The following is a 60,948-nucleotide window of genomic DNA, read 5'->3' on the forward strand; positions in this document are numbered from 1 at the left end:
TTATAATATCCCCACAAAGCTGTAGTTCCAAAAAGCTATTTTAATGTTCAGACCAATTGGGGTATGCTGTAATTTTAGCATTCGACACTGGCTTTTATAAGGTCAAAAAAATTACCGGATTTAAATCATTAAATAAGAGTCCTTATGATTCATAGTTCCGAGAACAACATAATCAAAGAAAATAATAATTTATTCACGAATTATGACAAAAAATACCAAAATACCCAAATCAATCGACCAATGTTTTTAAACTCAGCTCAAGCCTCGGACTCGGTCCTAGCCCAAGCTGAATAACTTGGCCGAATAGTTAAAAAGGTTAAAAAATCGAAAAAAATATGAAAATTTTTGTTAAAAGTATTAAAAATAAAAAAAAAGTAAAATAAGTACCAAAATTCATTAGAAGTCAATGAAAGAAGATTATTAAAAATTTTGATTTATACCTTGAAATATTCAGAAAAATAACCAAAAGGTGAAAAAAAATCAAAATATAGGCAGAAAAGACTTCCCAAATCATCATAAAAAAAAATATAAACAATGTAAAAATATTGTTCTAAATTATTTAATTAAGAATTTGAAACAATATTTAGAACTTTCAACCACTTTAAAAAGACCGAGTTAGGCCCCTAGACCTCGCCTCGGCTCGAGCACTAGAAACACTGCAAGAGACAAATCATTTTCAGGCTTAAGTGGTTAACAGTTGACATGTACGAGTGTCACGTATCAAATTCGATTCTTACCTCTGAATTACAGAAAAAAAAATGAAAAAAAAAAAAAGAATTACCTCAAAGAACCAAATGCGTTGATTTTTAATTAATTTGATGCCTTCATTTCTTCAACTAATCATCCCATCTCTCTTAATGACCCAAACGGTCCTAGATCTATGACGGTAAGAACCTAGATCTATGACGGTAAGAACGGGGGGTTTGAACATTTGGTTAAACTGAAACATCGCAGCCTCGTGGAGGATTCAATAATAAACTTCGAATAACGACATATGTGTCGCCATCTCTATGAAGAAAATCTGAGTCAGAGAGAGAGATTTTTACTTTATTGTTGTTCAGTAGACAGAGAAAGGCTTATTTTATTGGGTTTTGGTTTTTCACAAGAAAGGGAGGGGTGCGCTGTGAAGTGTGGAGGACGAGATTGTATTTCTACTTCTCTTAATTTGGAATGATATATGTTTATCGCTTTGCAAATACCAGTAATTTAAAGCACAATCCCCAAAGAAAACAAAATGAAAGCAATAAAAAAAAGTAGATGGAAGGGTGGGTGGTTCTGTCTAGGTACGGATGTTTTCTTGACCTAAAGCTCAAAAGTTGTAAACCATTTGTGTATGTGAGAAAGTGATTTTGAGAAACCATCCTTGGTAGATTGTAAGTGAATGAGAAAGGTATCTAGGGACAATGTTTTGAGATAAGGGTCGCAACGGGCGGGGCCTAGCTGTCGCCCTGGCCGAAAAAAAAAAGATGAAGAAAGAAGAAAAAACAAGGAAAAAAGGGGGCTGAGTGGGGCGGGGTTAAATCGGGCCATATTAATCGGTTTACGAAAAATCAAACCGGAACGGTTAACCGGACATGGGGACGGAAGCGGTTCAACCAGCCTAAACGGTAAACCACCTGATTCAATTGGCATAACTGGGCAATTCTTAGGCGGTCAAAAAAGTGTTAAAAGATAAAAAATACAAAAAAATCTGATAAAATATGAAAATTATATTTAAAGTATGATTAAACATAGCACATCCAAATGAAGTTGAAAATTAATGAAAAATAATAGATTTCAAGAATCAATTATTTCCCAAGGGTATTTTTTGAAATTTTTCAAAAAAGATGGAAAAAATGTAAAAATAAATATTAATTACCAAAACAATTTTCAATCTTTGCCAAAATGATGAAAAACATAAAAAAAATGCATTAGAAACAAAATCTTTATTTTTGGGGATTTTATATAATTTCTTTAATTTTTTTTGAAATACCCGGCCAGTTCTCCAAAACCGGCTAGTGGCCGGTTCTGATCTAATGGGGTCTAACCACACGGTCAAAATTTGAATCGCCCGATTTTTCTTATAATGGTACTAACCCTAGGTTAACCTGTTGAATTTGGGGTTATCCAAAATCATTCACATAAGGAAATTACATATTATGTGGGATTGTGATTGATATTGACAAGTTTCGAAAAAGAAATAGAAATCCAATAAGAGTAGGATTCTTGGATATATCTCTTAGTGTTTGAGATATATTTGAGATATATGTAGTATCGGTAAGAAGTTTCCTATTTAGTTTGGATTTTTAAGCTTTTATATATATATATATATATATATATATATATATATATATATATATATATATATATATGAGATGAAAAAACAAAAAAAATTATACACCCTATTTGGATCACCATATGGGAAAAATTATTCCTTTAGAGAGAGAGAGAGAGAGAGAGAGTAGGGCCTCCTGTACATAAAATGCAAGGTCTCCTCTTAGAGCGAAGATAACTTCGTATAGAGAGAAACATTGTGATTGCAAGGTCTCCTCTAAAAGAGAAGATAACTTCTTATAGAGAGAAACATTGTGATTGTGCTTCCAGTAGACTCTTAAAGATTGAGAGACATGTTTCTTTTAGAGAAGCGGTAACTATTGAGATTTTGAGTGGTTTCTCTTTTTAGTTGGAAAGAAAGTCAGTTTCTCATTGCTCTCGGTCTCTATTTTGTATCGTCAGTAGTCATTACCGAAAGTAAAGAGAAAGAAGAGAGAGTGGTTTAAAAAAGTTTCATCAATTGGGTTTTGTCGATGATTAGAGAGATAATTCTATGTCCCAAAAATCTTTGACTTTCATTGGTATAGTAGATTTCAGCTTGCGGTGGCCATGGATATAACCCTTCTAGGTGAACCTATATATCTTTGTGTTTTTGTCGTACGTGTTTCTGTTTTATTTATCGGTTTTTATTTGCCAAAAATCAACCCTATAGGATTTAGAGGTTCTACGCAACAACCTAGCCCACAACTAGTGCCGGGCCGCCCACCCGGCCCATTGCTCGCCCCGTTTTTCATGGCCTTTTTTTTTTTTGTTCTTTTGCATTGTACACGCTTCCTGATCGCCCACCTTTGTTGAGTTGTTAAAGTTGAATACTTGAAATGTTTAAAGTTGAATACTCGGGTTCATTGATTGATAAACGCCACACATTTGAGAGAGAAAGAAGGGGGGGAAGAGAGACAAAGCTAGTGTCAATTAAATTCAATTTTGTTTGTTGTAATTTAGTGGGAGGACAGCCCTACACGTTTTTGTTTTTTAAATAGTTTAGTAGTAATTTTTCAAATGTGTTGGCGGGGTGGTGCTTATGGAATGAAAACCATAACCTCGATGCTAGGGTGTGGGGTGCTGCCACCACAACCCTATCGCTATCCCTCCCCCTTTTCTTGTAATATATTCGAATTTCGATGAGAGAAAGACTGTTGCTGTCACTTAATTAAATAATAACACTAAATTAAATGTGAATTTGGTTAACAATATTATCCGAAAAAGGAGTGTCTACAAAGAGGAAAAAGGAGTGTCTACAAAGAGGCTAATTGTCTTTTCCATATGAAGTCACCATTATTATTGTTCTTTACATTTCAAAATAGGTGATTGTATATTGAGAGACTTGCAACGTACTTCAAACCATCCATTTTGACATCCAATAAGTGAGAATAATTGTGACTTTCATGTATAAAAGATAAAGAGTGCGGTTTTTATTGAGCTGAAGCTCTAGACCAGTAGTTTAAAAAACTGGATCGGTGCCCCAGATCAGGTACCCCAAAAACCCATTCGGATCAGTGAATTGGCGATCCAGATCATATTGTATTTTTTTTTATAAGAACATTTTATTTTTTTGACAATAACTTTTTATTTTTTATTTTTTTGACAAAAACCTTTTATTTTTTTGATAAGAAAAAGAATTGATAAGAAACTTTCAGTTTTTTTATACGAAACTTTTTATTTTGTAGATAAGAAAAAAAAATTTGACAAAAAGCGAAATTGATAAAAACCTTTTATTTTTAATTTTTTAGAAAAAGCATTTAATTTTTTTTATAAGAAAAAAATTTGACAAAATATGCAAGATCATATAATAAAAAATACAAGCTCCAAACATGACTACAACTCAATTATCAAGAATATGTATACAATTTATGTATCAACATATAATTTTTGCATTAAAAAATTAATAATAAAATTGAAAAATACAAGATAATATAATTATCATACATGCCACGATTTTTTTATAATGATATTCACTTTAATTCCTCATGATAATACAGTTTAACAACATGTATTTGTTGCATTAAAAATTTAAAAAATTAAAAATACATTTTTATTGCAAAACTGCATTAAAAATATAATACAGTTTAACAACATGTATTTATTAATATATTTTTTTGCATTAACAACAAATTAAAAAATACAGTTTTGCATTAAAAATATAATAATAACATGTATTTTTTTGCATAAATAATCTATCAACATGCAATTTTTTGCACTAAAAAGTTAACAATAAAATTAAAAATACTGTTTAATTCTTCATGATAATCAAAACCTGGCCACGACTTTCACAATTTTTTGGAAAATCACGATTTTTCAAAAAAATTGATCATGAATTTTTTTTAAAAAAGAAACGTTGTTCTTCACAAACCCACCTAATATCAGTCATTCCAACTCAAAAATCCGCCTCAAATTGAATAAATTACATCAAATTGAATACATGTTTTGATAAACAACACTATAAGGAATCAAAGACCTATAATATTAATACATTAGTATCAAAAAATTAAATAAGATCGATTAAATTGAGGAAAAAAAAAAAAACGCAGTTCTTCACAGATATTAGTCATTCAATCTCAAAAATCAAGCTCAAATTGAATAAATCAGATCAAACTGAATACATGTGATAACCCTATAAATTTAACACATTATTTGTAAAATATTGAGTAAAATTGATAGAATGGCGGAAAAAAAAAAATTTGCGGTCAATTTTTTCTTCACAGACATCAGTCTTTTTTCTCAAAACTCAAGCTTAAATTGAATAAATAAAATCAAATTGAATACATGTGATGAAAAACAACACTATAAGGAATCAAAACCCTATAAATTTAACACATTATTTATAAAATATTGAGTAAATTTGATAGGATGGCGGAAAAAAAAAAAAAACTCAGTTCTACCCTGTTTTTCGTGCACCCGTGGCTTCAAATTCAAATTTGATATGTAATCATCCAAAATACTTACAAATTATGAATAAAAACTTCTGAACAACACTCTTACGATCAATAAGCCTCAGATTTTACAAAAAATGATGCCCTCTTTTGCTTAAAATCAGAGAAATGGTAAAACCCTAAAACTCATGTTTCATTCTTCGCATATCCAAATTTTTGTAATCAAAATCGGTGATTTTTACTACGTTTTATTGACCGAAATGGCTGAAATATTTAAATTAAAGCCTGCAAGATTCGATTATGAAGCTGAAAAAGATGAAAAATAATAAGAAAATGACAAAAAAACTTGAAAATCGTGAAGAATATTGTGCAGCCCATGTTCTTGGGCGAGTCACTGTTGAGAACCTGCCCCACTCGGCGATTCACTGTTGGGAATTGCTCGGTTCTCTCTAGACACGGGCGATTCCCGGTATTGCAGTGGAACCGTCATGGGTGTGCCATTCCTGAGTCAAACCTAGTGAGTCCGGTTCGACTCGCCAAGTTTTCAAACCCTGCTCTAGACAATCAAAGTACAGCGCACCTTCAAATAATGTTGAGAAATGTGGTTTCAATACTCGAAATCTTTGTGATAGCCGTAAAATTTATTTTCATTTTTAATTATAACATTTAAAGCATAAAAAATAGTGTAGATTGAACAGATCTATGAAAATTTGAAAATCTTGAAAATTAACAGTAAAAAAATACATTACAAGATGTACTATTTCCAAAACTTCAAATCCAAATTTTGTCCTCGTATCCATGCATCTTGATGTTGAGATGATCAATTTGAAGATATTTAGACATCAAAACAACCTCTTCCAGTAAAAATTTTGAGGTAGGCTCTAATTTGACTATTTAGAGCCTGGGCTCTAAATGAACTTTTTCCAAAGATAACTGGACAATCCCTTCGGAAAAAAAGCAAAAGAAGAGCTCAGTTTTAAGACCATCGATCCAGTTGATGTGGGTCAACCAAGTCCTTCGTCATTGATGAGACACCCCACTTTAGTTGGGGGATCGCAACCTCTCACAGCTAATAAACCTACAGAAATATTCCTATAATAGAGAGATAGACCTAGGGTCGGCAATGCCCCGAGTAGCCGGGCTAGTCCTTTTCAGCCCGGCCCATGAAAAACCTCCTAGTCTAGGGTACAATAGTAGAGAAAGAGAGAGAGACCTACGGTCGGCATTGCTCGAATGGCTCTGCTAGTCCTTAACGGTCCGGCTCATAGAAACCTAGTAAGTTACGACAGTGCAATAGTTGGCCAGAGGGCCAGGCCACCTAGGTTCGAGGGCTCAGCCCAGGCAGTGCACCACAAAGGGCCACTTCAGCTGGTCTAGTGAGGGCCGGGCCTCTAGTTAGGGACGCTTTAGGGTGGCAGCATTTTATTCAAAAGAATAGACCCCTTTGTGGTCAACGGTGGGTCAAGCTCGGCTAAGAAAAGCTGTTTGAGGAGAGGAATTGGGCTCGGTCTTGGGCTTAGGGTTGTGCTTGAGTAGTCAGATTCTTCGATAACAATAAAAAACTAAAACATGTATTTAAAAAAAATCACGCCAAAGAAGATTCTAGTCTTTGAAACTGTCACGCATACGACACGGCTTATCGTAACAACCGAGGTTTAAATGCCGCCAGAGAACTTATCAAAAGGAAGGATAGTTTGTGGTACCACTCTTCTCGAAAGCCAATTCAAAATTTTGTACATTCAGAATTGTTCCGAGTCAAATTAAAATTGGGATTTTTGGTCTGAGATAGATAGCCTTGAATCAAAGAATTGCCACGAATTGTCCAGGACTAGGTGGTTCACTGTAGAGAGTTGGGTTATTTTGGTTTTGGATGAATTTTTTCTCCTTTGATAATATTTTTTGTTTTTTATATTAGTGGAGGTCTATGGTTTTAGAATTTTTTCATGCTGGAATAGCCGAGCAGATTAAAAATCAGCGAGCAGACTTAGATTGATGTATGAGAAATTTTTTTAAGTCTGATCAATGATATGCTCACAACTACTTTATTTGAAATCTAAAAAACAAGAATGACTGTGACCTTCTGTTGCTAAAAATAAATGACCTCTTTATATACTTTTTCTTAAACAAATTAGACATTAAGCACTTTTAAATAATCAATCGTTGTTAAGCTCACGGCACTCCCTTTTTCAAGAATCTCTCTCTCTCTCAAATGGCCACATTGTGGTTGTCATCACTAGGGTTTTATCGCCATTTGTTAGTTCAATTGATTTTATTTAGGGCAAGCTTTCCGTACAGCATAAAGCTTATATACTTCCCCTTGTCTAACCGTCCATTTTGAATGGAGGGCTAAGATTGTCCCAATCACAATGTCATGTCTCTATACTATTTTATTTTTAATTTTTTTTATAAACTATTTTGACACCAAATTTTGGACGTCCATTCCTCTATTAAACTCGCACTAGCAAAAAATATATAAAAAATATTTTCAATAAAATAAAATAACCAAAATACCTTTGAAAGTTTCAAGGGGTATTTTGGTTATTATATTTTATCGAAAAATTATTTTTAATATTTTTTATAGGTGCGCCCCAATGAGAAGATGCCACCTACCAAATTTGATATTTGTACAATTTATATAAAAAAAAACTAAAAATAAAATGCTTTGAGATGTCGGATCTAAAATCAAATGGTGAGTGACTCTCTTGATCAAAATTGGGGCTGGATGGTACGGGAAGGATAGAGCTTCTATGTTGTAGGGGAAGTATAGAAACCTTTACCTTTTATTTAATAGAAAAAAAATTATATAAGGTGCTAATCTTAAGTTGTAGAAGTAAGTGGCACCTCAAAAATCCAAATTCCGAAAAGGATATTTCGATATTGAAAAACTTTACAATTGACCATCTTGACCACGAGATGTACATATATGAGAAGAAATTGAATGTTTTTCAATTGTTTCGACATTGAAAAACTTTACAATCGATCATCTTCACCACAAGATGTACATCTATGAGAAGAAATTGAAAAACTTTACAATTGATCCCTTATTTAATTATATGTTTTCTTTAGTAAATGAATCATGTACATGATGAAAACTAAAACTAAAGTAATTTTGACTGCACTTCCCTTCAAAACCTCTTGGTGGAGGAAGTAATATTTTAATATCATATTCTGCGACTCATTTTTAATTATCTTATCATTAATAAATAAAATTTTCCATGGTTTAGAATGTCATCTTCTCAATCTAACTCCAATAATATATTAGATTTTGAAGAGAGAATTTCCAAGTTGTTGGCCAGTTTGAGTTGGACATGATAGGATCATTCATGCAATTATATCTTAAGAAAACCTTGAAGAAAAAGGTTTAGATTGAACACCACGACAAAGAAATAAAAGGTTAGGACTTAAAATTAAGCTTTTATTGACTGCATGCAGTAATTCAAATAGAGATCACCTTTTCATAAAACCAGTAAAAAAGAAAAAAAATCATCTTTTCATAAAGTATCTCGTTAACATCATGTGAACGGGTGGAAGGGTGCACAAGCACACTTCCAATGGTTGAGATCTTATATGACCATATCCAGCAGCCGAAAATTAGTCTTGTATTTTATTTTTTATTTCTTATTTACATAAGATATTTGAATTTTCAAAAGTAGGTGTATTTTAATAAATTTAACTAAATAAAAAAGATTAAAAAAATATTTTAAATAACAAACGACAAAAATATGTCTAAATTTATTTTAATTAGTATAATTTATTCAAAATATTATTGTCTTAATTTTATTCAATCTTACTTATAAAAATGAGACTAAACCCAAAATTTCAGATTAGTAACATTTTTAAATAAAAAATTAAAAAAAAAAAAGTAGATTCATTATTGGCCCCCTGGATGAGCATGGTTTAATCTTAACCATCACATGATGTGCATGCAATACCAACCCTTTCATAAAATAACAAGAGATTTAATTATGTTGGGGGATCTTCACATTACTTTCGCTACCAAACCAAAATAAATATATGGAGCTAAACTAGCTATTAATAATGCATTTGTGTTGGTAGTTTATGTTGCATATCTTTGTTAGCCCTATTCTAATCAACTCTCAAGAGTTTAAAATTCCATTGTCAAACTAAACAGTCAAAAGGAAAACTCAAACGGGATTTGGTCTCTTGGCCAAAGGGGCCATATGACATTGTCCAATCGTGAAATATGTGGTACAAATGCAATGACATTTCAATTAATGGTTGCAGAGAGAAGTGCATTTGCATATATAGCTGAATTAATTTTATCCTTTTAGCGAGTGTTTGGGCCACGTGATATTGTCCAATCATGAAATATGTGTTACAAAATGCAGTGACATTTCAATTGATGGTTGCAGAGAGAAGGACAATTGTATATATTGCTGAATTAATTTTATCTTTTTAACGAGTGTTGTCATCAGTCCACACACTTGAAAATGTTTTTTTTTTTTTTTTTTTTGGGTGAATAAGTAGGGATAACGGCCCCTATATGTTATCTTGAAAAACAAAAGAGGTTTTACATAAACACGTCTTATACAACCCTTGGCAAGGGAACAATAGCAACATCTAATGAAATATAAGGCATTACAAAAATCAAGGGATGAGTACGCCACGCAGTTGCTTCATTCATAGAGATCGATGCCTTGGCCAAAGAATCTACAGCCATATTTTCCTTTCGATGGGCATGTTGGTCCCGCCATTGTTGGCCAGAGAAAGATGCAAGCTTGGATTTACTATTAGCCAAAACTAAATGCAATCTCCAAGGAGGCCTGCAACACCGATTCAAGGAGTTAACAAGTTCAAAATCCCTCTCAATTACAAGAGGTACACAATTCAATTCCATCGCTAGTGAAATACCACACTCAAGTGCATAGAATTCAACTGTGTTATTCGAATTGGTACCCAAAAGGGTTGCAAATGCTGCGATAAAATCACCTACATCACTCTTGATAATGCCCCCACAACCAGCACTACTTGGATTCTGCCTAGAGGCCCCATCGATGTTAAGCTTGAAATATCCTAAAGGAGGAGGTAACCATGCCACCTGAATATGAACTCAAGGAGGTGCTAAATTCCAAAGTAGCTTAAAGTTGGAAGCTATATTAAATTCAAAAGAATGAAAGGCCCAATTTTTTGCTTTTGCCAACGTTCCAACCACCTTAATAGAAATTCCTTGGGCGTATTACCTCCACCATGTACTCGAGAATTTCGTTCCATCCAAATGCACCATATAGTAATAGAAAATACACAATTCCACACAAATTGCATACATGTAGATCAGAATTGAAATTTAACCCATTTGGCCATTAGGGTCACTGTGGTATGCTCGAGGGGGAAAACACTTTTTGAATCTATTCAAAATGGATCTAAAGATAAGTTTCAAATATGTGCATTGCACCGTGATATGATCTGATAACTCTTCCTCTTGGGAACAAAAGGGGCAGATGGAGATCAAAACTAGACCCCGCATTTGAAATAGCAAAGAGGTTGGTAACCTGGAATGCAAGGCTAGCCAGGTAAACAACTTTGCCCTAGGGAGGGATGGTATCGAGCATAACACTTTGAAGTCAGCTTTAACAGGCTCATCCCTTCTGATATACTCCCAAGCTCCTTTAATTGAGAAAAGGCCATCCACAACGTGAATCCAAATGAGCTGGTCCTCAAGTGGACGAATAGGCAGGGCATAAGAGATTATCTCTTGAGAGAGAGAGAGAGAGGACCTGCAAAAGATAAAGGAATAATCTACCTTATCTATGCCATAGACCTCTAGTAATGACTATTCTGATAACCATGGGTCATTCCAAAAATCAATATTCCTTCCATTAACAACCAGCCACCTAACATTTGGTTGCAGCCTGTTAATGCTCAAGACTATACTTCTCCATGCATGCGAGCAAATTCTTGATCTAGTATACCAAATTGAGGTGTTACGGAAATACCTGTGTTTGAAAAACTTTGCCAAAAAGGCTGATGGATTGGATATAATTTTTCATGCTAATTTCATCATACCTGCCAAATTAAAGTCAAGAACATATCGAATTTCCAATTCCCCCTCTTCTCGTTTCAAGCATAAGGAATTCCAATTTATTAGATGCAGTCCACTATTATCAGTAGTCCCTACCCAAAGGCAGTTATGTTGTAACCTCTCGATAATGTTACAAGTATGCCTTGGCAGGGTGAAGGAGAACATCCAATAAATAACTGAAGCACTTAGAATAGATTTGAGCAATTGTAGCCGAGCTACAAATGAAAGTGATAAAGCTTGCCACGAGCCAATCTTGCTAAAAAATTTACCAATTAAACTTTGACAATGTACATGCCTCAAGGAACCATGAAATAAAGGCAACCTCAGATACCTCACAAGTAAATCACCGATGCCAAACTGAAGGAGACTCATAATCTGAGCTTTCACATGATCAGGGACACCAGAAAATATAACATTGCTTTTATTGTCATTTACTTTTTGGCCAATTGCCTTGCAAAAATCATCCAAAATTTGCCTCAAAGAATAAGCTTCCTGAGTTATCGCGCCGTAGAGGATAAGAGCATCATCAGTGTAAAGGAGATGATTGACCTCATAATTGCAACCCCAAGGAAACGCTGGAAGTAAAGTCTTGTTACGAAAGGATTTATCGAGCATCCTACTGAGAAAATCCATCACAAAAAGGAACAAGTATGGGGACAATGGGTCTCCCTGACGAAGACCATGCCTACCCCTGAAAAACCCCATAGAGGAACCGTTATGTAGAACAGAGAAAGCAGAGGTGGTGATGCATAGTTGTACCGATGAAACAAAAATTGCAGGAAATCCCAATCCATGAAGCCTATCAAGAATAAATTTTCAAGACACCGTATCATATGCACTACTAAGATCTAACTAAAGGCGCATTTTTTGTCTAGCGAATGCTCTATAACATAAAGAAATTAGGTCATTAGCCATGAGAACATTATTTATGATTAACCTACCTTTAAGGAAAGCCGTCTGGCATAGATGAATGAAACCATCTACTACCTTCTTTAGTTTGCTTGCGATAATTTTACTAATAATTATGGTACACTATCCAAGTCCCTAATATTGTCTATTGGGTAATCAATATTGTCCATCTTTTAGGAGAGTGGATGAGAGAGAACGTTGTCCCTTTTTAAGAGAGCAAGAAAAGGGAAAAAAGAGGGAAGAGGGACTCTTCTTGCTGTTGGATGAGCACAAAGGTGGTACGTAAGAATCACCGCGGTAAGGAAATCCCATGAAAATATTGGTTAAATATTTGATATCCATGTTGATAAGTTCAGTAAATTAGTTAGGAAATCTATTGAAGATTTATATTTGCCATGGATTCCTAATATATAGAAGGTAAGAGAGGAAAGGAATATGTGTATTCACCATGTTTGGATTCACCATATGGGAAATGTTGTTTCTTTTAGAGAGAGGCTGTGATCTTGGGGCAAGGCCTCCATATATAAAGAAGTGAATTTCATGTAGAGGACAACGTTATAACAGTGCCTCCTAAAGAGTCAAAGGCAGATTTCTAAAAAAGAAGCAATTCCCATGAAGATTCTAGGTAATATAGTTTTTCATGAAAGCTGGTCTAAAGAATTGCTTGATTGGATTTTCTCAAGGGTTAGATACATAACTCTATGTCCTAAAATTAATGATGTAATTCTCATCGATACAATGGATTTCAATTTGTTATGCTAGTAGACGAAGGCCCTTTGTGATGAATCATGTAAACCTCGGAGTTCTTGTGATGTTAGTATGTTATGCTTTATTTCTAGTATTATGGTTTGTAATCATCTATTTTGATTGTAGTCAAATAAGTACATGATCCTAGTGGGATCTTGTTGTTAAGGATCCTTGTTTCTGCTTTTAAGATGGTCCGTAAATGGGCTAGGAGAGATGACTATGGGAAGGAGTACCTCCTCTTTCTCTCTCTCTCTCAACGGGTTTCTGACTTCATTGGGTTCAAATTCTAGAGAGAGAAAAATGGGGATCACCAGAACTTTGGCTAAGTATTGTTTAGGAGATGAAGGTTTCTTTTACAATATGGTGGGAATTCACGAAAAGTGGTTGAGGGCGGTATAGTTTGGGTCCGGGATACGACATATCACACTCTTTAAAATGTGGAAGTGTGGGGGTATTTTAGAGAGAGCGCATTATTTAAGGTTATTTTAGTGAATGTATAAATGTCGTCTTTTGAGCCATATTTTAAAGGGAAAAGTTTATATAGAGCTGAGGCTTTAAACAATCAAATTAGAGCCTCTCTCAAAAATTTCACTAGAAGACATTGTTTTGATTCTCAAATATCCTTAAATTGATCATCTCGACATCATGATGCATGGACAGGAGAAAAAACTGGATTTCAATTATTGGAAATAGTGTATTTTGTAATGCATTTTTTTACCGTCAATTTTCAAGATTTTCAAGTTTTCATAGATCTGTCGATTTACACTATTTTTTAAGCTTTAAAATTTATAAATAAAGATGAAAATATATTTTAAGGCCATCACAAAGATTTCCAATATTAAAACCACATTTCTCGACACGATTTGAAGGTAGGCTCTATAAAAACCGCACCTTATTTTAAAAGACGGGAAAAAGTTTATATAGAGCCGAGGCTCTAAACATTTAAATTTGAGCCTACCTAAAAACATTCATTAGAAGAGGTTGTTTTGATGCCCAAATATCCTCAAATTGATCATCTCGACATCAAGATGCATGGACATAAGAAAAAAATAGATTTCATATTTTGGAAATAGTATATTTTGTAACACATTTTTGGACCGTCAATTTTCAAGATTTTTAAGTTTTCATAGATCTATCGATTTACACTATTTTTAATCTTTAAACTTTATAAATAAAGATGAAAATATATTTTAAGGCTATCACAAAGATTTCCGGTATTAAAACCACAGTTTTTTATACTATTTGTATGTAGGCTCTAATTTGATTGTTTAGAGCCTAGGCTCTATATAAACCGCACCCCTTTAAAGAGAGAAGAGATGGAGAGCTTTGTTGTAGTTGAGAATTGAGGTTTCAGGGCAAAAACCTTAGCTACCATTGTACCCTATTGGGTTTTTTTATTGCCCTTTTTTTGGTAGATGTTTTATTGCCTTTTCCCATTGTAGGTGCAGCTATAGCGATGGAATGGAAAATGTAGCTATTACTATTTCTGGATTTGTAAAATTATTTGTGAGTATTTCAAAATAACATTATGTTTTGTGTGGTATTTTTATGTTTTATTTCGTAAAAAGAAAATTGTATGGGGTTTTAATCCCATATTGAAAAGAAAAGCGTCGATCGAGTGATATGTAAATATGGGCATTCTCGTGATTTATATTTTCCACTATGAATTTCCAGAAAGCTTGAGCATTGATTCCTCTCTCTCTCTCTACTCATTTTCTCTCTTTTTCTCTTTCTAAAAATACAAGACTCTAGTGTTCTCCATGTTAAGCTTTTGGTTCAGCTGCATAAAACTTGAAAGTGTAATAATTGACCTTCTGTTGTCCAATATCCCAAAGCTGAATTGCCCTTCTTATGCACATGATCTACAAACTTGTAAGAGAAAAAATATTATATTAAAAAAGCGCTTTTCCGTGCTAAAAAACAATAAGGATTTTTACTTTATTTTTGCCTAATTCATCTTATCATTTTTGCCTTTTTTCACCCAACCAATTTCCAACAAAATATGAGTCCATTGATTCTTTAATTTTAGTGGATATAAAGATCTGCGAAGCTTTCTTGAGTGAGAGGTAACCCATGTATTTATACAAATCTTGTAATTCTTTGATGATAAGCATATCATATTCTTGCCAATTGTTTTGATTGTGGTTTATTGTTTGTTGTTGTGCTCTTGGTTTTTTTGTTTATTTGCTCCTCTTGGTTTTCTTTTATTTATTTTTCCTAATTTATAAAATAAAATTGTTCTCTCTTAAAATTGATTTGTTAATATGCAAGAGCAATCGAGTCCTTCTCTCGCTCTCTCTCATCTTCATATACTTTCTCTCACCCCCTCGAGAACTGAAATTCAAATGAAAGACCAAATGATGATTGGAGATAAATAGGCCAAAAATTACTCTCCAAATTCTTGAAGTTTCATATCATCTCAAGGAAACCTACTTCTCAAATTGCTGCAATAACATTCATCAAATAAGTGGATCCAAGATTCTGCTAGCACAATCATGGGAAGAACCCCACTTTACAAGTTGAAAAATTATAATTAGACCAACGTAAATTCCTAGATTCGAAAGCAATGGTGGATAGCATTTTTCTTTTCACTCATTATTCTTCTCTTTCTTTTGATCCCATTGATGTTAGCAAAAGCTCCCAATGATGGAAAACAAAGTAAATGGAAAACAATCTTGCACAAAACAAGATAAAGAAGATCATGCTATTGCTATTTCTATGCATCACTAGCCTCTGCAACTTCTCCTCCCCAATGCTTTATCCTGTCCCCAGCAATGGATGCCTGCATAAAAATTCTTTTTCAACTAACAAGTAAAGAAAATCTCAAAAGTATTCAACCTCTGCACAAATTCTTTCTCAGCTAACAAGTAAAGAAAATCTAAAAGTTTTTTTATCCAGATTATCAAAATAACATAAGGAAACAAAGTCATATACCTCTTTGTTCCAATTTGTTCTGTAGGTCATCCAAATGAGAACTAGTGTTTGCACCACAGTCCCAGCAAGCATCCCACTCCAAATTCCCTTAATGAGCAAGTTAATTTTGGTAATCAGGTGATTGAAACAAACACTAGAAATAGTTTAGAAACGATATCTTGAAATCAATGAAATTTTGTTTGAGGATAATCTTACTTTGACTCCAAAGTCAAGCTTGTAGCCCAAGAGGAGACCTAAAGGGACGCCAAAAATGTAATAGCATCCAATGTTCACATAAGCCACTAGAGCTTGCCACCCAGCCCCAGTGGCCACCCCTGCAAAGAGAAAAAAAAAATAATAGAAAAAAAAATGAGGGTGGACTAATTTATTGTACAATTTATGAGATGAAATTTCGTGTAAATTTCACCACAAACTAGGAGATAGAACTTTCATTTACTAGTGTGGAAGGTATCATGGTTTCTCTTTATGGGTGTGTTTGTTTGAGGGAGGTTTCGGCCTTGGAAGTCAAAAACTCTGAATGTTTCAGATCCATGGAGGACAACAGAAGGAGCGGTTTCCAGTTTTTCCCCATTCGGTTCTTAAAAAAGGGGGGGGGGGGGGGGGGGGGGAAGTGGCCCATCCATGCCCCTCTATGTAGTCGAGATGTCCAAGGTTTTGGCTTTCGAAGCTGAAACTTCCGCTAAACAAATATGCTTAGATAAGTGTTATCAAGAAGTGTTAGTGGTAAAAAGAAGGCATTATGAAATGTATATGTAGATTAAGGCAGAAGGCTGCTCTCGATTATAGGAAAAACTATGGCTAACCTGAGAGCACTGGCTGTATATTGTTCGCTATAATGGAAATGCAAAGGAGTGGGTTGAGCTCAGAGACCAGCTTCTTTACTGTTGCACTGCTTGTGAATGCTTTGGGCCAGTCATTCTTTTTTGCTAACAAAATCATAGAGAGAACAAATCCCAACATGAAAGATGTGGTCACCACTACCACTACTGAAAATTTTGCAGCCCTTGGATGCCCAGCTCCCAATTCATTTGACACCCTCACACTACACAAAGATTTCCAGTTCCTAATTTACTACAAAGAGAGGAAGGGGTATAGAATTAAGGGAATAAATATTCCGAAGAGCAGCAACCCGACACCACTACATGTCAAATCTCACCAGGAAACCAAGTTCTGGCGCTGGAAATCCGGCAAATCAATCATCACCACCTTGACAATCATGGCTGTGAAAAAAAAAGGTCATCCAAACCCTAAACATGATTCATCTTGCAACATTTCTTTCATATCATCCAATTCAACTCTTCACAAGTCGTCCACAATTTTGCACAATCTTTGGACCTTCAAATTCCACATTTAGAAGCAGAAATGGATTTGCACTGTTTTCCAGTGCCAGTACTGATTTCGCTGATAAGTCTTTGAGATGCAGCCCAAACGACCAGCAAAACTACTTACTAGATCTGACCTTTCTGATGAGTTTTTAAGAAGCAACCTTAAAAAAAATTGTTCAGACAGTGGTCTTACCAAAACCTCATTCAAATTTAAAATTAAGCTCTGTGTTCTCCTTATGAATATTGGAACACTCTTTTACTAACCTTGTAGCCGCATTGAATCCAAAGGCAACCATCATAGTCCACCCGAGAATATTCATGCTGCATTAACCATATGCAAACAAACCAAAGTAAGGTTAGGATAGGATCATTAGGAAAATTTTTTATACTTTCTCTATTGTAAATAAGTTTTATGCTTCCTCCCCCCATCCAGCCATCCAATTTAGATCTAAGTCATTTTGATCTAGTTCGGACACCTGCTATTTCATTTTTAGTTTTTATTCTACAAATTATAAGAATAGAAAATTTGGTATGTACCATCATCTCAATGGGGTGCACTTAAAACAAATATAAAAATAATATTTTCAATAAAATAGAATAACCAAAATACTTCAGAAATATTTTATCATAATATTTTTTTATTTCTTATAGGTGGGGGGTATAAGAGAGGAGTGGATGCTCAAAATTTGGCATCGAAATGTTATGTAAAAAATAACTTAAAAATAAAATAGTGTAGAGGTGTGACATTGTAATTGCTTCCATCTCAGCCATTCATTCAGATTTAACAGCTAGAAAGCATATAACCATCATACATTATGGGAAGCATAAAAGACTTGCCCAGTAACATTAATAAAGTCAAATATGCATGTGCCATTCTCTACAAAATAATAATCGGCTCATTGATGATGATGGCAAGTGAACCGTTTCAACCAAGAAGATTAGATATGGCAAGGGAGACTTTCAGTTTGTGCAGACGACTGTCTCCTACGGAGCTCTAGGGATATCTATTCACCTGGTGTTAGTGTTTAAAACCCAAGGATCTACATTGGGTATTGTCGATCTGGACTGAGAATCGGATGGCACCAAATTGTTTTAAGAAGGCATCGGTCCATGGTTCCCCCTTGAAATCCTTCAATTTATATTTGCTTTTGTTTTTTAAGCTTATATAATATTTTCACTATCTTTAAATCCCCATCAGCCCTTATTTTAATTTTAATTTTAATTTTTTATCTCAAATTTGTCTATTAAAAATTTCCTTAAAAAAAAGGTACATATTTGAGTGTTTTTAGGTGATTTTCTCTTGGGAGCACAACTTCATAGGGAAGACATTTGTTTTAAAACCTAGATCAATAGGCAAAACATACACCATTGTATGGATAATGGTGATACAATATCATAATGTGCATTTTCTTAACTTGTTACATATAATATATATTTTCTTACGTTGTTACATTCTTCTCTCAAAAGAAAAGAGCAATATTTCTACTATGGTCTTTCCATCTCAGAACCGGTTCAGTTCCAACTGATTTCTATCCTGATTATTGATAGGAAATCGCAGTGTTTTAAAATGAGTAAGAACATGAAAAGCTTCAACTTACGATGTGACCTTGTTTTTATTAAAAGGTAAAACCCATTCGACATACTAAAATTGATGAAGGTTGAAGAAGGTATGAATACCAATTTCTACATTGGACTTCTCGAAAGTCAAATGTGGTAGCAAAGTAAAATTTGGAGTGAAGGCGAGCGACACAGATGGGTGGAGGTTTGTTCCAATGATTCACGAGAAGTAAAAAAACTTTAAATCCAAGTTTAAGTTTAAGAAGATTTCATTGCAAGCCTTTTTGAATAATAATAATATGATACGCACTAAGTGGTTTAAGAAGATTTCATTGCAAGCCTTTTTGAATAATAATAATATTTCCTTAAAAGCAAGTGTTAAAACCAAGGTTCGACGACCCAGATTGCCCTCCAGAAAATCAGTTATGATCGGCAAGTTGGTGATCAGGCTTAGGGTGAATAAAAAGTTTATAAAATTGGGAAATAAGAAATTTAAAAATATTAAAAAATAAATTAATATCATATTTCTAACAAATTTGACCAGAGTTCTGTGATATTTGAACTCTCTATTTTATCTATATCCACACATCTCAAGGTGGAGATGATCAATTGGAGGGTTTTTCAACCTTATGCAATGCATGTACATTGTAAGATTAGTACCGTATATAAACTAACTCTTTAAGTCGAGGTGGAGATGATCAATTGGAAGGTTTTCCAACTTTATGCGACGCATGTACATTGTAAGATTAACGTCTTAAATAAACTCTTTAGCTCAAAAGCTTTGTCTTCTAAACAAACTATTACAAGCCATGCCGTACCTACATGCCCTGTGCTTACCAAGACATGGAACAACTCTGAACGGCAAATGGACAATTATGTAAGAGGTAGAGAGAGAGAGCGCGTTAATGGCAAACGGGGAGGAGATTGAGTTAATGGCAAAAGTAAATTTGTTAGTTCACTTTGGAGACTTTTTTTTGCTTCGGTGAGAAAATTAAGTAATTCCGTGCTTCGGTGATTCAAGAAAAGACTTCGGGTTTTTTTAATTTAATATAAATAATTAAGTATAGTTTATGTTAGGGTGCTTAAACTATGGAGTAATTTATTATTGTATTTAATAAAATTTTGCACTTGCATACTATTGTTTTATATATATATATATATATATATATATATATATATATATATATATATATATATATATATATATATATATATATTTGATTGATCATCTCGATATCAAGATGTATGACCATAAAAAATAAAAAAAATTTAAGTCTTAGAAATAGTGCATTTTACAACATATTATCTACACCGTCCATTTTCAAGATTTTCATATATTTATAGATCGACTTGATTTTAACCATATTTGAAATTTAAAATTTTATAATTGGATATAAAAATCGATTTTGAGATAATCCTAGGAACATTTTACATCAAATTTATATATCGTGATAAAATTTGAAGGTGTACCTTCCCTCTACAACTACGTATGCCAATTGCGCCCAACAAATATTCCATGTACAAAACAATAGTATAGAAGTGTCTAAAATTTGTTGAGTCTAATGTTTAATTACTTCATAATGTGAGCATCTTAACATAACCCATTACATATTTATATAATAAAACAATGAAAAAAATAAAAATTAATATATATATATATATATATATATATATATATATATATATATATATATATATATATATATATATATATATATATATATATATTTGCTTCGATCGAAGAGGCCAAAGTTTTGATCAAATCAACCCTAAGCGGAATCAAATTTGACCGAAGCAACTATATATTTGCTTCGATCGAAGAGGCCAAAGTTTTGACCGAATCACTCCTAAGCGGAATCAAATTTGACCGAAGCAACCCGAATCTCATAGACTTCGCTTTTGGGCCTAAAATCCGAAGGAAATTTGACAACACTACACAAAATGGACTTATCTTGAAGGGGGGGAGAGATAGCAAGTATACCATATCGACAATCCGTCGACCGAAACTTCGGGGTTCTTTAGATATCCAGCAAAAAGAATTAGCACCATGAAATACCACATGTCCAAACTGTAAAAATAAGAAGTCATATAAAAAGTAAAGACAGAAAACTTTTAAGTGAACAATGAAATGAAAAATTAACATTCTCTCTCTCATGCATTAAATGAGAAATGAAACGAATAATTACCATTCTCTCTCTCCTTACCACAACATAACTGCAGATGCTAGGGAGAGCCTAAAAAAACCCCCCAGATTTTGAAATGCCTTCCATGAAAACCCACTCCAAGCCCTTCCACAACTCCCACTAAAAATATAAACCAACTGAGCCACCACTATAAACCACCATGAGCCATTCAACACCACTGCAGCTCCAACCATGCTCCAATTCAACTTGATCATCACCAACCAACTGAAGAAAATGTGGAGCAATAGAGCAATACTGGCAATGACAGCCATAGACATCATCTTGCTCTGTGCTTGTAAGAATTTCTGAATAGGGAAATACACAGCATATGCAAAGAGTTGGGGTATCATGTATAGGGAAAATAATCCTGTTGCATGAGCTATACTGTGGTCTTGTCCAATGAGAATGAGGAATGGAGTGGCAATGACATAGAATATGGAGAGTATGAGGGCAGTTGTGATGAGGATGACCCATGATCTTTGCATGTATATTCCTAGCATGTCCAATTGCCCAGCACCATAGGCTTGGCCACATAGAGTCTCTAGTGCACTTCCCATGCCCAGCTGCAAATGTTCAATAGGGTTAGGGAATTACGATGGTATCTTTGCAAGTATGATATAGCTATCCTAGAGGTACTAGGAAGAATTAATGTGAATGTGAACAAACAACTTGTAAGGAACAAGAAAGTTCCATGAAATCAATACTATCTTTTTTTTCTTTTATTTTCTTTATGGTAAGAGTTTTGTTTATTGTAATTGGAAAAAAATAGTCATTACAAGAGGAGAAAATGTATCATCAGTTAGTTGGTCCATAAAACCCAAGCATTACCACTAACTACCTGCATTTAAATCATCAGCATCTACCTTTATCCCAATTATTTGCGATCGGCTGTACAAATCTTGTTATGTCGTTGTACTCTATCAAGGGATTTATTCATAGTCAGGCATAAGTCACCATATCGCTTTTCACTACTTCCAATTATGTCTTTTTAAACATTCTTAATATCTTTTTAGAGCCTTCCACTTGAACTTAATTGTACCTCCTAATCGGTGCATTTAAATATAGAAAAAAAAAATTTTATGTTAGTTGAGTTTCTCTTACTTTCACTCCCTTGAGATAACCTATTTAGGAACAGAGAAATTTATGTACGGACACAATGGGGGTCAATTACAAAATGAGATTACATTTGTCCCAAATTACCGACGGCACCCCACCCTCCCGTCGCCTTTTTTTCTTCTTTTTTTCCCCTAAGTTGCCTTCCTGCCCCGCAATACAAATACATACAAATACCGGACGTGAGGAGGGCTATTTTTTTTCAAGATAAAAAGAGCTGTCCGATGTTCAATATACCAGAGAGCAGTATATGCATGTGATAGAGTTAGAAAGAGAAAGAGGCATCTCTCTAAATAATGAAGAACACATAAAAGGGAAAGGAGGACTTTCTCAACGACAACAAAAATTACAAATATGTGCAAAAAGAAAAAAAAAAATCAATATACAATACTGCTAGGCCTGTTTGATAAGGTAGTATGACTTTCTTATTTGTTTATTTTTTTGGTTAATTAGAACAAAGCAAGCTTACTCTTTTTACATTAAAGGGTCATAAGGGGGTCTCTTCCTTTCTCCTCTAAATTAAACTCATCTTCTTTCCTCGTGGTATTAGAGATGAAAAACAGAAAAAGAGCATGTGTGGATTCGGAAGAATTCTTGAGATTCCAAGCCGATCGAAACCCATGTGGATGATGGGTCTAGAATTGTTTTAATGATTAGGATTGACTTTTACTCGTAAAAATTAGTAGTTTCAAGATCCAATGCACGCTATAATACTCCCTATGATTCATTCAGTCGGAGGTGTTCTAGAAAGCCATTGATTAAATAGCTTTATCAATGAATGGATCGGATTCAGTAGGAGGTGTTCTAAAATTGTCTTCGATCGATTAAATAATTCTACGAACGAACGGATGAATCGGATCAAGTTGAAAAATGAAAAGATTTGTACAAGCTATACGTTAAATGTCAATTTCAGCAAAGAGAGAGATTGTTATTAAATAACTCCTGAAAAATGAAAAGATTTGCAAAAGCTATACGTTAAATGTCAATTTCAGCAAAGAGAAAGATTGTTACTAAATAACTTTAGTAACAAATGAATCAAATCGAGTTGAAAAACGAAAAGATTTGTACAAGCTATACGTTTAATGTCAATTTCGGCAAAGAGAGAGATTGTTACTAAAGAACTCTAGGAAAAAATGAATCGGATCGAGTTGAAAAATGAAAAGAGTTGTACAAGCTATACGTTAAATGTCAATTTCGGCAAAGAGAGATATTGTTAACGAGAAATTGTGTTAAGTTTGGTTCTACCACTCGGAAGCGAGAGATAATATTGGGTTTTGCATCATCCAACTCTCCTACATAGAGAAACAGATATCCTTCCCACTACAAGAGACACAGACAGAGAGGTTTTTCTTACCAGTAGACCCAAAGAGAAGCCAGCAATAACAGAATTCTCCATGGAAACAGCTGCTAGCTCGAGGGTACCCACATGGCCTGCAAATGCTTGGGTGATCGCACCCAGCGAATACTGACATATCGATGTGAAAATAGCAGGCCCTGCCAAATACCATAGCTTCTTCGATTCAACCACAAACTCTCTATTGAACTCACCCAAGCTCCTTACGGGTTCTACGTCCCCTTCAAATTCAACCAAGCAATTCCCATTTCCTTCGCTTTCTCGACTCAAAAGAGGCTCATGCTCATCCTCCATCTCTCTCTCCTCCTCGGATCAAAACCAGATGAAGAATGAGCTGGGTTTCTCTTCTCTCTATGTCACTTGCTATGCTTTCTCTCCCGCTTTCTCTACCCTTGGATCTCTCTCAAGCATCAGTGGGAGAAGAAGTTAAATAGGTGACAGAAGAAGGCATTTAAGAGGGTTAATTGTGGAACATTTTTTGGCCTCCATGATTTTGGGGCCATGAGCGTGTTATATTTAGACACACACTTGTTTGTGGGTGAGGTTTGTATAAGGAATCAATCTCGCTATGATGACCTCAAAATTTCATTAAAAGAAATATTTTTGTTCCAAATCTTTCATCAGCGTAGAAATCTATTTTTCACCCCTATAATAAAATTGAAAGGTCTAACAAATTTATGAACACTCCAAAACCTTGAAATGTGTTTCAAGATACACTATTTTTAAGATTTGAAATTCATTTTTTCTTTCATATCTATAGATATTGAGGTCAAAATGATCAATTAAAATATTTTTCAGTGATAAAGCAATATTTTTCGATGAGTTTTTTAGGTGTACTTTACTTGTACATAATAATATTGGCACCTTATATAAACTTTTTCCTTCATGTTAAAAAAATTGATCCCTACCGTAAATCAATTTTTTTTTTAATTCTTATTTTACATCAAATTTTATTCGATAAAGGATGATGTCACTCTCTCAATTTCCTCGTTGACCATCTCATTTCCTCGGTGACTTCAATTTCGTGGGGGCAAGATGTTATACCGGTGGGCCATCTATCTTAAGAATATGGAGGCTACAAGTTCGAGCCATAATTAATGTTGAGTTTAGCCAATTGTACACTCTTAGCCTTCCGATCTCAAATCTAATGGTCAAAAATAATTATGATCTTCTTACATAAAATATAAATAGTCTTATTGTATATATTTTTCTTATTAGGATCCCCATGATCAATTTAATAATAGGTCACATGATCACCATTGAAAGCAGTAGAATGGATGGTGACGAAGAGCTGCCCTACCAAACATTTCAAATTGGGATTGCATGCCCAGTGTTCATTCATCACCAAAGTATGACATTTGTAAAAGTATTATTAGCATGATCATATGGATCACAATAATTTTTTGGAATCCCCTCAGGCCTTGTGGCCTGTCAAAGCATAGTAACTCAGCCAAGTCCAAGTAGACTCAGTTTGTTAATGTACATGGCCCAAACAGCCTTAAAATATTAAAAAGTTCAAAAATGCTGAAAGTTAAAATAAAAACTTAAAAAGTAAAACAAAACTAAAACTAGCATAAGGAATCCAAATAAACATAAAAAATATATAAAAGATATGGATTTAAAAAAAAAAAAATTATTTAAGGTTAGAGACATTTCAAATAAATTGGAAAAAAAATTGGCATTTGACAAGCTCACAAATCAGTGTAAAACACGTCCAAGTTGCTTGAATAATTTCTATACATTGATCCTACAAGGTAATATAATTTTTTTATTTTTATTTTTTTACTACACATTGATCGTATTCCTTTTCTTACTTTTTTTTCTATTACCATTAGCTACTTACCATGTCCGTACAATTTCAAGCAATATTTTCCAATATATTTTAAGGCAAATTTTTTACTTGTTTTGGGGAGAAAATAATTGATGTCTGATAAGTGATCAACCCTATCCCAAAATGTTTAAAAGATGGCAAAAACAAAATATTCCCACAAGGGTGTGGTTTGCATATGGTTGCAACTTTTGACGATTTAATTAAGGCGCACATCTAAATTTTATCATAAATATAATCTTGATATCAAAAAATTTTAGGATGACTTGATAATCTATTTTCATCTCTAATTATAAAATTTTAAACTTCATAAATGGTTCAAATCAAATAAATCTATAAAGACATGAAAATCTTGCAAATGGACGGTCTAGATAATGTGCTACAAGATGTACTATTTCACGGACTCGGAATCCTTTTTTATTTTCAGATTGATATATTTCGATGTCGAGTGAACAATTAGAGGGTTTTTCAACATCCAAATAACTTTTTATGATGGATTTTTGAGATTTGTCTTTACTTCACAATCTCATATAAATGTTTTCCTTGTCCCAAAGCTGTAGTTTCAAAAGGCTTTGAACAGAAATTTGCCATATTTACCATTTGGGGTATGTTTCGACTCGGTCTTTTATAGGGTCAAAATAATTATCGAATTTTAAATCTTTAATTAAGAGTCCTTATGATTCGTAGTTCTGAGAACAACATTATAATAGAAAAGAGTAACTTATTCACGAATTATGCCAAAAAATACCGATATAGTTAAAAAGGTTATTAGTTAAAAAATACCAATGCCCATATCAAACAACCGATGTTTTTGAACTCGGCTCAAGCCTCGGACTCGGTTCTACCCCAAACTGAGTAGCTTCGCCAAGTAGTTTAAAAGGTTTAAAAAATCAAAAGCACGATATATAAATTTGGTAAAAATGTTAAAAATTAAGAAAAAGTTAAAATAAGTAACAGAATTCATTAGAAGTCCACAAAGATGGAATATTGAAAATTTTGATTTATATCTTAAAATATTCAGAAAATTTTAAAAAGGTAAAAAAAATAAAAATCAGAATATAGTCAGAAAAGACTTCCCAAATCATCATAAAAATCCATATAAACAAACTGAAAACATCTTTCCAAATGATTTAATTAAGAATTTGAAATAATATTTAGCATTTTCAATCATTTTAAAAGGCCGAGTTGGCCCCAGCTGTTGCCCAAAATAGCCCTAGATCTACGGCACTCAAAACGGTAGGAACCTCCCAGCCTCGTGAATCATGCAATAATAAACTTCGAATAAGAAGATCTCAAACAGAGAGAGAAAGAGAGAGAGAGAGAGAGAGAGAGAGATTTCTACTTTATTGATGTTCAGTAGAGAGAGAGAAAGGCTTATTTTATTGGTTTATGGTTTGTCATAACAATGAGAGGGGTACACTGTGAGAGATAGGTTTGCTGCTATTAATTTTTTGAACATGTTTCTACTTCTTTTGAAACTTCATCCTAACTGGAATGATATGCATTGTCGCTTTGCAAATATCAGTTATTTAATTCAGCAATCCCCAAAGAAAACAAAATGAATGCAATAAAAAAGCAAGATGGATGGTTTTTGTAGGATGACATCTCAGGTTCCCTGGACCTAACAGTTCTAAAGTTAACCATGAATGGATTTCAGAGAAAATGATTTTGAAGATCATTATGTCTCCAAGACTCTTGAAGTCCACATTTCCGTGGTGGATGGCACGTGAATGAGAAAAGCATTTAGAGATAGTGTTTTGAACCATAGAAAAGTTATAGAAGGTTGCAACTTTAAAATGTAAATCACATATGCACCTCAAAAATCTATCGGAAATATTGTTTTAATATTGAAAAACCCTCTAATCGATCATCTCGATATCGAGATATATAATTATGAAAAAAAAAAAGCTTTTGAGTCCCAAAAATAGTGCATATTGTAACACGTTATTTAGACTGTCGATTTTCAAGATTTTCATATATTTATAGATCTACTTGATTTTAACTATTTTTGAAATTTAAAATTTTATAATTAGATATAAAAATAGATTTTAAGATAATCCTACGAATTTTTACAACAAAATTACATGTTATAATAAAAATTTGAGATGCGCCTTAATTGGATTGTTTAAGGTTGCAACCTTATAGAAACCGCACCCTTTGAACAATGATTTAGAAAAATATCGGCTTGGCCCGAATCGCCCCGTCCATTGAGGAATTGGTCACCCTTTTAGTGGTTCTGCATTTATATAGGAAAATGGGAGGTTTTGCACAGTAAAACAACAATCATGACTGTTTTTTGGCGGGTTCACTGTTTTTTCATATGTTTTTTCGCTGATTCACTACTTTTTCCGTATAGTAAAATGGCAATCGGGACGGCGTGTTCACTGCTTTTTTCATATGTTTTCTCTAATTCGCTACTTTTTCCGTATAATGAAATGGTGATCCAGACCAATCCAAATTGGTTTTTGAGGTGCCCGATCTGGATCACCAATCCATTTTTTAAATCACTGGTTTTGAAGTAAGGGTGGCAACGAGCCAAGCCTAACCTTGGCCCTAAATAAAATAATAAAAAATAATAAAAAAACAATAAAAAAAAGACGGCGAGGTGTGGCAAGGCTCAACTAGGTTGTACTAACCCTAGCATGGCCCTCAAGTCATGTTTAGGGCGGGGCCATCCGGCCCATTGCCAGTCCTTTTTTTTTAAGGTTTCACATGCATAGGTGCACACTTCCTGATCGCCCATGTTTGCTCCGAGTTGTTAAACTTAAGTTCTTTGATTGATAAACGCCACGTATTAGAGAGAGAGAGGGAGGAGAGAGTGTCAATGAAGTTATGCATTCTTTTTATCTGGAAATATAATGCAATAATTTTCAAAATTAATGTTAGTACTATTGGTTTGACCCATTTTTTAGATATACATTATTTTTATTTTAATGAATTATTATAAAATAAAATAAAAGTTAAAAACATACCCTAAAAAGTATTTATTTAGATTGAGAGAGAGGAAGAAGAGTCCATTCTAAAGTCGTTCACTTCTCTTGAGAGTACAAAAAAAAAACACGTTTAATAGTGTTACAAAAAAACATGTTTAATAGTATTAGGGGAGCTTTAGGTTGGCAGCATTTTAGAAATAATAGGCCCCTTTGTCGTTGGTGAGGAGTCAAGCTTGGCATACCTAAGAAGAGGTTTATATTTGAAGAGAGGAATTGGGCCTGGGCATGAGTAGTTAGCAATTGACATCATCTCAAGTTTGACTTTAAAAAAAAAACCAAATAAGGATATCTGAAAATGGAAAGATTTTTATGCTTTTTTTACAGCATAGAAGTTTTATCCTCCCCCTACCATCCAGCCGTTCAATTTTGATGAAAAGAGCCACTCATCATTTGATTTTAGATCTGACGTCTCATAGTATTTTGTTTTTAATTTTTTTATACAAACTGTATGAATATGAAATATCGTACGTGCCAATTTCTCATTAGGGCGCACCTACAAAAAATATTAAAAATAAATTTTTGATAAAATATAATTATCAAAATACCCCTTAAAAATTTCAAAGGTATTTTGGTCATTTTATTTTATTGAAAATATTTTTTTTATATTTTTTACTAGTGCAAGTTTAATAGAGGAATGGGTGTCCAAAATTTGGGGTCAAAATAATTTATAAAAAAAATTAAAAATAAAATAGTGTAGAGATGTGACATTGTGATCGGGGCAATCTCAGCCTTCCATTCAGAATGGATGTTTGGATAAAAAGGAAGATAGAACCTCTATACTGTAAGGGAAACATAGAAAGCTTGTCCATCTAAAAACAACCACGTTGCCAAAAACTTTTGTTTCCATACAGGATCCTAGTCTTTCATCCTGTCTCGTTGCAGACGACACAATGCTTACCATAACAACCCAGTTTTGAATGCCAACGAACTTATAAAAAGGAAGCATAGTTGTGGTACCACTCTAATCAAGAGACCAGTTGAAACTCGCAATCAAAATGGAATCTAGCCGATTTGGAATGGCCCGAATCACATTAGTGTTTGCAAACAGGATAACTAGTCTTTGAATTTGTGTCGTTGCATGCAACACAAAGCTTACTATAACCGCCGAGGTTTGAATGCCAACGAACTCATCAAAAGGAAACATAGTTGTGGTACCACTCTAATCAAGAGACAAGTTGAAATTGGTTATCAAAACGAAATCTAGCAGATTTGGAATCGCCCGAGTCCAATCGGAATTGGGGCCTTTGGTCTGAGATGGTCCTGAGTTAGGGAATCACCACAAACTATTGAGAACCAGGTAGTTCACTGTAGAGACTTGAGCTATTTTAGTTTTGGATTCTTTTCTCCTTCATTTTTTTTATTTTTTTTTAAGTGGAGGTCTATGGTGTCACAATTTTTACGTGCTGGAATCGGTGAGTTGATTCAAGAATCAGCGAGCAGAGTTAGATAGATGTGTGCCAAAGTCTGCACCTAAGATTGTGTTTCTTAAACTCTGGTTGAACAACAAGTTTCAAAAGAAATGCGGTATCCAAAGGTATGATAGACAATGAGATCATTTATCTTGTTTATAAGGAGGTCACAATTACTCCTAACTATTAGATATCAAATTGGATGGCTTGGAGTATGTAGAAATTATTTTTTTTTTGACTTTGAGCCTATTCAATGACATGCTCACAACCATCCGAATGTAAATGTAATTTATGTATAGTTCACATTTGTGTTTACATATTCAACAATTCATATATTATAACAACAGTAAATCATCATAGGAAAAAATTGTTAAATCAAAGTCCAAAAAATGTCACTTTGTATATCAGAATTTTATTCATAAAAAATTTGTTATAGCTCAATGCATCAAAACAACATGAGAAAAAGTAAAAATAAAAAATAAAAATAAAACTATCAACTCCAAACGTAGTACCTTTATTGCATGGCTATCAAATATAGTGCTAATGTATTAATCCAAAATCATGTGACCACACCACTTGCACTTTCAATAGAAAATAAAAATATTTTCATTTTTAATTAAAAATATTTTTACTACTTTAGAACTTCTTTATTTTTAAAATAAAATATTATTCATTAAAAAATGATATTTCCAAATATAAAAAAAACCAAATTCTAAAACTGAAACATGTCCAAAAAAGAGACATGCTATTAGACACTCCACATAAGTATAGCATGGTTTCTAAAAGTATCGACATGCATGTCCATGTCCATGTCCACCAAGGTCAAGACTTGGACAGACCTTTGGATGCATGTGTCCATGTTTCATAGCTCCTGGAATTATATCCATCAACCTCATATATGACCGCACAGGCTTTCAAGCATATATATGCTTGGTAATTGCTTGGTTGTATCATTTTCATACTTGGTTGTATCCTTTATTCTTTAAAAATAAAAATTCCCCATTTTATCGCATTTTTTTGGGAAAAAGATCTTCAAACTATATATACATAAAATTTATTATCTGAAAATAAATCTTTTTCACCCTAATCATCTGCCTCCTATAAACCCTGCTCTCTCTTTCTCTCTCTCTCTCCCCTACAAACCCTTAGATACTGCTCTCTTTTTGGATTTTTCAAGGAGTCAAACAGACCCTTATTTTCGTACATTTCTAGTCTTTTCCCCCTCCGCCCCACTGCTTTACCCGGTCCCCAGCATTTGATGCCTGCACAAACACATTAGGAATAAGAACCACCAATCAAGTTTTAAACTAAACAACAATTCAAAACGAAAATCAAAGTTAAAAGAGAAAAAAAGTGAAAATGGTTTCATCCAAATTATGAAATAAGGATAGAAAGGGAAATCAATACCTCTTGATTCCAATTTGTTTTGTAAGTCATCCAGCCAAGAATTAGTGTTTGTAGGACAATCCCACCAAGCATCCCAATCCAAATTCCCTAGAATTTAAGGTAATAAAAATGGAAAAGAAAAAGAATTATTAGAAAAAGAATAGAAACTAATATACAAGAACGGGGCTGGTGTCGTGGTTGCAGTACCCACCTGGGGCTTGTTAAAGGTCACAGCCTCCATTGAGACTTTCAAAAAATAATTGATTCTTTCCAAAATAGGTAGGGCCCAATATTTCCTACTGACTACCCCAAAAAAAAAATTTAATAAATAAAAAATAAAAAATCCAAAAACCAAATATATGAGCTTGCTTTTTTTTGCTATCCAAACTTACGAAACTGATTAAGAGAATAAATTCTTACTGGGACACCAAAGTTGAGCTTGTATCCCAAAATGAGACCTAGAGGAATGCCAAAAATGTAATAGCATCCAATGTTTACATAGGCGACCAAGGCTTGCCATCCCGCTCCAATTGCTACCCCTGATCATTTAAAACACGGAAATAAGAATATACGGTTTTTACGAGTACATGTAGAAATGAAACACCTTTTAAAAATCTATTTTGAGATTGGATTTTTTTACCTAATTTTTAAAGACATGTAATCTCTAATAAATGAATTTTGAAAATTAAAAATAATAATTTTATTAAAAAAACATTTGGACTTTTTTTTTTTTTTTGGTAATAAAACATTTGGACCCTTAGTTTCATATTTTTAGATGGACTGCCTATTTGCATTTATCTTTAAGATGGATGCTTTATACCTCGAGACCGCAAATGTAGAAATACAATCCATAGAAAATTGTTTTCAAGTGACCGAGACTACACCCTTAGGATACTTTAATTAAAAACGGATGCGGTTTCTATAACGCCTAGGCTTTATAAATAAAATAAAATCACATCTCAAATCCTCGTCTAGAAAGCATTTAAGGCAACGGAAATCTTCATGATGGATCTAAACCAATTTCCAACACCGATAATAAAATTTGTAACTCAAAAATAATACAGATCTTGCAGATCTATTAACACATATTTTTAGGCTGAAATGGACGGTCTAATATACACAATTTTAGAGCTTAAATTTTTTTTTTTTTTTTTTTACAACTAGTATGTTCAATTTGAGATGATCAGTAACGGTTTTCCAATACTTCAATTATAATTTTCGGTGAATTATGAGGCGAAAATTTACCTAATTTAATAGAGCTGCAGCCCTATCAAACCATTTTCCCTATAAAAAATTAAGGCTCCTCTATAGCGTTTTATACATAGTGGAACTGTGATGAGTGCCTTCGTAGCTATTCCTTCACAAAGAGAAAGACTACAATATAAATTTTGTTTCCAAATTTACCCCCAGGAAATGGGTTGGGCAGCCCGGCCCTAAAAAAACTAGAGCTTGGGCCATAAGATGTGGCATGAGGGCCGGCTAACATAGCCCAAAGGCTGGGCTGGGCTAGGAACATGTTAGGGTTGGCTTGGTTCAGCCCGGTCTGACCGTTCTCTTTTTTTCTTTTATGGTATTGGACTTGGCCCTAGTAAGCTCTGATAGGGCTAGGACCTAGTTTGGGACAAGGCCTCTATGGGCAATACAAGCCGGGCGGGGCTAGGGCCAAGTCAGCCCAGCCCAGGACAAGCCCTAACTACTGCAAAACGAGGAAAAATAATAAAAGTAAATTATGTATGAAACAGTGAGAAGATAATATGCTCCCAGGGAAGAGAATAATGTCCTAAGATTGAATAGAGTCTGTCAAACTTTAAGATGATCATGCCTAAGTATTTAATAACCCAAGTTCTTTTTTTCTTTTATGAATACTCGTCTGGTAATTCTAAAGTGGAAGCACAAATTCTTTTTATTAAAAAACTATCTTAAATAGGTCTTTTGCCCAAAGGACCAAGTGTAAAATATACTTCTATAAAACATGCTATATGGGCCCGAAAATATACAAGAGGGTTTCCATCACAACTGGTAAATACAACTAGAAATAAAAATGAAAAAGAATGGAAACTCGAATTTGAGCATAGAGAATGGTCATAAGTTCCATTGCCTTCCAACCAATTGATGAAAGATGATGAAAAAGAGAATGGAATATATACCTTGAGATATCAAGTTCTGGTAGGTTCCCCAACTTCTTTATCACATTCAATTCTAAATGGACAGCAATGATGCTTCTTTGACTATCTATTTAACAATGGCATAATGTTCATGTCATAACTTCCAAATTTTAAGCTAAAATCATATTTTTCTAACAAATTTTATTTTAGAAGTGTGTCTATAAGCTCTTGCGGGAGCAAATTTTACACTTACTCCCTCGAGTAAAAATATTACTTGTAAGGAGTTTTCAATATGAAATTTTTGGGATTCGCTTAAGAATACATAGATGACTATTTTCCAAAAACATAAAAAGACTTGGAATTTGAGTTCTCTACTACTTGGATCTCACAGTCTCTGTTCAATCTTATATTTCAGGCGATAAAATGTATAGAGCACATTTTTTTGGGTGAAAAAATGTACAGAGCACTTTGGTACAGCTGATTTTTTTCAATAGCACGTCTACCGTTCAAAGAAATCTTTTTTTAAGGCATATACAGAGTGCGATTTAAAATTTTTAATTTTGGAGGTTAGTCGCTAGTTGGAAAAGATTACATCTATGGGGCACTAAAAATATTCCTAGATTAGGTTTTATCCAAGGAATTAAATGAACAATTGGTTCATATATATTTTGGCTTATTTTCAGTTCTTCCTCCAACAGATATTTAATGGGTCAAATTCTTCTTCAGTGAACACTTTTCCATACCCCTTCTACTTCAAATCTATTAGTTTCTAAAGCAACTCTCTACAAATTAAGCTTAAACTTCAACAAAAGTGGGAACAATGAAGAGAAACTAAACTAAGAAGAAGCTATGAAGAGGCAAGAGAGAGAGACATTTACCTGAGAGCACAGGTTGCACATTGTTTACAACAATGGATACACAAAGGAGAGGGGTGAGCCCATGGATAAGCTTCTCAACCTGATCACTGTTTGTGAATGCTTTTGGCCATATATTCCTTGTTGCAAAGAGAAGAAGAGCCAAAAATACTCCCATCATGAAAGATGTTATCACCACTACCACAACAGAAAACTTCGCGGTCTGTGGATGCCGAGCTCCTAACTCGTTAGACACCCTCACACTGGAGAGAGAGAGAGAGAGAGAGAGAGAGAGAGAGAGAGAGAGAGAGAGAGAGAGAGAGAGGTGTTATAATACTGAACTTAAGAAGTTCATTAGGTTTGAATGTTGATATATTCTACTGACCTGGTAGCAGCATTGAATCCCATGGCCATCATGATTGCCCAAACAAAAATATTCATGCTGTATTAATATGGAATACACCAAACAACCAGTGTTATAGCTTATGTGAAGCTAAAAAAAAATGAGAAGGATAAATGTGTTCTGTTTCTTCAGAAAATGGAAATGCTGTATATAAATCACCAGAAGTTTGCTATTGGCCTCTTTGTTAAGCGACCATATAGTATGATAGAAGTTTATATTTTTCAGAAAATTGACAGACTTTGAGGAGCTTAATGAGACATCTCAAACCTCCATTGTACATCAGATGCTCGAAAAGCACCAAGCATACTCTTTGCAGTTAAAACTGTTTTCGTAACTTTGAGACCTGGGGCCATTGTTGAAAGTTGAAACAGGAAAAGACCCCATTTTCTTGAATCAGCTTAGCCCATTCGATAAACAATTTCCATTAAAATCAATTGGTTCTCTCTTCCTAGTTTGAATGCTTGCTTCAATAGACATTGAGCACAGATTTCTTTCCCGAATCACAGGGTTGGCTCTAAATGGCAGACGAGGGGTTTTCTAAAGGTTTAGTGGCACTTAAACTGTATGTATTTGCTCCATGTTTTAATCAATGTGATCTTGTTAAGCAATCTACCATGTATTTGCTTTGATATTCAAACCTGCCATGAGTTCCAAGCTGTGAGGTTTCTGTACTTTTATGACTTAATGTTGCGTTTTGAGGCACTAACTGCTACACCTACCTAGGGACTCATTTGCATGCCTCCACAAAACATGCTTTGACACTGTTGGGATGGCTTTTCAGATGTTGGAACATTTGTTTCAATGCATTATGCATCCCCTTTGGGTTCCATTTCCAAATCTGAGGGGGTGCCTTAGACTCATAGAACTTGGTCAATTTGGGAATGAGATGAATACCTGTTTTCGTCCTATTTGCAGAAGAGGGTGTCTTGTCGTTCAACGTATGCCAGCTTAACTAAATCATGCATTGGTGTCCAAACAGAGGTTTAGCAGTCCATTCCATTAGATATTAATGAAATTTTGAAAATTTCTTTTATGCTAATCTAATTTGGAAGCACCAGAGCAGCCGAATTGTGGATGAGTCTGAATTGGTACTAATTCCTTTCTGAAACTGGGCTTTGAGTCAGCCAAAAGATACAAGTTACCTTTTCTTTAAGAGAAAGTACACAATAAGACCACCTACTTTTGGTACAAGAAGGTTACGACTTAGCTGTTAGATATGAGATAGGGCTGTTTGCGGACAGGCTTCAAAGTTCAAAAAACAATTTCTCACACTTTGTCACACCCCTGCCATTGGAGATAGCATTGATGGCTAGAGGTAATTGTGACCACCTTATACCAAAACTAAACGGTCTCATAACATACAATTCCTTTGTTTATTAAAAATGGGTTTCGTTGCCGTTGGTGTGTGTGGGTGAGGTTTACCTACAGATCTTTGCTCACCATATAGTTACACCATCAACAGAAACTTCGGGGTTCTTCAAATATCCAGCAAAAAGAACCAACACCATGAAATACCATACCTCCAAACTGCAACAGAAAATTGGTAAATGGCAATACTACAATTCATACGATAAATACAGCTGAAATTAAACCTCACAAAGGGGAATATCTAAAAATCATTTTCCTTTGGTGAAATTCTGAGAAAAAGTCCTTGAGAAAAAAGCATATAAATTCATGTGTTCAACCCAGTGTGAGGCTCACCATCTCATAAAGGTGGGGAGGCTCTGACCAATTGATCCAACAGTTGGCAAGAGACCACACCACCGTAACACAATGGTGAGCCCCAGCTACATTAAGTCACCCACCCACCATTGCGTCAATGGTCAAGGGCTCACCCACCGATCCAATGGTGGGCAGGGGACTCACCACATGACATTACAACTAGTTCATTTCCCAAATCAATCAGGGTGTGGTTTATATAAGGTGTAAACCTTAATTGGAAAAATAAGGTTATCATATTCTACACAGACTATTTTAGTTGGATGATGTAGATCTGACATGTTTTTTAAGACAATGTCAAAATATCAAAAACTGCACATCTTTTAAGATAGTGCCAAATATACACCGTCCAAATAAAACAGGCCTTGTAAACTAATACAATCTTATCAGAAATGTAAAAGAAAAAGGCGAAGAAATTAAAATTCTCTCTCTCTCTCTCTCTCTCTCTCTCTCTCTCTCTCTCTCTCTCTCTCTCTTACCATAACATGACAGCAGATGCGAGAGAGAGCCGAACGAAGCCCCAGACATTCTGAAAGGCCTTCCATGAAAATCCATTCCATGCCCTCCCACACACCCCACTAAAAATATAAGCCAACTGAGCCAACACTATGAACCACCATGAGCCATTGAGCACCAAAGCAGCTCCAACTAAGCCCCAGCATAGTTTCATTATGAACAACCAGCTAAATAATGTGTGCAACAATAGAGCAGCCACTGATATAATACCCATGGCCATCATCTTGCTCTGTGCTTGTAAGAACTTGACCAGGGGAAAATTCAATGCAAATGCAAAGAGTTGGGGGATCATGTATAGAGCAAAGGTTCCAGCTTCATGAGCTATATTGTTGTTTTGTCCAATGAGAACAAGGAATGGAGTGGCAAAGATGTAAATTAGGGAAAGGACAAGGGCGGTTGTGATGAGTATGACCCATGCACTTTGCATGTATATGCCCATCATGTCAAGTCGCCCTGCTCCATAGGCTTGGCCACATAGTGTCTCCAGTGCACTCCCCATGCCTAACTAAGAAAGGTTTAGTGGAGGTCAATTTTGGTTTGTTGGAAAGTAGGGGCTCTTACTAAGGAAAAAGATACCTGAATTTAACAGAGATGAAGTAGTACATTTTGACTTTTTAGATAATTTCATCTGTTACATGTTTTTGGTAGGGTGGCTATTTTCCATTATGCCCATTTTAGTTTGAATTGATTCATGGATGCCAATTTAAAGTCCATTAAAATTGATTTTTTTAATGTTGATATCATGACATGTGCACTTAGCATCACAGATAGGCTCATAAGTTGGATGCCTAAGCTTCAATCAGCAGCAGCAATAGCAATAGCAGTGTGGCTAGTGAGGTCAAATATCGAGTTCATAGCAACCAGGGCAAGATATCAAGAAACAGTTTGGCTTCGAGTTTTAATGGGTGAGAAAAGTATGGTTTTTAAAACCATGGACTTCTGATAATTTTAGTGCTTCCGTGTTATTTATTTTCATCAAGAATACAAATAATCTCTAGAGAAACAGCATATTACAGTACAGTAGATTTCCTCGTAAAGTGAGTGCAGTTGGTAATATCCAGTTTTTTTAAATTGAAGGACAGTAATAACACTCCAGACATTCTCATACACTAAAATTTGTAGAATGTAGTATGTTTGAGGTTTTAGCTTTTGGCATAAATCTTTGGCTCGACTTGGTAAAGATTTTGCAAGATGCTTGAATTTTGCAAGAGATCCCTTTTTCAGAAGAAATATTTATTTTCCGCTGAACAACCCTTTTATAATGGAAAAGCATTACAAGGAGGTCAAAATCAAAATTGGGGGGGAGGGGGGGCGGTTTTTTTGTTATTCATTGACTAGGCATTTTGAGATTTGTGCCACACCTCGAGCCATGGAATTCACATCTAACACATTAACGATCTTATAGTTTGCAGTCCCATGAATAATAAGGCCTTCTAGCATACAATCCATTTTATACCGGGCCTATGTGCATAACATAGATGTCTCACACACACACATGCCTGTGCACGAGCGCACACAGTGAGGTTTATACCAGAAGACCAAAGGACAAGCCAGCGATGACAGAACCCTCCACGGAGACAGCAGCAAGCTCGAGCGTACCAACATGGCCAACAAATGACTGGGTGATGGAACCGAGTGAGTATTGAGCTATCGATGTAAATACGGCAGGAGCAGCCAAACACCATAACTTCTTGGATTCGATATAGAATTCTCTGCTGAAATCACCGAAGCTCCTTATGGGTTCTATGTCCTCCTCAAATTCAAGGAAGCCAATAAAATTCCCTTGGTTCTCATGATCCATAAGGGGCTCGTGCTGATCATCCATATATCTCTCTCTCTCCCTCTCTGAAACTAGATGGGGGAGGCCGCTATGATGTTTGTCTTGTTGCTTTGGAACGTGACGGTGATTTCCAATACATTTTAGTAGTTTGGAAAGGAGGGCGGCCGACTTACTGGACTTTTGGGCGGGGGAGCCAGTGATGATGGTGGCAACGAGCCGGGCCTTGGCCTGATCCTTATCCCTATAGGGGTAGGCTAAAAATAAATGGAGAACAAAAAATAAAAACAAGAAATAAAAAGAGGGCCGAGCCGGGCCCAACCAGGCCGAAAGTGGCCATAACCCAGCCCTTGGGCTGCAGTTTGTGGCCCATGCCCTACTTTTTTTTGAACCAAGCTGCCCAACCCATTGCCAACACACGCACACACACTCATTGTTTATCAGGGGATTGCTTGTGGCTAATGGGATAGGAGGAACGATGACATATGCACACAAACCATTTTTTGCAAAATCGAAGGGGATTGCTTGTGGCTAATGGGATAGGAGGAACGATGACATATGCACACAAACCATTTTTTGCAAAATCGAATCGGAACGGTTAATCGGACATGGGGTTGGAAGCGATTTAACCGGCCTAACCGGTAAAGCAGCCGATTCAACCACTCCAACCAAACAAGTCCCGGGTGATCAAAAATTTGTTGAAAAAAATAAAAAAGAAACAAAAAAATCTACTAAAATATGAAAAACATATGAAAAATTATTAAAACAAAATACATTCAAATGAAGTTATAAATTAATGCAAAAAATGGATTTTAAAGGTGCCTAGGGGCATTTTTTAAAATTTTTGAAAAAAATGAGAAAATATAAAAGTGAGCATTAATGACCAAAACAATTTCTAATTTTTACCATTATGTAATGAATATTAAAAAATATATTACAAACCAAATTCGTTATTTTTGGGACTTCATATATATATTTTTCAAATTATTTTCTTTTAAATACCAGTCGATCACCAAAACCGCCGGAAACCATGCCAATGGCCGTTTCCGATGTAACCGAACGGTTACTGGTTAGATCACCCGGTTTTTCCAACATGGACACAAACACATACTATATCCTTCTCAAAAATACAAGGTAATCTTTCCTTAAAAGAGTAGTGCAAAGTACAACATATTCGTACAGAGCTGTAGAAAGTGGTACAATAAACTATCTATGCAACCATGGTAGCTGTAGAAACGCTAATCATCACATTCTTTGCAATCAAATCAGCAGATTCTTTAATCAAGATGTATCTAAGTTTCTCTATGGTTTGTGTAATAGCAAGATTACAACCCTAGAAAATAACCTGGTCGATATAATGCGTATGATGTCAGTTGCCCAAATGAGGAACACGGAACTTCCCAACTCAGGACCATGATCTATGAAAAAGTATGACATTTACTGGTTAAATTCCCGTAAAAGTAAATGGATGTGGTATATTTTAAGGGAAACAATGGTCGTTTTCAGAAAATTTTGCAGATATTGCACTGAAAAGAGACAGATACTTGAAGCCATTCAAATATGTAGAAGAATAATTAATATATATTTCTTATAGCTTGACGCAAAATGGTACAATATCTATTTCTTTATGGCTTTGATGCAAAGAAAAAATAGTAATAATCTCAGCGATTCAAGAAATGACACCTTCACACCCTGCCTCCTGCCCCAACTCAGAGGCTATGCATCAGAGGTTAAAAAAAAGTAGCCTCTGGCTGAGAGAGAGGGGGAGGGTGGGGCAGGGGAGATAGAGAGAGAGAGAGAGAGATTCTTTGGCAGTTTCTATGTGCCTGGGTAGGGAACCAGAGGACACTAAACTATATTCGTTTCTGCTAAAAATGGTGATGAATGGTAAGTTTCAAGACAACTCTATTTGTTTCTGCTAAAAATGGCGATAAATGGTAAGTTTAAAAAAAAAATCAGCAACTAAAAACTTTGTTTCTGCTAAAAAACGGCGATAATAGGTGAGTCTCAAAAAAAAATCAGCAACTAAAAACGCATGAAGTATCTGATTTCCCACTGCAGTGACTCCTTTAAACAAAGATATACCACTCAAGAAAAAAAGGTGGAAGTAACAATCGACTGGTTGCAGCAAGCAAGAGCGTCCTTATTTAGTAACATATATAGAGAAATACACAATGCATGGCATCGATTCCAAAAATTGACAGAAAATCATGACTGATTATTCAGACTCCACAAAGATACAAAAGTGATGAGTGAAAGCACCCCCCTCTCAGCATTTCACTTAGATTGAAGTAGTGTTCCACAAACATGAGTCAACCTTCTTAACCAAGCATTATACAGCAATTTATGGATGTGCACAGGATATGTTCTTAAGTAAAAAAGCATGCCCACCATTGAATGTATGGCCACACAGTTAAGCCCTTTGTTCAACATAGGAACCTGAAAGTCCCGAGGTCCCAAGAACCGTGATCTGCAAAATAAGACAACTAGCACATCATTTGAGGATAAAAATGATAGCAAGCAGAGTTCGATGATAGTAGCATTTTCCAAAATTCAGCATTTAGGATCAATATCATAAAGAAAAGGTGTTCTCTAAGTTAATAGTATTATGCGCTTAACAAGGAAGTAGATGCTTTTATTAACTGAAACATCAATACCATAAAAAATAGAAATGCTACTGAGATGATTTTGTACTTGGGTTTTCATGAGAGTTAGAGGTCTGAATCTTGCCCATGGCCTCTACCCTATATAAAAGAAAAATATTTAAAAGAAAGAAACCAAAACCAAAACTCAAAATGAATAGGTGGCTAAGGACAGGGTCCAAAATGCTCCAGTAAAATTGGATGATTCAGCACCAACTATAAGATCTAGTAAAACAGGCCTCCGTTTCAGTTTAACTGAACCAAAGAGTCCATTTTTACTTTCAAAATCATGTAAATAAGCATAGAAGTCATAATTTCCTCTAAATTCAAGGATGAAGTATAATACTGAAATGTTGAGCGCTGAACATTCAACTTTGTTGGCCTACTAGCACTAGCAAAATAGACACCCAAAGACAAAACAAATTTTACCTTTCCCCATCCAGAATCAAGGCCACCACATCGCATCTTTAGATGTATCATCTTTGTCCCCAGCTCTGTCTCAACCTTCTTTCTCAGATATGTCTCATCGGGCCCAAAAGAGTCCAAGTATGCCATGTACCGCTTATATGCTGCATGCATAGCATCTTGATGCTCATCTGACAAGGGACCCACAGCCTACAAAAGTAAAACAAAGCCATGGAGTTCAAATAAACCTTGTTTACAAAAGATCAAAACTTAGCTGGTTCGGGATATATCAAATACGAACTCTCTGGCCACCCAGTTTGGACAGGTTCCAATCATTTTCTTTGACCATCAACATGCATTGGTTCAAAATAATCAATATAAACAAACATTTTAAATAAGGGAATTTTATCAAACCACACCTAAAATATCAACTACATGACATTTCAGCCATCTATCAAAACACAACTAAAATATCAACTGTTCTAGCTCATGATTATGTGTCCTTTGGTGGGCTTTTTGAAATTGAATCATAACAAATGGGTCAAAATGTTAAATAGTTCATCTTTTTGATCAATTTCCTTGTAAATAATCTTGTTTAGAATACCATGTCAATGAAAGTTTTTGAAAACAACCTACCCAGTCGAATTTCAATGGAATCAATTAAGTTTAACCAAAACAAGCTGCTTCATCTCAGCCCAAACACACCAAACACCATAAATTAATCATGTTTTTTAGTAGTTCAAAATTTCAAGTGAAGGTCAACCAACCTGTCCAGCTCAATTGAAGGAATTGGGCTCATTTGTCCCCTCTTTTAAGCTCAGAAAATGTAGGCAGATGGGGTTGGCATATTGATCAGTCTGAACTGGGCCAATGCAAGTATATTGGATCCCGCTTAAAAATAAAAGAAAGTTGTTTTCTTGATTTCTTCATTTTTATTTTAATAATATGACATTATAATAAAAATATAAATGACTGATTCACCACAAGTTCTTGCAACACAGGAACCGAATTCATTTCTCTAAATGCCAAAAATGATCAGGAACGGAATGTACCTCGCCAGTAATTCCAGTTTCATCATCGAGTTCCATTCTGAGAGATACAAGGACTCCACCAAACTGCTCAACAGCATCCGCTGCCCTAAAAACATTTGCCAAAGCTTCCTGACCAGCCTTGTCATCAGTGGATTTTGATAGTGCTTTCTTGGCATCATAAACTACAGTATCGGGGAGCTCATCCCAACTTGCGGCAATTAAATCCTTAAATGGGAGTAAGATATCAGGGTCAGTTATTACAGGTAACTGACTCACGTCTGCACTGAATGCGCGTCTGTTGCCAATTCTCATTAAAATAGGGAACTTGCTCATACCTGCAACAAAGTGCAATAAACAGATGGGAAGTAAAAATTACAAAAGCTAAATGAGTGGTACAGAATATAAATTGAGGGCAAATATCTAAAATGCATTCAGGTATTAATGGGCAAATGAACAAAAAATATGCATACAAAGTGCAGGATGAACCAAAATATCCTGTTGCAAATATAAGGAAGTAGGGAACCTCATTCACATATGCACTTAAGCCAAACCTGTGTTAGCCATAATATCGGTGACAAGAAATCAAGGTTGACCCATATCTAGATCCCAAGACCAAGATGACAATTAAATCTAGTCACTATGGGCACGTTTGGTATGGGTGAAAATACTTCCATGAAAGCTTTTTAACATGAATGAACTCCCCCATGTGATTAGGTGAGAGCGTTTTTTCACACCAATTGGCTGCCAATTGGTGTGAAAAATGCACTAGGACCAATTAGTGTGAAAAAACTTCCGCACCTAATCTATATTCTTTCATGTGAAAATACTTTCATGAAAATATTTTCACACGCACCAAACATGCCCTAAGAGAAAACTATAATGACTCAATTTGCTTAATCTTTTAGAAATTGTACTTTAGATTAAAAGTAGAATATGTAGTGCTCCCTATCAATGAAAGATTATACACAAAAATATTTAAGACTCGTAGGCCCATTAACACTAGTGATTATAGGCTTTTAAATTTTGTTGAGGTGATTCAGGCCTATAAGTTTGAATTCAGGGATGTTCTACATGGCATTTCCCCTTGGATTCCTTCTCTTTGTGATCAGGGATTCATGAATGTCAGAGTTGGCAACTGATAGGTTCCCAAGGACTGCTTAAGTGACCACCATCTTCAAGTTTTCAATAAATCTTGGTATTATTGTTACATGCTAGGTGTGGAAGTCTTCCAATTCATTACTCCAAGACGCCATCAAGGAAGCCAATAAAGTAATGAAGAATGAGAATAGCTGCCTCTTGGGGGCTTAAGATGTCATGATGTGACATCTCTTGGTCGGGCGAATAGCCCAATAAAGCTTCTTCTCCCTTTTGCTTTAGTACATGGAAGCCTGTCGAAGTCTTTCTTAAGGAGCCTTTGAAATGCAACATGACGAATCTTTCAAAATTATGTCACAGCATGTATAAAATAGGGCATGAGAGCATCATGCAGTCTACGTTTCCCTGTCAGCACATCGCCCTTCATGGGAAACCTAATTGTTAATAGATTAGCTATATGAGAGGAACTGCACCCTGTAGGCATTCTGAGCTGAGGAGTTATGACAGTATCTAGGTACGGCTAGTTCAGAAGAAAAGGAATATCTGGTTCAAATTCTAAGTATGGTAACAACATCAAGTAGATTTCCTAACATTAAGAAATCGAACCCAATACAAGCATGCCTAAGATGTCAACAGAAGTGCAGCACAAATATGCAAGGGAGAGAGCAAATCTAGAACTATAACCAGAAAGGAAGATAAAATGGGGAAGGGAAGGAACATGTACAATTCCAAAGATAAGGAATCTAAGAACAAAATTTCTTAATATATAAAAGAATATACATACACACATACATACTTACATACATATACATATGACTGAGCAGTACAAAGAGATTGGTCTCTCGGATGAGACTAAGCAGCTACCAATCCGACGTGCCCCTGACCGACCTATCTGGATTAAGACCGAAAACTCTCACTAAACAACAAACTAAAGTAGAGACAGGGAATTTGTTCCAATAGTAATGGGGCCTCCACAGGTTGACCTCCGATCCAATCTAGTAGTAAGTGTTCTGCCAAAAGCAATCAAAATATTCCCTGGTGAATCAGGTGAAGACTTGAATTACACACATATATGTATGTATGTAAGTATGTACGTATGGGATGAAGGGTAGGTTCCTTAGATTGTAGCAAATTGACCCTGCCCTTTTGTTGTGGTAAGTCACAAAAACGTTTGTAGTAAAAAATGGTTATCAGAGGAAGTTTGTGCCATGGAAATGACAACAATCACCCTTAGCTGAGATGAATTTTCTTATTAAAGCGACTCATATAAACATCCCAATCTGATATTCCGTAATTCCAAATATTAGCATGTATGCCCTTGAATTTAGAAAACATGATTTCTATGGAAAAGCAATTGTGAGGTCATGGATTTGATATGGTAAAACGGTAAGAGGTTTGTAAAAATAAGGGCAGGGTGGGTTGAGCAATAGAAATATCAAATTCACTAATAGGGCTCTCTTGGGTGAGTGACATTAAAATAATGAGGAAAAATGGAAGTTGTTGGAGAAAAATATGGTCAGAATGAATAAGGCCTGAGGGAAGTAGGTTCATCCATGGTTTTGGGGTCTGTTATGGAATTGGTGAGGCACATGGGAAATTAGTTACTAAACTTTTGTGTTGAGAATCATTGAGGGCATCTGATGGAGATATTAGGTTGATTCGAATTACTGATGGTGTCGTGGTGAACTGTAAGTATGGTCTCTGATTCGAAAGCCAAGGTCTTCAATTGTTTAGAGAGATTGAAGGTTCAAGTAGTGTGGTGACCTAGCTGAAGAGGGATATGAGAGAGACTGAAACAGAAGAAGTTGTCTTCTTTTGGGGGTTATAAAAGTGGCTTTCATACTAATGTTAGCATCAACAAGAGAACCTTGTAGTTTGAAAAGAAAGGGTCTTGTGGAAAAAGCAAACAACAAAAACAACAAAGAAGACAACAACAACAACAACAATAAATGGAATCAACAACAACAACCACACCAACAATAATAATATATAGAATCTTACAATGGGTGTGTTCAGCCTGATCATTTTACAACATATTCTTCAAATCAGTTTCTTTCTCATCTTTTTTCTTTTTCTTTATATTAATCATTTTTCAGTCCTAATTAGTTGGCAAACCTAGATGAAATATGGCATACCAAACATTTCCAAATATCCGCATTATATGTCATCCATTTATGCATTTATGTATTTTTCCTCTCTCTTTTTTTTCCTTCTTTTGTTAGTTTTCGATCATATTACAAGTGAAAACCAATTACTGATCAAAGGAAAAGAATACCAAACAACTAACAACTTATTGAGACAGAATGACCCAAACAAAGATAGACGAAATAATTATAACATAGTTCTCCATAGGTTCAGGACTTTATTCGCATGAATCAATGAACAATTTATACATTATGATTTCAGGCAAGAAATTCAGAAGTAAAGCCAGTATATGAACAAAAGAATACCAACAATTATGCCATGGCACTAAAAAGAAGTCCTAACTGTACAACCATCGCAGAGAGAGATCGCTCTCTCCTATAAACGCTCACTTCCACAGATTACTCTTAACAAACTTTAGGATTTCATATATGTACATGTAACTCCAGAAATTCAAAGACGAATATAATTACAATCCAATCATCACAAACCACACATCACGCTAAATCAGATACACAGTTGCACAAATGGGGAATCATCAATTAAACCAAATGATAGATTGAAGAGAGAGAAGGATCTGAAGAGTGGAAAATCTAACACAAAGGATCAGAGGAGAGAGCAGAAGAGTGAAACTCTTACCAGATGCTTTGAAAATTGGATCAACAGGTAGGTAACTTCGAGAGGAATCTAATGGCGTGAAGGAAGTAGAGAAAAAGTGCCTGGTTCGAGAGCATAAAACCCTAGATATGTTTCTCGCTGCGATCCTTCCAGCCATTTTCTAGTCCACTACGGGATCGAGCACAGCTAGCCTCGGCAGCTCCTACAAATTACTTTGTACTTTATTGTTAATCCTTGGTGCAATCTTTTTCTCTCAAACACCTCGTCAATACACTCATGTTATACTCATAAGACTTCCCCTATGAATCAATCACTTAGGGCTGCAGGGCCCCGGGCCACTCTAAAACAACTACCGGCCCAAATTGGATTGGGCCCGCTTGTTTTTGGCATGGCCTAGCCCAAACAGAGCCAGGGATGGACCTGAGCCGGGCCTGTTTTGCTTTTCTTTTTTCTATTGTTTTTTTTTTCATTTGTTTTTGGCCTGGCCAGCCCTCCCAGAGCCAAGGCCACGACTAGTCCTGTCCCATGCAAACAATGACCGGGCCCGAGCCATGGCCAGGGCAAGCCCAGCCCACGGCCAACCCATTGCCACCTTATCAATAAAATTTAGTTCATGTTGACATGAAAAAAATCCACAAGTCCTTCCCCATGTCAGTCCGTACAGTATTTTTTCCCACCAATTTGTTTATTTTATGGTAAAAGTAAATGGATGCTGCTTGTAAAGGCTCTAAACAATCATTCAATTAGTATTGAGAAATGTGGTTTGGATATTGGAAATCTTTGTGATAGCATTAAAATATATTTTCATCTCTAATATAAAATTGAAAGCTTGAAAAATAGTGTAAATCGAGAATATCTACGAAAACTTGAAAATCTTGAAAATTGACGGTCCCAAAATGTATTAATAGATGCATTATTTCCAAAATTTGAAATCCATTTTTTTTTCATGTCCATGCATCTCGAGGTCGAGATGATCAATTTGAGAATATTTGGGCATCAAAACAACCTCTTCTAATGAAATTTTTTAGGTGTGCACTAATTTAATTGTTTAGAGACTCACACTTATATAACCTTTTCCAAAGTAAATTGGTATGAAAAAACTCAATACTTCAAGGTCGTTTGGATATCTGGAAATATATTGTCTATGAAATATAATATTAGCGTAATACATTACTGCATAATATATTACCTGTAAATGGATTGTTACTGTTTAGGTAGTATTTAGATGCAACTTAGAAAATATATTGCTACTGTTTGGCTATGTCTGAAAGAAATACGGGAAATGCATTATCAAATATTTTACCAGCACTTGCCTGCAAATGGATTGTTACCGATTTTAACATTCCGATGAAAAGACCAATGAATAAGTCCATTACAACAACTAATCAAAGATCTTATATGAATAAATGGGAAATGAAAAATAAAAAAAAGCTTAAAGGCCTTACTAGATAAGCAAATGCTACATGAAAAATCAAAGCATCATAAAGAGGATGAAAAATCAGAGCACCACAGAGAAACAAGGGCATATAAGAGAGAGAAAACAAACTGATAAGAAACCAAAAACCCAAAAATCTATTATTTAGAGATAATTTATCCCCAAATTCAATAGCAGAAAGAACATAATCAAATTAGCTTTAATGGGGATCACTACGTCACATAGGCAACTTCTAAAGAGAGTAAATTAATTCAGTCTAATGAGAGAAAACCAAAAAAGAGAGGGAGAAAACCAACTAATGAGAGAGAAGAACCCCTCAACCATGTTAAGGCAGAGAGATAGAGGAGAGAGAAAGTTAACCAGAGGTTTTATGCTCTTGAGGGCAGTGGCTCCCAATATCACCAAAGTGGACAAAGTCTCTCTTATGGGGGATGCCATAGCCTACATAAATGAGATTCAAAATAAGCTCAAAGACATCAAAACCGAGAACGAAAAGCAGGCAAGTTCCAATCCTATAGAAATGGTTTTGGAAACAAAGGATCAGAAGAAAGGAGTATCTCAGATTGATATTGAGGTCCAATCTTCAATGAGGAGATCTGAAAAATCTTCTACAACAACCAATCAATCCAAATCCCTTTAGATTGATGAGAAAAATTAAAAACAACACAGAACATACGTAAAATTGCTTCAAGGGCTTGAAGAGTAAGGACATAGTAATATAAGAGTTGATAGCTTCAGATGAGGGCTACAACCTAAATTGGAGATAAAGGGATATAGAAATGGATGTAAGCAAGAGAGTGTAGAAATGGATGTGTGCAGGGAGCTTAGAGAGACAATAGAAATGGATTGTGGGGGAGAGAGATAGAATGGCCGGAGAATGGATGTGCACGGATTTTTTTTTTTTTTACTTAGTTAGATTACCCATTAAGCGCGTAATGGATTTCACAACCATCCTACGTGTAATGGATTTCACAGCCATCCTACGCGTAATGGATTTCACAATCGTCATGCGCGTAATAGATTTCACATATTTTGGAGAAATCTTGTGTAATTTATTTTCATTTCTTAGTGGTGAAGTGTACCGAAACATGGTAAATCTCATATTTCCTTGTAATATATTTCCATGTAATAGATTTTCAGATACCCAAACGGCCCCTCTAGACACAAGGAGCTACTTTTATGAAAATCATTTCATATAAATTTTTTTATACAAACCAAACTTAGGATGAATGATGGTACATGTGATGGGTTTGCATTAAGAAAACCAAATTACAAAAATATATCCTTGTGATGATATATGCAATTGGATGGAAATGTTGAGCGATCAAAAAGCAATGTACCCATAGAATGAGCATAGCTGAGAAGATGATGTTGAGATGGATGAGTGGCAAGTTAAGAAATGATGGAATTCAAAATGAATACATTATGGAGAATTTAGGTGCGGCACTAATAGGTGATAATGAGATAAAGTAAACTTACGTGGGCTAGTCTTGTATGGCGCAAACCCAATACGGCACATGTTAGGATGTTTCTATGAAAGGTTCAAAAATGACAAGGAATAGGCCCTCAAGGGCATGGTTGGAAGACTTATAACATTAATGAGGGTATGACCCTTAATAAATCAAAACAGTAGACTAAAATTCGTGTAGCCTACCCCAATTAGTTGGGAAAAAACTTTGATGATGATGATGATGATTTGAAATTTTCAAGCCTGTATAGTACGATCTCATGGAAGTAAAGGACCTATTTACGGTATGAGACATATAATTTTTAAAGATTTTCTGAATTACTTAGAAGAATTTTATTAATTTAAAGATTTGGCACCTATTGTGGGAGCACTAATGAGCCTAGTTAAATAATAATAATAATAATAAACTACTTACCTAAATATCAATGTCAGACTATCCCAAAATCGGATGGCGTGTGACTAATCCTAGAGCATGACTTCTTTTGTCATAGCTAAGATGCTCCGTTTGATGGTTAGGTTGAGAATTCAGGTCCCCAAATGTTCCTAGCTAGGGATTTGCTAGAGGAAACGGATATACACTATTCTCCAATGAAATCAGATATTGTTTTTTATAAACTTCTTAATTTTCTTTACAGAAAAGGACATTTTGGGTTGACTCTAATTTGAGGAGGTTTCATCATCATCGTCATCAAAATTGTTTCCAGCTCATTGAGGCCAACAACACGAATTATGATCTGCCATTCTGCTTAATTTAAACCCAAAAATTATGAGGTCTTAAAATTATTTATGTTTTACCTAGTATAGTAGAATAGATGTATATTCTGCTCTCGTATATTCCTTTTTAGTGAGAAGGGCTTACATTGTGCTCACATGTTGGATCTAAAAATCCTTTTTGTCTCGAAATGGACTTTAAAGGATTTTTTGGATATGAAATTATGACGTCCTTATTAGAATCACTATGAGTATATAAATATTTGATTTTTTCTTCCATAAATTTGAGGGCCTTTGGGGCAATCATAGGTGTGAGTTCTTTTGAGCTAATCGTGATGCCCATCCATTTCTTTCTCTTTTTACGGTAGGTCGCACGTCGATAATTTGAGGTCCTCAAAATACTCTCAGCGAGGATTTTTGCTAAGGGCGATATACATTTCGCTTTCCAGTTCCTGGAGCACCAAAAATAGGCAAAAGGAACTCGGGATTTATTTTATGGGGGAAATTAGTGTCAACAAATTTTTATCAGTTTGTTATCCACCCCAAGGTTCAGAAAATGGATAGAATCGCCCACGCTTGGTCATTTCCATCATTTATTGATAAAAAATATATCTAAATTTATGGGAAATTTGAAAAAATGTAAAAGGAAAAAAGAAAATTGTAAGGATATATATATATATATATATATATATATATAGAGGAAAACATTATGCAACGCCTATAGGCGAAAATGAACAGTGATTTCGTCTACCCCCATCACCATCTAAAGTTCATCGCGCGGTCATGATTATCCGGTAGTGTTTCATTTTTCTTTTTTTTTTTACAAATCAGAATGACCTGAAATTTAGAACCTGCATTTATCAAAAATAGATGAACCTTCTAAAAATATAAAAACAATATTTTACATAAAAAAATTGACCAAAATACCTCCAAAATGTTTTTGAGGTATTTTGGTCAAATTATTTTTTACAGATAATTTTTATTATATTTTTATTTGATGCGCCTTAGTAAGATGTGTATACCTTTTGAATTTCAGGTCATTCTGATTTGTAGAAAAAAAAATGAAAAATAAAACACTATCAGACAGTCGTGACCGCGCGATAAAATTTGGACGGTGATGAGGGTAGGCTAAATCACTATTTATTTTCGCCTATAGGCGCTGGGAAGACTTTTCCATATATATATATATATATATATATATTAAATAAGGGTGTGATTTATATAAGGTTGAGGCCGTCAACAATCAAAGTAAGATTCATCTGCAAATAGTATCAAAAAATATTTTTTCAATACTATAAATCTTTATGATGGCCTAAAAGTTTTCATCTTTAATTATAAATTTTAAAGCTTAAAAATAGCGTAGATCGAGTAGATCTGCGGTTGCTTGAAAATCTTCAAAATTGACAGTCTACAAAATGCATTATATGGTGTACTATTTTTAAGACTTGGAATTTTTTTCCTCATGTTCATACATCTTGAGGTCGAGATGATCTATTTGAAGATTTTTGGGCATCGAAAAAACCTCTTTTAGTGAAATTTGAGACATGCCTTACTTTGATTGTTTAGGGTCTCACCCTTATTTTTTTTTTTCATTAAATAATGCATACAATAATTTTTTTAAAAAAATTCTGGACTTAGATCCGGGTCCTCAAGTCCAAGTCACTTAGACCCAACCTGGGTCCAAGTGAAACCTAGTGGGGTTAGGTCAGAGTCAAGGTCAAAGTCGACTTGATCAATTGCTTCCCTATGTAGGATTGGGCTAAGTCTGGGCATGCAGAACTGGCCATGCTTAGCTGGGCCATGAAGTTTCCAGGTCTGAAACTGGTCCGGACCGTGTTCACTATAAGGCCTCCAAAGGGCAAGTGGAAGATATTGGATTTATATGGCATTTAAAGGCCTTATGAGACTATGTATAAGCATTATATATAGTGAAACATAAACTCAGTGGGAGTGTGGTCCTCTTGTAGATCATACTAGGCAAATGCAATTTATCGATACTCGAAATTGGGTTGACGTGCTAGGTCAGCCGAGTTGGAAAACTAAAGGTACCTGGGTATAGAGATAAAACCATTGAGGGTTTAATGAGTTAACCCTTAATGAGGTCAGAGTATACCCGGATGAGAGCCGATGGACCTTGTAACCCTTATGTTATGAATATTCTATAGAGACCTGACTAAAACCTTATTGTTGTATCATCACATGGCATCAACTATCTAAGATAGTAACTCATCATTGAGGGTAAAATGTGTATATGTGAGAGAAATTACCCATATGCACCCTATAGTCATGGTTGCATCATGGTCTAGCAGATCATGGTTTGTCTTTAGGGGAGAATCTAAAATCCACAGAATGGGATTATTTCCCCTAGCAATTGATTCACTTTGGTGGTCCAATCATAAGCCTCTGCAGTGGATTATGGGTCATGAGAACTGCTGGGTCAGTTTGAGAAAGCTGATGTGGAACGTGGTCCACAGTTAAAGGTGGAGTGCTTTGGTACGTTGATTTATTCATAAACCATATGGATCATTTTCCTATCAAAGTATTTAATTTAATTTATTTTAATAACATATGATTTTTAGAATTATTATTTGAATTTTTCTAAATCTCTGGATATTTTATTTATCAAATTTGGATTTATAAAATGGAGACATTGATTTAAATATTCAAATAATGTTTTTATGATTTTTTTAAAATATAAAAATATGATAATTACATGGGAGACCCATTAGGACCTTTGGGCCCGCCATAGCAAATTAGGTGGGGCCCATTATGTGCCACAAAGGGAGGCACGCCTCACCTAGGTAACTTGCCCTTTCTAAATAACACAAGCTCTTGTTGTGTAGGATAAGAAAGATGTATTTGGTAAGCTTGAGCCTTGTAGAGATTTTGAATCATATTTTTAGTATATGTGACAAAGCTTGAGCATAAAATAAGAAAGAATAATATTATCATATATTAATTTTTTATTTGAATTAATTGATGAGAAAATGGTTTAGGAAGTGAGGGATAATGGTTCTACAACCTTCCATATGTTGTTGATGGCCAATCTATAGAATTGACGACTCATATCCCTGACCCCACAAGTTACTCAATATCAATGGTGCATATTTAATCTCATATAAGAAGCAAGTCAAGGAAAACCCTAAAAAACCCTAATATTGTCCAAAGCCTATAAAAAGATATTGTCTCTACCCAAAATATCTACATCTTATCTTTCTATCTCTCTCTTAACCTACCAAATGGGGCGCCTCGCTCTCTCATCTTTGAGATCTCTCTCTCCCATGTTATGAAATAACCTAAGGAGTTTAGGCTATTGAGAGTTGTTATCTCTCTCATGATGTCTCTCATGATATCTCATTTCTCTTTGGGATATTAGAATATAGGGTTGTGGTAGAAAATAGAAGCATCTTTTTCAAACTAGGTTGCTAAGAAGATTCATCTAAGGTTTGAGTTTTGTGATCAAAGGGTTCATGTTCCATTGATGTGGCTTATCCCAACTCTAATTGAGATTGGTTTGCTTGTCCAAACTTGGTTTTTCGATTAAGATTGAAAGTTGACCACTATTATGTTCCATTAGTGTGACTTGTCTAAACTTGCTTTCTCGATTGAGATTGGTGTAATTTGTCATTTCCCAATTGAGATTGAAACTTGACTACCATTAGATCACGCGTCATTGAAAGGTTGACCATCATTAGATCACGCGCCATCGGAAGGTGGTGACTCGGTGTGGGGTATAAGAAGCTCAGTTGAAGTAATCTCCGGTACCCTCTTTTGTTTCTTCCATATTTATTTATTATATCTTTTATTTCCAAGCATAGGTTGTGTCTTTTTTTTTTTTAATGAAAAGTGTTGTTTTGAATAGTTTCAATTTATTGAGATTCTATTGTATTCTTTTATTTTAATTTTATTTGAAGTTGTTATATTGTAAAATAACTTCGTATGAGTGATCTAGACCGTGAAGAAAATAAAAGAATTGAAAAAAAATAAAAGAAAATTTACGATATACTCCGGCTAGATCACACGTGTCCTTTTTCATTGGTACCAGAGCTTAGTAACCTCAATAAAATAAATCTCAACCTCAATAAAATAAGATATCAGAACTTAATAACCTCAATAAAATAAATATCAACCTAAGTGTGTAAGTGGACTGTACCATTTCTCTACCTAGGTGAGGCGTACCACCCTTTACAACTTAATTTATGAGAGAGAGAATATTTAGGAGAGAAGAAGAGAAAGTAGGAAGAGAGAAGAGAGAGAAGCGTCCATGGGAGAAGATGCCCCCATTTATAGTGTTTCTCAGAGGGGATAGGGTTCCATAGAGATAACCATCAACAAAATTTGATTCTAGTGTTTTATCTTGGAGACATGAGGGATGAGAGATATGAGTCATCAATTCATCAGATTAGCCATTATGATCAAAAGGAATAGGTTAGATCCTTATCATTCAGTTATTAGATGAACAACGTGCGAGATGAGAGATATGAACCATCCATTCCTCAGATTTGCCGCCATGATCAAAAGAAAAGGAACGGGTCTGAACCTTATCATTCAATTCCTAAACCAAAATCTTATGATTCAGTTACTAGACCTTTATCCCATAGATATGGACTTTCTAATCAATTTAAGCCCAACTTAACTTTTCCTTGCAACTCCCCCCCAAAAAAAAAACATCTTTCTTAGCAAATACCCCCAATACAAAAAGTTCATTTTTTGACAAAAATACCCTTCCTTTACATAATAAATCATTTTCGCTGAAGAGGGCGGTCCGGGGTTTGAAGAGGCGGTCCGGCGATTATTTTGTTGGCATGGGCGCTCCGGCGTTTCATTGTGGCGATCCGAGGATTATGCTATTGAAGAAATGGGCAGTCCGACATTTTTAAAAAGCGGTCCGGCATTTTGAAGGGCAGTCTGGTGTTTTTTAAAGTGGCGGTACAACATTTTGAAGGGGCAGTCTGGTGTTTTAAAGTGGTGGTCCGACGTTTTGAAATGAGCAATTCAGCGTTGTAAAAGTACGGTCGGCATTTCCTTTTATTGGAATCTTAAATTGATTTGTTATGTATGAATGAAGGGTATTTTTGTTAAAAAAAAATGAACTTTTTGTATGGGGTATTTGCTAGGAAATATGGTTTATAGGGGGAAGTTGCTAGGAAAAGTTAGGTGCGTAAATTGATTAGAAAGTCCATTTTGGGGAGTTTTATGCAATTTTTCCTCTCCTTAAATATGAGATACATCAATAAATTTATATTTTTTTAATCAATTAAATATTTCAAAATATATTTTTGATTTCAAATAACTAACTCTCATATCTTAACAGATATCTTCAAATTTAAAATTAAAATGGAATGTGATCTCATTGGGGTGGTACGTAACCCTTCTTGCCTCTCAAAAAGTGGCATGGAGGCTTTATTCCACAAAAAAATGGATTTTTGTTAAAAGTGAAAAGTGACTCCCTTATAACCCCTCATTAAAAGTGGCTTGTAGCTCTATAAAAATAAGAAGCTTCCACAAAGTGGGGCCAAATCCCCATGGCCTCTTTAAAAGTGGCGTGCCACAAAGGAGTGGGCTCCCATGAAAAATCGAATTGGTCTAATGGCCCCCTATGAGCCCATATAATTGTATAAATTTCGAAAAAGACAATTTTATTTTTTGCTAATTTATTTTAAATAAATATATTTACAAACAATAAAAATAAAATAAATTATTTAAAATCTTAAAATAATTATTATAAAATTAATCAATATTTAAACAAATAAATTTGATGGGAATATGATCCTTAAAGTCAAATTAATAATTCCTAGAAGCACTCCATTTTCAACAGTGGACCACGATCTACACTAGGATTCTCAAATTGACCCAACAGTTCCCATGACCCACAGTCCACTACCCGTTAAACCATGATGCAATTATGACTCTATGATGCATAAAGATAATCTCTCGCATATATACACACGATTATTATCTCAGTACGGCAATCTATATATATGTGATGATACCACGATGATGTTTTAGTCCTATCTCTATAGATACACAAGGTTCAAACAATATTTCAGCTTTCATCCGGACATATTCCGACATCATCAAAGGCTAACACATTAAACCCTCATCGATTTTATCATTATAGTAAAATAACTTGGGTTTTACGGTTTGGCTAGCCTAAGTTCACCACGCTCCACTTAGTTTATATTTAATTATATATAATGCTGATACTTCGTAAGTCATGCAAAGGCATATTAACGGGCAGGGCAGGGCAGGGCGGGGCTGGGCTGGGCTGGGCTGGGCTGGGCTGTGCCGGGTGGCAGGAGTTGCGAGTAGCGAGCCGCCAGTCGAGGAGGGCTTCGCCGATGTACTTTTCAAACTAAGGCCGTTTGTTGAGCTTTTACTCTCTCTAAACTTCTCCAATCCTGAACTCAGAAACTGATCAAGTGAGCAGAGAGCGCCATGCAATGCTTTCCTTTCTCTCTCTAAGACGCTGGGGTTTCTGCAAGTTAGCCACTTTCTCTCTCCTATTCTCTACTTCATTGTCTCTATATTCCCTCCCGAAATCCTCTTCTAAGGCCACACAACCCATTGACGTTTTCTCTCTACTCAAAAGATGCTCAAATTTCAATCATGTCTCCCAAATACACGCCCTCTTTCTCACTCTAGGACTCTCCAGAGACCCATTTCGCATAGGCGAGATCCTCGGTTTCTATGTGAATTTTGGTCCCTGTCATTTGAACCAGGCTAGACTGTTTTTCGACCAAGTCGAGAACAAGAGCACATTTCTTTGGAATTCCATGATCAATTCATATTCCAATGGTCCTTCACCTGTAGAAGCTCTCTCTCTCTACATTCAAATGCTCAGAGAAGGTGCAAAAGCCAACAAATTCACGTTTCCTTCTCTTTTAAAAGCCTGCAATCTTCGCTCGTCTGCCCTAGAAGGCAAACAGATTCATTGTCAAGTTTTGAAGCTAGAGAGAGAAATGGATGGGTTCATTCAAAGTACTCTTATTGATATGTATGCCAATTCTGGGTGCTTCGATTATGCAGCTCAAGTTTTTGAAGAAATTTCTCAATTGAATGTGGTCTGTTGTACTGCCATGATTAATGGGTACATTCGATTTGGAAGCTTAGACAAAGCGGGCCAACTGTTCAATGAAATGGCGGAGAGAGATGTGATTTCTTGGAGTGCCATGATTTCTGGTTATGTTCAGATGGGTAGATATAAAGAAGCTTTCTCTCTCTTTCATGAAATGCAGCTCGAAAACATCAAACCCAACCAGGCAATACTTTTAGCCTTGCTTTCGATGTCGTCTTCTTTGCGTTCTCTCCGTCTAGGCCAGTGGGTCCATGCTTACATGATAAAATCCAGGGTTTCATGGAATGTGGGGCTCTCTACTTCAGGGGTTGACATGTACTCCAAATGTGGTGCATTGGAAATGGCTCTGAAATTGTTTAGAAAGATCCCCAGAAAAGATGTGGGGTCATGGAATGCCATGATCTCAGGCTTGGCCATGCATGGCCATGGCCAAGAAGCCATTGAACTCTTTCATGAGATGCAAGTTGCAGGTTTCAGACCAAATGATATCACTTTCATTAACATTTTGAATGCTTGTAGCCATTCAGGACTGGTAGATATGGGTCAATGCTTATTCGAAAGCATGATTCATAACCATGGGATCGATCCTAAAGTTCAACATTATGGGTGCTTAGTTGATCTTTATGGGCGAGCAGGCCTTCTTAGTGAAGCAGAAAGGGTTGTGAAGTTGATACCTATGAAACCTGATGCTATGGCATTAGGATCTTTGATTAATGCTTGTAGAATTCATGGAAACTTGGAGCTTGGAGAGAGAATTGGAAGGCTTTTGATTCAAGATTCACCTAGTACTGATGGTTATTATGTGATTCTTGCAAATTTGTATGCTTCATTTGAGAGGTGGGATAAAGTTGTGGAGATCAGAGATTTGATGGGGTCCCGAGGTAGTGAGAGGAATCCAGGATATAGTTTAATCGAAGTGAATGGCGAGGCACGCCAGATCACTGTTTGTGATGAAAGAGAAAGCTGCATGATCCCCAATTGAATGATGTCTGCGCGATGTTAGTAAGAGAAAATGATGTTGTTTTGAGCTGCTAGGAATGGAAGAGCATACGAGACCAGCTCAAGCACAGTCTGATTTACCATGGAAAAGTTTTTGGAGTGTCGACTCTTGCGTCTATCCTGATTTTTAAGGGTTTACGACCTCAAGTACATTCACAGCGACCACTGGGATCCATGAATTTGGAGCTGCAGATACGATGATCTTCGAAGATCTGAAATGAACGGTCCTCAAAAAAGTACAAAACATATCATTTTTAATGTTCAATTTTTTTTCTTTTTTTGTATGTCAGTTTGTGGTATAAATAATAGACCAGTAAAACTATGGATCCAATATCCATCTCCTAGATGAACTCTCAATTGTTCAGTTGTAGATTCATGTGAGTTATAAAAGCAAGAAACCCTATTATTTGTACAGCAGTTATATTAACAAAAAAAAAAAAATACTCTGCCAAAGACAATCTGGATATTTTCATGTTTTGCTTCCTTATATAAACTTGGGTTGTATCAATTATATCTAATACCACTACCATTCTATACTCTCCACTCTCTCCATGATTTACACTCGCATAATTCTTTCTTTCTTTCACCCAATCTATACCTCCCATTATCTCCCCACATTTGAACGTACCTACGCATTTTCTCTCTCTAAAAGCCATACTTTGGATTGAAAATCGAAAATTGAAAATTGCAAACTGAGAAGCCAATCGAATGCTAAGACTATCAAGCCATGCGTCCATTAAAACCTCTCTGAGTTTCATACTTCTGACAACAGAACCACCACAATTTCTTCCTTCTTTCACTACCCAAGCGACCCATGACGCTTTAATTCCAGACCCAATCTCTAGACACCCGCTTCTCTTTCTACTAGAATCCTGCAAAACATTCAATAGCCTTCTTCGACTCCAAGCGCAAATAATCACAGCTGGACTCTCAAACCATCATTTTTTCTCGGCAAAAATCATATCATTCTGTGCTCTGTCTCCGAAAGGCTGCTTAGACCATGCAAAGCTGGTTCTCAAACACACTGATAATCCTACCACTTTCATGTATAACACCATCATAAGAGCTTGCTCAAACACCAATTCACCTGAGTTAGGCCTGGCTTTTTACTCTGAATTACTTGAAAAATGCTTAGATGCTGACAATTACACATACCCATTTGTTATTAAGTCTTCTGGTCTTGTTGGGTCAGTCTCCGATGGCCTTAAGCTCCATGGCATCGTGGTCAAAGCTGGTTTTGTCGCCAACACTTACATACATTGCTCTCTTATCAACATGTATGTGAATTTTGGGTTCATGGAAAATGCAAGCTTGGTTTTTGAAGACAATCTATCGAGGGATGTTGTTACATGGACCTCTCTGTTGAGTGGGTTTGTAAAATGTGGTGATTTAGAGGCTGCTATTGAAGTATTTGAACAGATGCCTGAGAGAAACTTGGTTTCTTGGAATGCAATGATCGATGGCTTTGTGCAATTTGGCCGATTCAGCGAAGCCCTTGGCCTCTTGAGAGAGATGCAAGCCTCAGGCTTAAGGCCTGATCAAGTGGCCCTAACTAGCGCATTGTCAGCCTGTGCTCACCTGGGTGCCTTGGACTTAGGCAAATGGGTCCATGTTTACCTGGAAAAAAGATTTATCAGATGGAGTATTGCTTTGTGGACTTCATTAGTGAGCATGTATGCTAGGAGTGGGTGGATAGAGAGCTCTCTTAGAGTTTTCCATGAGATGCCTGGGAGAGATTTACTGGCTTGGAATGCCATGATTGGTGGCCTCGCAATACATGGCCTTGGCCATCAAGCATTGGCCCTGTTTGCGCAAATGCTAAGCTCTGGCATAGCACCGGATGATGTGACTTTTATTGCAGCGCTAAGTGCCTGTGCTCATTCAGGGTTGATTGAACAAGGCCTTGCACTTTATGAAAAGATGAGAATTGTGTATGGATTAGAGCCTAGGCTTGAGCATTTTGGTTGCATGGTTGACCTTCTTTGTAGGGCAGGGCTCTTGAGAGAGGCCATGGACTTCATAGGAAGTATGCCTCTGAGGCCTGATGCCATTATTTGGAGATCTTTGCTTAGTGGTAGCAATGCTTGTTTAGATGTTAAGTTGGGGGAGTCAATTATGAAATGCCTTTTGGAGACGGAGACTAATGATTATGGGGATTATGTTTCGATGTCGAATATATATGCGACTTTTGGCATGTGGGGGGACTCGGCAAAGCTTAGGGGTGCAGTGGAAGGCTTGACTACGGCTAGGAAGTTGGCTGGGTGTAGCGTAATCGAGGTGAATGGGGAGGTGCACGAGTTTCTCATCGGTGACCGATCACACCTACAAAAAAATGAGATTTACTCTATGGTGGATGTGCTAACTAGGCAGTTGAAATCTGAGGAGCACTAGTGCTGGGACAAGATTGGCCTGCCTTTATCTTCTTTTTGCCCCAAGCTAAGTGTTATGGGGGTTTACTTCTTGCCTCTCACCAGCCTTGGTTGATTTGAGGCCAACCAGATGGTATTGCTAATTAGCATTTCCAGTTTCTTTTTTTTGGGTGAGGCAATGGGTAGAGGGCCCTACTCTTGGTAGGAATTGAGCCTAGAACGTAACATTGCAAATCGTCAAGGGCTAACCAATTGAGCCAGGGTTAGCATTTCTAGTTATTTACTGCCAAAGCATGATTGAGCCACAGTGGCCTTATCAGATTGCTATTTTAGGCGCTGTTTGGAAGGCCAAACAAATCTATTAGAGGGTTGGAGTTATTTATCAATGAAAAAAAAAACATTTTTTTTTATTTTGCACGATATGCTTTTTGGCAGCTTTTACAAGTCAAGTTTCAGCATTGATTCGTTCCCAAATGAGTGGACAAAACAACCCAATTTACTAAATTTGCTCAGCCAAATGAGGACTTAGTTTTCTAGATTCAAGTGCTTTAGGTTATAGTAACCTATGTGGTCTAATTGTATTCCCTTTTTAATTTCCTCTTTATTCTTTCAACACATAT

At 35.5% G+C, this 60,948-nt stretch overlaps 4 protein-coding genes across 7 annotated transcripts; 1 reads left to right on the forward strand and 3 right to left on the reverse strand.

The window, feature by feature from the left end:
- Positions 1–15,312: 15,312 nt before the first annotated feature.
- LOC148781820 (protein DETOXIFICATION 29-like) lies at positions 15,313–23,844 on the reverse strand. Of its 3 annotated transcripts, XM_006852233.4 has the most exons (8): positions 23,346–23,842; positions 20,900–21,441; positions 20,677–20,763; positions 17,403–17,459; positions 16,617–16,855; positions 16,009–16,127; positions 15,814–15,900; positions 15,313–15,661 (listed from the first exon to the last, which is right to left on the reverse strand). In XM_006852233.4, exons 1-8 carry the CDS (start codon positions 23,637–23,639, stop codon positions 15,596–15,598), a joined length of 1,491 nt encoding a protein of 496 aa, XP_006852295.3. In that variant the 5' UTR covers positions 23,640–23,842; the 3' UTR covers positions 15,313–15,595. The 3 variants fall into 3 exon arrangements, 2 of the variants coding, with proteins under 2 accessions (XP_006852295.3, XP_088724893.1); XR_016056886.1 differs by lacking the exon at positions 16,617–16,855 and having other exon boundaries at positions 15,628–15,661; positions 23,346–23,844; XM_088868767.1 differs by lacking the exons at positions 15,313–15,661; positions 15,814–15,900; positions 16,009–16,127; positions 16,617–16,855; positions 17,403–17,459 and having other exon boundaries at positions 20,882–21,441; positions 23,346–23,844.
- Positions 23,845–30,528: 6,684 nt separating this feature from the next.
- LOC18442006 (protein DETOXIFICATION 29) lies at positions 30,529–38,736 on the reverse strand. 2 transcript variants are annotated; one of them, XM_020671996.2, is made up of 9 exons: positions 38,090–38,599; positions 36,522–37,063; positions 35,764–35,850; positions 34,306–34,362; positions 33,945–34,183; positions 33,109–33,193; positions 31,382–31,500; positions 30,983–31,069; positions 30,529–30,837 (listed from the first exon to the last, which is right to left on the reverse strand). In XM_020671996.2, the coding sequence occupies exons 1-9, from the start codon at positions 38,381–38,383 to the stop codon at positions 30,674–30,676; spliced, it is 1,674 nt and encodes a 557-aa protein (XP_020527655.1). In that variant the 5' UTR covers positions 38,384–38,599; the 3' UTR covers positions 30,529–30,673. The 2 variants fall into 2 exon arrangements, with proteins under 2 accessions (XP_020527655.1, XP_006852292.2); XM_006852230.4 differs by lacking the exon at positions 33,109–33,193 and having other exon boundaries at positions 38,090–38,736.
- Positions 38,737–40,457: 1,721 nt separating this feature from the next.
- LOC18442005 (succinate dehydrogenase subunit 5, mitochondrial) lies at positions 40,458–46,509 on the reverse strand. The gene is made up of 4 exons (XM_006852229.4): positions 46,290–46,509; positions 42,435–42,748; positions 41,407–41,592; positions 40,458–40,805 (listed from the first exon to the last, which is right to left on the reverse strand). The coding sequence occupies exons 1-4, from the start codon at positions 46,423–46,425 to the stop codon at positions 40,749–40,751; spliced, it is 693 nt and encodes a 230-aa protein (XP_006852291.2). The 5' UTR covers positions 46,426–46,509; the 3' UTR covers positions 40,458–40,748.
- A 9,638-nt stretch (positions 46,510–56,147) lies between these two features.
- On the forward strand, positions 56,148–60,737 carry LOC105421256 (pentatricopeptide repeat-containing protein At4g13650-like). Its single transcript, XM_011627938.2, has 3 exons — positions 56,148–57,940; positions 58,250–58,255; positions 58,657–60,737. The coding sequence occupies exons 1-3, from the start codon at positions 56,326–56,328 to the stop codon at positions 60,348–60,350; spliced, it is 3,315 nt and encodes a 1,104-aa protein (XP_011626240.2). The 5' UTR covers positions 56,148–56,325; the 3' UTR covers positions 60,351–60,737.
- Positions 60,738–60,948: the final 211 nt, after the last annotated feature.

Source organism: Amborella trichopoda, chromosome 6 (assembly GCF_054954075.1).
Source record: "Amborella trichopoda isolate Santa Cruz 75 chromosome 6, AtrichopodaSantaCruz75HAP2 v2.0, whole genome shotgun sequence".
NCBI classification, from domain to species: Eukaryota; Viridiplantae; Streptophyta; class Magnoliopsida; order Amborellales; family Amborellaceae; genus Amborella; species Amborella trichopoda.

Bases quoted from the DNA above. Each gene is read 5' to 3' on its own strand.
- LOC148781820 (XM_006852233.4), bottom strand. From the start codon at position 23,639: ATGGAGGATGAGCATGAGCCTCTTTTGAGTCGAGAAAGCGAAGGAAAT. The intron at 20,764-20,899 runs GTAAGGAGAGAG...TTATTTTTACAG, and splicing joins GCATCTGCAGTTATGTTGTG to TTTGGACATGTGGTATTTCA. The intron at 17,460-20,676 runs GTATACTTGCTA...TGGTTAATGCAG, and splicing joins GTCGACGGATTGTCGATATG to CATGAATATTCTCGGGTGGA.
- LOC105421256 (XM_011627938.2), top strand. From the start codon at position 56,326: ATGCTTTCCTTTCTCTCTCTAAGACGCTGGGGTTTCTGCAAGTTAGCC.
- LOC18442005 (XM_006852229.4), bottom strand. From the start codon at position 46,425: ATGGCTGGAAGGATCGCAGCGAGAAACATATCTAGGGTTTTATGCTCT. The intron at 41,593-42,434 runs GTACATTCCGTT...TTACTTTTGTAG, and splicing joins AAACTGGAATTACTGGCGAG to GCTGTGGGTCCCTTGTCAGA. The intron at 40,806-41,406 runs GTAAAATTTGTT...CTTATTTTGCAG, and splicing joins TTGATTCTGGATGGGGAAAG to ATCACGGTTCTTGGGACCTC.
- LOC18442006 (XM_020671996.2), bottom strand. From the start codon at position 38,383: ATGGATGATCAGCACGAGCCCCTTATGGATCATGAGAACCAAGGGAAT. The intron at 34,363-35,763 runs GTGAGCAAAGAT...ATATTAATACAG, and splicing joins GTTGATGGTGTAACTATATG to CATGAATATTTTTGTTTGGG. The intron at 33,194-33,944 runs GTAAATGTCTCT...ATTGTTAAATAG, and splicing joins TGTGCAACCTGTGCTCTCAG to ATAGTCAAAGAAGCATCATT.